This window comes from Theobroma cacao, chromosome 9 (genome assembly GCF_053813885.1).
Source record: "Theobroma cacao isolate CCN51 chromosome 9, ASM5381388v1, whole genome shotgun sequence".
In the NCBI taxonomy this organism is placed as follows: domain Eukaryota; kingdom Viridiplantae; phylum Streptophyta; class Magnoliopsida; order Malvales; family Malvaceae; genus Theobroma; species Theobroma cacao.
The window spans coordinates 31,332,440-31,404,528 of NC_142647.1; positions in this window are offsets into that span (position 1 = coordinate 31,332,440).

Here is a 72,089-nt window from a genome sequence, read left to right on the forward strand (position 1 = left end):
ATTTTTTTCTTAATGGGTTAATTTTTTTTTGTTCGAGAAAAGAAATTTTGCTTTCTGTTTTACTCAGAATCGATCCTTCCTTTTCAGATGCTTAATTGTATGAGCTGGAACTTAAAGTTTGAATGTTTTGAAGCTATTTTCTTTGCACAACCAACTTCAAAACTCTTAAAGGATTATTCTTTAAGTTTAAAAACATTTTCATTTAGATTCAAAGTATTTTTACATAATTTAATTTTGTCATTTCAAAACTAGAGTCAATTTTAAAGCTAACACTCTTATAGATTGAGCTTATAAACCGTTTCATATCATATCTTATCTCATATTCACCTTCCTCAACTCATACCCATTTTCTTTGTAATTTAGGGTCTCTCTTTGAAAACCATTTCCATTTACATACTTGCAAAATAAAGAAAATATGTCTGCCATCTAAACATTCTCTTCCTTTCCCATCCTTAAATCTAGGTTTTCCCTTGATATTTTCATTCATCTCTCTATACCCATACATATAGTCAAACTTTGGAGACAACCCTTACCCCAATGTGCTAAACAAGCTTGATCTAACAAGTAGATTTCTAAACATTTCTAAGTTAAACTCAATCTAAAAATAACTAAAGTATCTTGGAATCTAAAAATAATAGTAAAATAACAATATCACAAAAATTTCTACGATATCCTAATGTTGGAATGGCATGAAACTTAGAGATAACAATTATCATATGCAGTGGAAAATAAAAATTTAAACATACCATGCCATGGCACCACCCATGGATCACCTTGGTGGTTTTAATACAAACAAAACTAGAAGAGAAGTAATCAGAAAAATAACATTACCTTTACCAAGTGATGTAGCTATCACGATGGTACCTCTTATTTGTCCAACCCATGAACACCACAAAGAGAGCAAAGAACTTGAGCCCTTTAAATGCTTGGCCTCCAACGATTGCACTTGAACCTTCATAAGGAGGGAGCTTTCTCAACTATGCCTTTGTGCTAGCAAGGTGGACAACAACTTATCCTTTCACACAATCACACTCCTCTTAGTCGAATCACAAAATTGGAAAACTATTTTTCAAATCACTCAAGAAAGTGTGTAGTGAGGCTTTCTTTTTAGTTTTCTGATGACTCAAAAACCTAACTTGTGTGTCTCACTTGTATTATGAGGAGTAGCTCAAAAGTGATATTTATATCTAGGTTAATTAACTTCTTAAATTGCAAATAAGGCCTCAATATTATGACCCCTTATAATATTGGCCTAACACTTAATTAAACCTTTTAATGAAGTCATTGTAAATTAAAATTTAATTTAATTTACTTTATTTGTTCGAAATTAAGGCTTTAATATTTAACTAATTATAATATTGGCCTTACACTTAATTAAACTATTTTAATTAAGTCTTTAGTAGTTAAAAACCTAGTGTCTGATTTAAGTCCAACTTAAATCATCACACTCCCAATGTAAACTTATTGTGTGTGACCCATTAGGTTCCTAACATGTTGGCAATGAAATTGAATTATAATTTTTATGAAATTAATTAATTCAATTCCATAAACTAAGATTGGCATCTAGCAATGTATCATGGTCACCCAATTGTTAAGAGAGTCAAAGGTTCTTTGACAACCTTTTAGTGTACATTCTATTAGTGTAATTCATTCCCTCATTATATATCCCGGAGATAATAAAAGCATGGTGCAGTGTCTACTCTTATTGACCTCCTTGTTCATTCCTGCAATTAGATCATTAGCTTTATGGAGACTTATGAAACTCTTTTCATATTCTCCAAGTCGCTTTGGCCAAGGACTTCAACAAGCTAATATCAACCAAAACTGTTAGGATATGTCCCTTAAATCACTTGGGGTGATGATTCCTTTCTTGACCACTCATTTGCCTTCACATGCTTCATGCTATTCCTAAAAGCATCTGATTTTGGCATCCTTGGTTAGGCACCCAAAAGGTTGAAATCAAAGCATAGCACTCCCCACATAAGACAACTTAGTGTCTCAAGTCTAGGGAGTATTTCCACAACTAACACATAAGAAGTATTGCATAGGCACTTAAGTGAAATACAAAATGTGCTTCTCATGGCGGGTCATGTTCAATGAACTTGCTTTCCTAGAAAGGCACCTACATTCTAATTCCAAGTCTATATATACTTCAACCGATGAGATTGGTTGTTTACTTCCCAAGTAAGAAACATAAAATGTTGTGAGACCCTGTCAAGCTTGATTAAAAGACGGTATTGTACTGAGTGGTACAACTAAGTTAAATCGAGCCTTGAACTAGTTCAAACAGAAATTTTAAGAGGAATTTGAAAATTCTAAAACCCACAAAATGGCTTAGAATAGTGATTCGAAATTCAAGGTCCAGTTTGGAGTCCATTAGAAAAATTGACCGATTAGGAACAAAACGGTCATTTTTACCATTTGATGATAAAATGGAGATTTTTAGCCAAGATTTGATCACATTTGACCAAGAATAATTCTATGAAATATAATTATGATTATTGGAGTATAAAATGATGTTTAGCAGTGAAAAATTATGATTCTTGGTATTTTTGGAGCACGAGGGCAAAATGGTAATTTTGCCACTAGAGGACTAAATGAAAATTTTTATAAAATGATTTTTTTGCCCCATTTGGTTAATATTGATCAATATTAGTGTTATTTGAGGTTGAAAAGTAGAAATAATGTGATTCTGGTACATTTCGGAGTATAGGGGCAAAATAGTAATTTTTTTGCTCTGGGGGTAAATTTGTAAATTTTTCGCCCCAGCACTTGTCAAGACAAAGGGATTTTAATTGTGGTAGGATTGGATAAATACCATAATATTTGTGGTGGAAAATTAAGAAGAAAAAGTCAAAAAGTTAAAAAAATTAGGCCAATAAGCATGTGACACGTGGCATGCTTGATTATTTTATTATTTCTATAGAAATCAGCCCATTAAATCCCCAATTCTCTCACCATATTTGGCCTAGGTGTAACCAGCAACAAGAAAAAAGGAAGAACAAAGGAAAAAACAAGAAAACCTAGGTGGAAATTCAAAGAAAAAGTGAAGAAATCAAGGAAACAAGCTAGATAAGTTAGAATTTCTTTAATTCTCCTTGATACCTAGCTTACCCATGCTTTTGTTCTTGATTTTCGTGGTTGAATATTGAGTTATCATGATGAATTCAATTCAAAAAAAATGGTATGGAAGAGGAATTGTTGTTGGAATAATTTCATTTTAGACTATGTTAGTGTTTAGGGATAGTTAAGCATGGTTATGAACAAAAACACAAAAGAAATATTCAATTTCTCTAGGGTTCCTTGTTGGTTAAGCCATGAGGGCTGAATATCAATGGGGGATTGTTTTTATTTCAAGGAAAATGGCTTGAAAAATGATGAATTAAGGTGAAATGGTTATGTAGAAAAAAAAATTCGGTGCTAGTGCTTCAAATGACCGAATTTTTCTATAAGGAACTGTGAGGGTTCTAATGCTGAATTTGGCTTTATTTAAATGGTATGTGGTAAATTAAGGTATTAGAGGAGAAATGAATTAATTTGGAGGTGATTTGGACACAATCGCCAATTAATCGGGTGATCGGTTGAATTTAATCGATACTGCGATTAAGCGGTAATCGGACGTATTATTGCATTTACATATCAAGCATTAGTAATTTAAATTAGTTTACATCAATTTAAGGACAATATGGTAAATTCCTCGACTTTGTTATTTGTCAAGGTAGTGAGACGTCCGGAAAAGGCAAAGGAATTACGCTTGAGGACTATTAGTCAGAGTGCACCAGAAATCCGGATTTTCGACACCTGTGAGTGGACTGCCTTCAAAACTTGTTTTGGGAAATATAATGAAAATTCCACCCATTTGAATGAATTACCAGGCTTTTCATGAAAATAAGTGCCTTGGGAACAAGCTTTTGAAAAATGGTTTTATGTTATAATATGTGATTGCTATGGATTCATGCACTATTGTATTATGATGATATATATATATGTGTGTTGTGCATGATGAATGATATTGTGTATAATGACTGTAACCGTGTGCGTATGTCACGCCCCTTTTGTGGAGGAGGGCGGGACAGCCCGATGGCAGGGGCTTGAGGCTCGGGAGTGGACGAGCCAGCTCGAAGATGGGCGAGCAACGAGGGCTGGAACCCTTACTTGGCACCGAGAGGCTCGGAGGCTCGGAGGCATCTCACCCATGGGTAGACTGGGCGCGCTAGCTAGCGGACAGGCAGGGTGCGAGGGCCAGCACGCAGACGGGGCGCTCAGGTGCGCAGGAAATTGGCACGCAGCAGAGCTGGCAGACTGGGGTGCAGCAGGAATGCGCGAACTGCCTAGGCAGACTACTAAAAGCGCGGGAAGCATTAGCCAGCCCGAGGCCTGTGGGGCAGCCGTTGCCTACCGTTGGCAACAGTGCCAAGGGTGCATCAGAGGGGCCCAACAGAGGCTAAAACAGCCCCTAGCCGTTGGGGACTGCCTTGTAACGGCTCCAAGGGGTCCTAAGCTATATAAACCCCTTGAGCCACCTCATTTGGGACTAATGAGTCTTGTATTGGAAATTCTCTCAATAAAAGCTCTCTCTTTGTTCTCTCATATCTCTTGTGCTTGCCATAATCGATCTTAACTAGCTAACTTGAGAAAGCTGCTAGCCTTTCTAACCCCCTTTTAGCAAGGCAAAGGCTAGGCCTCACAGGTCAAGAGAAAATCCCCGTGACACTTGGTATCGGAGCTACAATGGCAAACACGAGGTTTGGAGTGGGAACTGAGGGTGTTGCTTCCACCCCCGATACAAGGGAGACACGTTCAGGTAGGGTGAACAGGAAGTCCATCTCGAGAGACCTCCTAGCCATGGTGGAGTCCAGGTTGTCCCACCAAGAGGAAAGTGTGGCGAAGCTGGCTGACCGTTGCGAGGCGGAGGAGGCTTGGAGGGATGGGTGCGAGGAGCATATGGCCGATCTACAAGAGGAGCTGCAGGCCGCTCTCAATGAGACCCTCGAGGCACTAACCCAGTGTGATGCTAGGCAAGAGGCTGAGGCCGAGCTGCTACGACGCGAGATGAGCGAGCTAAGGCGCGAGCTCGAAGCGTGCAAAGCACTCATTGGTGGAGGATTGCTGCTCGTGCAGCCGTCTAGCAAGGTGGACATCCCCAAACCAACAGAGTGCAAGGGCCAGCGGAATGCCCAAGACTTCGACAATTTTGTGTAGGGGATGGAGTATTACTTTCGGGCCACCAACATTGCCGATGATGGTAAAAAAATCAACACTGCTTCGATGTATCTTACTGACTTGGCGTGTTTGTGGTGGCACAGGAGGTGTGATGAGAGGCACGGTGGAGCTGCCATCTCGACGTGGGCTGACTTTGTGCGTGAGTTGAAGGCACAATTGTACCTTGAATACGCCCAAGATAAGGCACGAGGTAAATTGAGATGCCTAACACAATAAGGGGGAGTTCGGGAGTACGTGAGGGAGTTCACCGAACTCATGCTGCAGATTAGTGACCTAGGCGAGCAGGAGGCCTTGTTTTGCTTCTTTGATGGGCTGAGGCCGTGGGCAAGACAGGATCTCCAACGTCGAGGGGTCCAAGACATCACTGCTGCGATGGCTGCAGCAGAGTCCCTGGTTGAGTTCCGCAAGGGGGACGAGGAGAAGGATGTGGGGAAAGGCAAGGCCAAGGTGAATGCCACTGCCAAGGGGCACTACCAGAGGGCAAGGCAGCAAGCAGGGTACTAACCCAGGCAGCCATGCGGAGGATAAGGGTAGGAGGCCCCTGACATGTTTTCTGTGTGACGGACCACACGTGGTCCGAGACAGCCCCAAGAGGGCCAAGCTGTCTGCCATCATCCAAGAGGGGGAAAGTGAGGGGTAGCAGCAGTGGGATTCTTTGAGATTGGGCACCATGATGCTGGCAGCACTGAAACAACACAAGCTGAGCCATAGTAAGGGCCTGATATTTGCGAACATAACGGTAGCGGGTAAGAAATTGAATGCGCTGGTTGACACGGGAGCAAGAGATCTGTTTGCCTCTACCAAGACAACCAAGATGTTGGGGCTGGACACCAAGGCTGGGGCAGCGGTCATTAAGACTATCAACAGCAAGGAGATCCCCACCGTTGGCAGCACAAGCAGCGTGGATGTGCGGCTGGGTGAGTGGGTCGGTAAGGAAACCATCAAAGTTATCCCTTTAGATGATTATGATTTTGTGATTGGTTTGGATTTCCTGGACCGAATAAATGGCATGGTTGTCCCATTCTTGAGCTGCATTGTGATTCTTGACCTGCAGGGTCAATGTGTGGTGTTAGTGAGGCGCGAGCAGCAATCCACGACCACGACGCTGAGCTCTATACAGCTAACGGATGGTGTGCGCAGGGGCGAGGAGACCTTTGTAGCCACGCTGTCCCTGAATGAGGACGAGTCGAGCGAGGCAACACCCGTGTCGAGTGAAGTAGCAGACGTGCTGGACCAGTATACGGACGTCATGCTGGCCAAGCTCCTTGCCACCTGAGCGTGAGGTGGACCACAAGATTGAGCTTGTGCCGGGGGCATAGCCACCCGCGAGGGCACCTTACCGAATGGCACTACCAGAGCTAGCTGAGTTACGATGGCAGCTTTCAGAGTTGATCGAGGCAGGCTTCATTCGGCCAAGCAAGGCACCCTATGGTGCACTTGTCCTCTTTCAACGGAAGAACGATAGGAAGCTACGGTTGTGCATCGACTACAAAGCACTCAACAAGCTAACCATCCAAAACTACTATTTGATCCCTAACATCTCTGAGCTGTTTCACCAGCTAGGTGAGGCCCAGGTTTTCTCAAAACCTGACCTACTGTTCGGGTACTACTAGCTGAGGATTGCCGAGGGGGACCAAGAGAAGACTGCCTGCGTGACGCGCTATGGCAGCTTCGAATTTCAAGTCATGCCCTTCGGCTTAACCAATGCCCTCGCGACATTCTGCACGCTCATGAACAAGGTATTATCATTGTTCCTTGACAAATTTGTGGTCGAATACTTTGATGATATTGTCGCCTATAGTAGGACCATGGCGGAGCATGTGGGACACTTGCGGGCTGTGTTTGAGGGCCTAAAGCAGCACCAACTGTATGTCAAGCAAGAAAAGTGATGCTTTGCTCAACTGAAGATCCCCTTCCTTGGCCACATTATTGGGGGAGGCCGGATTAGGATGGATGCAGCTAAGGTCCGAGCAATGAACTAGTGGGAGCAGCCCACTAGAGTAACCAAGCTGCGAAGTTTCTTGAGGCTAGCCAACTACTATCGCAAGTTCGTACGGGGCTACTCAAACATCGTAGCACCCTTGACCGACTTGCTGCTCAAGGATCGCGTATGGTGATGGAGTCCCGAGTGTGAGCGGGTGCTCCAACGACTGAAGCAAGTAATGACCAAGGAGCTTGTACTGCGCTTGCCAGACCCGAGTGTGCCGTATGAGGTGCACACTGATGCGTCAGACTATGCCATAGGCGGGGTACTCATGCAGCAAGGCCACCTAGTGGCGTACCAGAGCCAGAAGCTCAATGACACCGAGCGACGCTACACGGCTCAAGAGAAGGAGATGACAGCGGTAGTGCACTGGTTGAGGGTGTGGCGGCACTACTTGGTAGGGGCACGGTTCATGGTGAAGACGGACAACATAGCCAACAGCTTCTTCCAAACACAAAAGAAGCTGACCCCCAAGCAAGCTAGGTGGCAGGTGTACTTGGCAGAATTTGACTTCACCATGGAATACAAGCCGGGTGCAACCAATCGGGTTACTGATGCACTAAGCTGCAAAGCAGAGCTGGCGGCCATTAGCCAGGCACAAGATGAGTTGCTGGCCAGGATTCGTGCAAGGCTTGCGGGGGATGCCATAGCATAGGCCATCATCAAGTGCCTCAAGGAGGGAAAGACACGACGATTTTAGATGGATGGGGACCTGTTCATGACCAAGGGAACTCGAGTCTATGTGCCAAAGATCGAGGGGCTACATAAGGAGATCATGCGGGAGCACCATGATTCCTTGTGGGTGGGACATCTAGGCACCGAGCGGATGGAGGCACTGATCGCGGAGCGCTACTAATGGCCCAAGCTGTCCGAGGACGTCGAGGCTTATGTACGGACATGCTTGGTCTGCCAGCAAGACAAGGGCGAGCAGCAGCAGCCAACAGGCCTGCTCGAGGCCCTAGAGCCGCTCGACCGACCGTGGTAGTCCGTATCCTTAGATTTTATTACTAACCTGCCTACAACTCACGGGTTTAGTGCTATAATTGTTGTGGTTGACAGGTTTAGCAAGTATGGGATTTTCGTGCCGGTCACACAAGAATGCCCAACTGAGGAGGCAGCCCGGGAATTCATGACGCATGTGGTCAAGTTGTGGGGCTTACTGGAGAGCCTAGTGAGCGACAAGGATGGGTGCTTCACAAGTATGTTTTGGACCGAGCTGTTCAAGCTATTGGGGTCCAAGCTCCACTTCTCTACTAGTTTCGACCCGCAGATGGATGGGCAGACGAAGCGGGTAAACCACTTGCTGGAGATCTACTTGTGGCACTTCATCCGCACCAGTCAGTTGGATAAAGCGAAGCTGTTGGACGTTGCACAGTTCAGCTACAACCTGCAACAGCGAAAGCTGATTGGGAATAGCCCGTTTGTGCTGGTGATGGGGCAACAACCGATGACCCCCGAGGCCTTAGTCAATAGCTACATGGGGCTGACACTAGCAGCCTTCCGATATGCCCAAGAATGGCATGAACAACGAGACTTGGCTAGGGCGAGCCTTGAGCGGGCCACCCAAAGATACAAGAAGTGGGCGGATAGGCATCGACGGGACGTGAGCTTCAACGTGGAGGACTAGGTGTTGGTGAAGCTTCACTTGGTTCTCCGCCACAAGAAGCTGCACAAAGAGCTAGTCTTGAGGTACGTGGGGCCCTTTCGCATTGAGAAGAAAGTGGGCAGCACGACATACAAGTTGAAAATGCCACCCAAGCTAAGGGTGCATCTAGTCTTCCACGTGAGCATGCTAAAGCCATACCATGCAGACCCGGATGACCCAAGCAAAAACCACAGCCAGTGGCATCCCATGGGGTAAAAGACGTCGTTCGAGCGAGAAGTCGAGTAGATTCTGACCGAGAGGGTTCTAAGGAGGAAATACCACCGGTCGCAGCATCAATACCTAGTCCAGTGGAGGGGACTGCCAGTAAGAGAGACCAGCTGGGAGTCGGCCCAAGCGTTGTGGCAATTCGAGGACCTGGTGGAGCAGTTCCACAACCAACAAGCAACTAGGGCGTTGTCGAAACAGTTTGGGGAGAGTGTCACACCCTTTTTGTGGAGGAGGGCAGGACAACCCGATGGTAGAGGCTTGAAACTCGGGAGTGGACGAGCCAGCTCGAAGATGGGCGACCAACGAGGGCTGAAACCCCTACTTGGCGTCAAAAGGCTAGGAGGCATCGACACCCATGGGCAGACTGGGCACGCAAGCTAGTGGATAGGCAGGGTGGGCGAGCTAGCACACAGACGGGGCATGCAAGTGCGCAGGAAATTGGCGCGTAGTAGAGTTGGTAGACTAGGGCACAGCAGGAGCGCACGAACTGCCCAAGCAGACTGCCAAAAGTGCGGGAAGCACTGGCCAGCCCGAGGCCTACAGGGCAGCTGTTGCTTACCATTGGCAACAGTGCCATGGGTGCATCAGAAGGGCCCAATAGAGGCCAAAACAGCCCCTAACCGTTGGGGACTACCTTGTAACGGATTCAAGGGGTCCTAAGCTATATAAACCCTTTTAGCCCCTTCATTTGGGACTAATGACTCGTGTATTGGAAATTTTCTCAATAAAAGCTCTCTCTTTGTTCTCTCATCTCTCTTGTGCTTGCCATAATCGATCCTAACTAGCTAACTTGAGAAGGGTGCTAGCCTTTCTAACCCCCTTTTAGCAAGGCAAAGGCTAGGCCTCACAGGTCAAGAGAAAACCCCCTTGACATGTACATGATGTGGGGAATGCACATGCTGGTGATGATGGTGGCGTGAGAGATAGATGATGATAGTGCCCGTGTGCACGATGTGGGGGGATGTACACGATGGCACAGGTTGTGCACGATGTGGGGGATGCACATGATGGTGCCTGCTATATGCACGATGTGGGGGGATGTACGTGAGCCGGGAGTGATTATGATGATATTGATGTTTGTCTATGTAATTATGCATATCTAGATTTATGAAATGAAAGCTCATGAATGTGATATATGGTTGACATATATGTGAAATTTGACACATTGTACTTTGAGAATTTTCATGAGTTTTATGTTGATTTTGTTAGTTTAGCAGGATGGCTTTTTGTTGAGTGAGGAAAAATGTTTGTCTTGTTGCTCTGTTTTCGCTGCAGCGAAAAAAAAAACTTTATATTTTGTCTCCTATCTTGTCCAATTGTTGCCCTATTTTTCACTTTTTGCTACCATATCTGAGCATGGACTTCCAACATTTAGGACTAAATGAGTTAAGTTTAAAATGAAGGGTTTTTAATATGAATGGAACTAAATTGCATTGTTTTGAAACAAGTGCATCATGATTTTAAATTCTCCCTTGTTGTTGTTGCTTGTTCCCTTCCTTGTTCACTTATTGGGTTTATACTCACCATTTTCAAATTCATGTTTTCAGATCACGAGGCAGTCGGTAACTAGGATGAGGTGTCCTTGTAGATCTATGTCCATCTTTTGGTAGGTGTCTCGGCATTCGGTAGCTGTATATTCATCCGAGTCACTCTGTTGAAAGTCGAGTGTCATTTTGTTTTGTATAGACGAACTTAATGTAAATTATTAGAATACATGTTGTAAACATTGTATGTAAATTTTTAAGGAGTAATGCCAGTACGAGTTGGCAATGTATATCACTATTTTGATTCAAAGTTATGAAATATGACTTAGTGATATTATATGGAATTATAAGTAAGATAAATAATAGGCTTGCTTGGGTTTAGTGGATTACATCCATTGGACCCTTGCGCTGGTCATGGCCCGAAATTTGGGTCGTGACAAATGTATCGATCTCTAGGCAACATTGATGTCCAGTATCAATGATACATCAACCAAGAACATTTAGAGATTACGCTTTGATGCATAAGGATCTCATAACCACAACTTATTATAGTTCCCTTGTACGACATATTAATCTCATGGGCTTCATCTAATTAGACTTATAACCCATTATAATTAACGTGTTATTGATAAAGGAAAACCTCTACTCATTCAACCGGAATGATATTGTTGCATGATTGGAATCCAGTCTTAACCAATCCCAATTGGTTGCAACGCTCATCCCAACATCTCCCACTAGTACAAAGCCAATTGCTACCTCAGCATATGTGGATCCAATCCACCTAGCAATTGTGTCTCAATGTAGACTTGCTTGTGCCTTTCAATATGGTTAATTGCTTTTATCTATCTTCATGATTTCCATGCATCACATCATGTCATATGACTATATATAGATTTAATGAGACCCAGGTTTTCTTAGTATGGCTTCATTGTTACATCCACAATGTATAAAACCCTATATTAGTTCCATGAACTAATGGCCTAAATATTCTCCTATTTGAGCCCTCAATAGGTTATATATGACTTTGATCATATACATGTACATAATCCTCTTTCTTTCTTTGGAACCATTCCAACTAAACCATGTTTTATGCATCATACGCATTTGTCACTTTTCGTTGTGCCATCTGCCCCTTTTAAATTTTTGCACTTTCTTTGTATACATATTGCATCCCATGTAATTGTATCACCAAAGAATTATATTCACTCTTACTAACCTCATCATGTGTATGAGAAAAGTACACTTGTACATTCTATTAAATCCAGCCCTTTAGATCCCATTTAATATAACAAAGTGTATAACTCCAACAAAAAACAAATTTAGTAAATTCATCGCATATGAATAATACATCTCTTATGTATCCTATTAAATCCATGGAGTTCTCATACATATGATTATGCATCTCTATGCAAAATCTTAGGAGTTAAATTCTAATGTAACCATTTAATACTAAAGAAACTCCTTTCTTAGTGTCATCATGCTCCCATTAAATCCAAGATCCTATGTGAGAGTAATATTCAAACTCTTCTAAATATTCAATGATGTTACATACATACATCTCAATTTATGCTTGGAATCGTATTGGTTTAGAATAATATAATTGAGTACATATATATTAGAGAGATATGACCAAAACATATCACTATATGAATTTGCTTTCTTCTTTGAACAAACATCTCCATGTTCTATTCATAAGAAAGTTCCATTTCACATGAATTTACATTCATCTTTTGAATAATTAATTAATAAGTAAGAGTAATCTTCACTAAGATTATATCCTAGTAAGATTACTTCATATTATATAGTTCATATGGTCTTATATTTGAATTCTCTAAGCACTTTAAGAACTCAAATTTTATTTCTTTAAGTATACAAGATAAAATCTCAATTTGGTCTTGTGTAAACTTAATAAGTTAGGAACATTTGCCATAGCATTTTATGTTCAATGGTTTGTATACATCTATATGCATAAGACCTTTTGAACATACCAAGTCATTCGTTTTTGCATGAAAAGTGATTTGGTCATATAAGAATTACTAGCTCTTTTATGACTCACAATCAAAAGGATCTAAGTATCTTCATACTCTAATTCTTAGTTCAATGACCAAAACTTATATGCCATAATCGAGATCATATGCAATAAGTTTTCTTGACATTTATATTGAGCATTAACTTACTACTATTGTTTTGCATTTTATGTCATTACTTAAAGGCATTCAACATCTAGTATTGAATACCTATGATGTTAATACAATAGTAGTAACTTTTAGCTCAATCATAAACTTTGGCAAAGTAAAAGCTTCTATAAGCTTCTTCTTCTTTAAGTCTGTCAAGGAAACATTTTTTTCAATCCCTCATTTGTCCATCTTTACCATAAAGATGTTTGAGAACATTTCCAAGTTAGTGCCTTTATCATGATTATTTTCCCAATTCATAATTATGGCAATGTAAATTCTATCTCATAGAAGCTCACTCTTAATTATGAATTGTATTGGGTAGAGATTATGGAACAAAGTCACTACTTAGTTCATGGTAAGCATAATGCTCTGGCTTTACCATAAAGCCTAGCAACCTTAAATCTTGCTTCTAATAGAACTATCTTCTGTTTTTCACATAGAAACAATTTCTATGTTATCTCATACCTTTATGTATGCCTTGATTATAGAACAATTCTTTTGATTGCAAAGTCATATCATGTTGCATAGATGTTTTCATGTTGCTTTTAAAGCTTTGTAGTCATAATAGCCAGCATCACAAATGTGGCTTAATGAGTCTAGTAAGCATCCCATGCTTTATCACCATTTACCTCAACATGGGCTTATGGCAAAGCTTCCTATAGATAGACAACCTTTCGCTAGAGAACATTTCTCAAATCTTGGTACCTTTCAAAAAGGTTTGGTCTACTGAGTTTGATTTGTATATAAGATGGACCAAAGTGACAGATTTTTAGCCATTTGCAATGCGTACAAACATGTTTGAGTAAATAAAGCAATTGATAAATAACATGCATAAACAATTTAAAACAAGGTTTTAAAATTTTAAATAGTTCTCCCACTGTTTTCTACAAGATGATAACCCTTCATATCACCTTAAGAGATCTCTACTAAGATTCTCTTAGTTGGCTAGGATCCCATTCTTCTAGTCATGGCCTTGAGTGTGCTCAACAAACCATGATAAGTGGATTTGGTAGGTAACTGAGCTTACCAATTGTATCTCTATACGACTCCTAAATCAGCTAGGTGACAACACACTGCCTAAACATATCATATATGTTTCACCTAGCCTTTGCCTCTAGTTTCCATGATAATCAAGTTTCCAAGCATCTGAATTTTATGAAACTAATTGAGTAAAATCCACCAATAGCTCAAACATACTCATGTAAAAGTGTGACCTTGAGTGTGCTCAACAAATCTCCAATTAAAATAGCAGCCAAGTCATCTTGCTATATGGTAGAAAGCAACTTGCTCATGCATGGCATGTGACTCAATATATAATGAGAGATTTTGTTTTCAATTTTATTAAGGTCTCATCTTTGCATGCATAGCATTTATTAAATCACATAAAATAAATCTATCACATGTATACTAATTTGCATTGCAAAGCATCTATTAAATTGTATAAAATATATTTATCACATGCAAACTACTTTGGATGATTATGGACTTTAACTATACTAATTTCCTTGAGCCATCAATGGAAACTAGCTCTGTCAAACCTAGGGAATTACATATAAGAATCTTCAAAATCTGCTTTTAATCTCCTTGTCTTCATTGGCTCCTTGGATCTTCATCGTCAATTTTTCCCAAATTCAATTCCTAATCTATCCTAATTCTAATTACATTTGAATGTAGAAACCTTGTGTTATGTTCGAGGAGAGTAAGATAAGGAAAGAATTTTACAAACCGAGATAAAGAGATAAGGCAGGGCATACAAGCCTTATTTCAAAAATACTAAGAATATACATTCAACCATAGCATAATCATATTGGGCCTAAGTCCATAATCACCCACATATATTCATCAATATGAATAAAATTTAAAAACATGTCTCATTCAAATTGTTAATCATATGAGGTATTTAAGATTAGCAATTTTCTACATTTGAATTTTGCCAATTTCAAATTTTTGGGTAACCATTTAATTCTATATATGGAAGCTTCTTTCATATATGGTAAGTATTGCTAATCAAAATTAGTAATTTATCCATTCATAATCTTATTAGGATTAGAATTAAATTTTATTATGAATTAAAACATTTCTAATTTGTTGTCCTAAACATTTTAGGTAACTCTTTTACTAATCCAATTTAATTAAAGATTGCATGTCTTCTATTACCTAATCTTCGTTAGGTATTTTAGATCAAATCTAAGACAAGAAAATATTTAATGTAGTCTTAGTATCTTATTCAAACTTCCTTCCTTAATTAAAAGAAATTTATTCATGATGAAAGACTTGCCTTCATTTATTTTTGACTTCCATAATTCTAGGAATCAAATTCCTTAAATTTTGGTATCAACAAAAAAATTTTAGATATCCTTATTTAAGGAATCAAATTCCTTAATTTAAAATATCTAAATTTGTTATCTTTATGGAACTATTTTCATAATTATCCAATTAGCTTTTGAATATTATTAACTCTTATAACTTTAGGAATCAAATTCCATTATTTATGGGTGTCATAAATTAAATCCTGACATCTTTTGGCTAATAAATCAAATTCCTTAATTATAATTATGTCAAAATTATCTTTTATGTAACTTTTCCATAAATATTCAAATAGCCAATTTGTAGTTTAAATTGCACCAATTAAGGATACAATTTAGGCAAGTAATCAACGCCAAAATAATGGCATTAGTCAATTGTAGGCAACATTGATATAGTCATAATTTTAGGTTTTTATAGGGCCTTAAATTTAGGAATTTTAATTCCAATTTTTTTTTGGTTAGTCAACATATGGAACTATTCTATATCAAATTTGTACGATTTTTTGATTCAAATTGATTAGTCAAATCACCCAAAAATTGTGACTTTTTGCTGCTGCTAGCAGCAATGGTGTAGTTATAGTTCTATGCTTTAAAACGACTCCAAATCAAGGAATTTAATCCCTAATTTTTTTTCATGGTCAGCTAACATATGGTCCCTTTCCATATTAATTTTTCATAATTTTTGGATGCAGATAAGTTGTGTAAGACCCCTAGTTTTTTATATGGCTTATATGTGAAACTGGCCAAGTGATTTGAGGAGTTATTTAAGTTTTGATGAATATGATTATGTCTAGGGGGTAAATGACTATGAATGTGGATGTAAATTAAGATCCTTAATGAAATTGTGCAGATGTTTGGCACTTTGACATCTAAGTATGCCATTAAAGTGAATATTGATGAAAATGATGAATTAATCCTATAGATTGAGAATTTGACTTAATTTGATGCATATTTGAGGATATATGTATGAGGAATTGAATTATATGAGCTATTTGAGGTATGAGATCAATAGGAAATGATCTTAGGGTGTTAATGTGAGACTTTGACCTTTATAGACTAGTAGATAGAAGTACACGCGATATCCTTGATCAAGGGTAATTTCGTCATTTCCTTAGTGAGCCCATAAAAGTAAGATTTTAAACAAATTTATGGCCTAAGTAGGCCTAAGGCATAAATGAATGATGAAAATATGGGTAAAATGACAAGGAAACAAAACTTTTGATGATTTTCATAATAGGGGCAAAATGGTCACTTTTCACCTCGGGTTAGAATTTTAAGATTTCATGAACCTGAACATATCTAGACCATTATGGACATTGTCCCAGTGTCAAAAGAGTAAAAAGATTGCATAAAAGATTAGAGGAGAATAAACTAATTTGTGGAGTGGCATTTTGGTAATTTAAGTGGAGGGGATAAGCTTGGGCTGTAAATATTTTCTCCTTCTAGCAGCTTCTTGAATTTCTAGCAACTTTTTCTTCTTCTCCTCTTCCCATCTCACGTTGCTTCCATCCTCCATGGAAGCTTGATATGGAGCTTGTATAATTTTCTCTCTCTAGCTTTAGTTTTCATATCTTTGTGCCCTTTTGACTAGAACCCTTGTATTCTTTTACTTTCTCACTTTAAAACCCTTGAAAAATCCTACTTCTATACTTTCTCTCACTAGCTAAGTGTTTAGAGAGAGAAAGAAAAAGAAAGCTGTCACGACTCGAAACTCTCATTGAGCCCGTGACAACCATCGTGATGTCCCGATAGACATTCATTACTCGAAATGTCAATCGAAACCTCGCAAAGCTTAACATCAGTTTTTCTCGCTTCCCCTGTGAGTATTAGTCACTAAAATTATGTTTGAGAGATTATAAACTATTTTCAAATAAAAAAAATAGAAAAACAATTTTTTTCTCACAGGGGCATTTTGGTCATTTTTCCTCAAAAATCTCGAAATCCGTTAAAAATGTAGTATGTGAGTACAAAACACATAATTCATAATCCAAAATAAGTTTAAACATCTAAAACCTTCATTTAAAATGAAATTATTATTATTTAGATATAATAAAAAAAATAAAAGAAATATTCAATAAAATATTCTATTTTCTTATAAAATAATATTTTTAGAGTTATACATAAATAATTTTTGCAGTGTAAAAGCAAAATAAATTCATACATACTGTAATACAATAAGCCAGAGTATTTAATTTAATTTACAATAACAGTTGGCCCCCAAATAACCAAAAGTAATGAAGACTGTGAACCTACAGTTTGGAGGATGCAAATCCAATGGTAGCCTCGATGAAATCAGCTATCTACAGCCTATTCTGAGCCTGAAATGGGTGGAAAGGAGGGTGGTGAGATTATATAATCCTAGTGAGTAAACAAATACCATATAAATATCTAAAGTCGAGTAAATGGAGACAAATAAAATAGTTTAACATACTGTAATTCATCACCTTTCAACTTGTTTCAACCAAATAAAATCAATTCATATAAATCGAGTAATCAACATTGCTTATGAATTTCTTAAAACTTTAGCTCGTGCCAAAATCATTCTCATGCTCAGTTATCAGGGATACCTTGGTCGAGGGCTATCCCAACTGAGTCCGCTAAGGCTGTTAAAAAGTTATGTACGCATAAATCATGTTTTTATTTTGAAAACATAGTCGTTCTTTGGCGTTGGCTGAGTTCACCCTCATATGGTGGTTTGGTGTGAAGTGAACTCTAAAGTTTTAACCTTAGGAGTTATCCAACCGCGCCTCTCATACTGAGGTATGAATATAATAAGGTTACTGTGCCCTTCTAATAGGCTGGTCCACATAACCCGTCCATTGCAGCGACTAATTTATAACCCACTATACAATAAAATTCGTAATAGCATGACATGGCAATTATTTTATTTTACAGCCTCTCAAGGCAAATTAACAGTTCATACATTTTCAACACAAATACCAATTCAGCCATTCATGCAAATATTATCATAAGCTATTCAATTCAAACCATGATTTATAACACAACAATTAGTCTCCAATTACTCTATTTTCAAAACCATCTTTCAATTTCAAGACAATTTTATAAAATCATTTCATTTAATCTCATTTTGCTTATAAAACATAAAGATTTACAATTTAAACTCATTTTCCATAAAATCACAAAATCGGATAAAAACCACTTTAGATAATTAAGACGATAGTAAGGTTACTCACTATTTCGTGAGTCGAATTTCGAGTACTCTGATTCTTGATCCTCGGGTACTATTTCTTTACTTTGGCCAGAAAGCTCACCACCTAGACATAATGCACAATAAGCCATTTACTACATTTGTGCTAAATTGTTATAAAACCAATTCAGGCTTTATACTAATGCATGAAATGGGATGTGAAATACTCGGGTAACTATCTAAATACAGTGTTCAATATAAATTTAATTATGTACCTAAATAAAATGGTATTGGCCTAATTCGATCTCTCACCCGATTAATTGGCCAATACGTCCAATTTAACTCCAGTTAACTCCATTTTTCTTCCAATTCTCCAAACCATCAAACACAAGTCAAATAGCATAAAATTTAGCAAAATCATCCTCACATTTCTTCTTGAGAATTTTGGCCATGGTGAGTGCATCAACATTATGATTTTTTCTACTTGATTTTCTCACCATAATTCATCATTCCCTAACCAATTCACTTGAAATAAAATCAAATCCACCATCAACACTCTACAAGGAAGATTCGGCCAATGATAAGCTCATGAGGAATATGTGAATTTCAAGCTTAATTCTTACTTTTAACACCATAAACAACTAAAAACATCCATATATCTTAAAAATCTATCTAAATCATCATCAAACTCTCTCTCCTAGGGTTTGATCAGCACACTATCCTTCATGATATCTTGTGATTCAACCATGGAAAATGTAAAATAATGCATAGGAAAGGTAGATCACAAGTCAAAATCAAGAAATTTTACCTTTGATTGCTTGATTACTTGAAATCCACCAATTTTCTGTTGAATTCTCACCCTAGGGTTCTTGTTCTTTCTTTTCTTCCTTTGTTCTTCCTTTGGCCGGCCATATGAAAAGAAATAGGCTGATTTTGTGCTAATTTATAAGGAAACTAATAAATGGATAAGAATTTGACACATGTCACCATTCCATTGGTCCATGCGTCATACTTACCTATTAAGCAATCTCTCTCCAGCACTTAAATTTTCTCAATTATCCATGATAATATTGGGTAAAATCCATGTGCTGAAAAAGTGTTGGGTGGTGTAAAATTACAATTTTGCCCTTGGGTGGCAAAATGACTATTTTCCCTCTATGCTCGAAAAAATGTCAGAATTAAAATTTTTCACTTCTCAAACTCAAATTATGTTCTAAATAGTCAATCTTGATCAAAAACTTCTTCCAACATTCCAATTTTTAACCTCGGGTGGCAAAATGACCATTTTAACCCTAGGTCATGAAAATTCCAATTTGAGTCCAAATCGGTCCTCGAACTCTGAATCACCATTTTAAGTCATTCTGGGGGTTTAAAATTCTTAATTTCATCTTAAAATCTCTATTTGGACTAGTTCGAGGCTTAATTTAACTTAATTGTACCATTTGGTATAATGCCGTCGTTTAATGATTTTTGAGGTACCCAAGTAAGCAAACATGCATTCTTATGTAAGAATGGCATAATAAACATATTGTAGAGCTGGGCTTGACAAAAGCCCTATAATAAGCTTGGGAATTGTTGGAAAGAATTTCAAAGTTACAAAGCTATCAAGGTGAGTAGTAAATTGGAATTGAGTTTTAAGTGTTGATAATGTTTAGTGATTGATTTATGAGTTTATTGTTGAGATTGTGTATTGACTCTAATGTGATTAGGTAGTGAACATAGATAGCCATTTAAAATGGCAATTGAAAGCTAGTTAAGAGATAACTTTTAGGGTTTATAGTGTCTGAATTAACATAATGCTGATGCTAATGTGATTCTAGGTTTTAACGAAGCCCCATTATCCCAATTGGATCATTAGGGGAATTAGAATCAGCTAAAGGCTCAAAAATATACTGATGAGTGAACTGCATTTCAAATTTATTTGGGGAATGTGATTGTTTGTACAAAGCGTTTGAATGATTTTATACAACTTTTCTTAAAAATGAGTACTTTGGGAACAAGCTTTTGAGAAATGGGTTATGTTGTGATATATGGCTATTATGGATTCCTATACTACTACATTATGTTGATATATGTATATACGTACAAATATATTGTTGTGTAATTATATGGACTCAGCTATGTGCAAGTAGGGAGTGTGCATAAGCCGATGATGATCCTATTATGTGCGAGTAGGGAGTGCGCATAAACCGGTGATGACCCAACCATGTGCGAGTAGGGAGTGCGCATGAGCTGGTGATGATGGCATGGTGTGCATGATGATGATGGGTATATGTATATCTATATACATACGTAAACATGTGTGTTATAAGAAATTTATGAGTAATGGTATATGGTTGTAATGTATGTGAAATTCGGTATGTTAAACTTTGGGAAGTTGTTATGTAATTCTTATTGGTCTTGGACATTTCAACAGGGTGGTTTTCTTTGGGAGAAAGGGAAAATTTTCATTTGGTGCCCTGTTTCTCATTGCAGTGAGAATCATTCTCACTGCAATGAGAAACTCTCGGGTTTTTGGAAAGTGGCTAGCCCGAAACTCGTTGCAGTGAGAAAATACTGTAGCATTCACGCTACAGCGAAAAACTTTCTATTTTGTCTCACATCTTGATCAACTGTTGCCCAATTTTCCACTTCTTTGCTACCATAGTTAAGCATGGATTTCCAACATTAAGGAATAAATGAGTTAAGTTTAATTGGTGAGAAACCCTCGGTTAGTTGATAATTTAAATCAAGTGTCCCTGCAGCAAAAATTCATTCTCGCTGCAGCGAGGACCCGTCGTTTATTTGACCTGATTCGCATGAATGCTATTAAAGTTTTCACTCTTTGAATCCTTTGCTGAACATGGACCCTTTCATTAAGTGATTTACTCATGTGGGGTTTACATGAAGGGTTTTAATAAGAACAAAAACAAATTGCATTGTTTTGAAAAATGAATGCATCATGATTTCGTTAAACATTCCTTATGGTAGGCTTGTTCCCTTTCTTGTTCACTCACTGGGTTTATACTCACCGTTTTCAACTTCATGTTTTCAGATCATGAGGCAGTCGATAACTAGGACGAGGAGTCTTTGTAAACTTGTATCCATCTTTTGGTAGGTGTCTCAGCATTCAGTAGCTGTACATTCGTCCGAGTCTCTCCGCTGGAAGTCGAGTATTCTTTTATTGTGTATAAACAAACCTAATGTAAATTATTAAGATACATATTGTAGACGATGTATATACACTTGTTTGGTATGCTAGTATACAGCGGCAATGTTTAATATTATTTTGATCCTAAGTTACGAAATGCGACTTAGCAGTTTATGATGGAATGATGACCATGTTAGATTAATAGGCTTGCTTGGGCTTAGTGGACTACGTCCATTGGGCCCATGAGCCAGTCACGGCCCAGAATTTGGGTTGTGACAATTAAGTTCAGATTTTTTGAAGTTTGGGTGTGGGAAAGGTGCAATTTGAGCAAAATGTATCGATACATTCTTAGAAAGATGAACACATATCGATGCATTACCCCAATGTATCGATACATTTGAAGTAGAGAGCACTCGAGACCATTCTACCCAAAATGATTCAATACATTGTGTTAAGCCCTACTCTATTATATACTTGTCATGTCATTCATGTATTTGATAGCTTATCTACATACTAGGATGCCTCGGAGAATCATTAAAAGTCAGTATCGTACCTAGTGGTACAATTAAGTCGATTAAAACCTCGAACTAGTTTGAATAGAGATTTTATGATGTATTTGAGAGTTATTGAACCTTAGAATGTCTTAATATGGTGATTCGGAGTTCGAGGATTAATTTGGAGTCAAATTAGGAATTTTCATAACGTAGGGGCCAAATGGTCATTTTGCCACCCAAGGGCAAAATGGGAATGTTGGATGAGATTTTTTACCAAGTTTGACTAATTGGAGAAAGATTTGAATTTGAGAAATGAAAAATTTTAATTCCAACATTTTTTCGAACATAAGGGCAAAACAGTCATTTTACGTGTCCACGAGGACGTAATTAGAATTTTTGGAATTTTACACCACCATAACACTTGTCAAGCCCATGAATTTTACCTATTATTATTTTATACTTTGGATAATTAAGAGATTACATGTGGTGGTGAGAAAATGCTTAATTGTTAAAGTTTTAACCATGGACCAATCACATGGTGACACATGTCAAGTTTTAATATTTTTATAATTTCCTTTATAAACTCAACATAAACTCTCCCATTTCACTCTTCATGGCCAGCCAAAGCAAAGAACAAAGAGAAAAGAATAGAAACAAACCCTAGAGAGGAAAATTCAAGAGAAATTTGTTGAATTTCAAAGAACAAAACAATCAAAGGTAAGATTTTTCAGTTTTAGCTGAAGATCTACCTTTCCCATGCTTTCTTTTCATTTTCTATGGATGAAACACAAGTTTTCATGAGGGAATACTTGCTGGCCGAACAAAAGGAGAGAGGTTTTGATGATGGATTTTGCTAGATTTCATGATATCTTAGTGTTTTTAGTTATTTGATGATGTTTGGCATGAAAAACAAGCAAGAAAATCACATGCCTTTCAACAACCCTCTTTGGCCGAATTTTATAGATGACATGTTGATGATGGATTTTACTGTATTTCATGTTATTTAGCTCGTAATTGATGATTTATGGTATCGGATATCGAAAATGGTTATCGAAAAGTATAGTTCCTTTAGTAAGCTACTTGAACAATAATGAGAAAATCATAGTAAATGGACTTGGATTTGATTCCTAATGATGTAGATGGATTTATTGGACTGTGTTAACACTGATTAGCACGTTAGTTCGGAATCGAAATGAACTTCGATTATGATGAATTAAGTCACAATCAAGCTCATTGAGGTACTTTGGTGTATTTGGAATATTGGAAGTGTAATGAATATATTTGAAGTTGAATCAGATGTTTTGGTTAATTCAACAGTGTATAGTTCGAGTAAGGACGAATAAAAATTTAGTCCGATCATAATTGAACCCACGTAGAACACCGTCTTTAGGTGATTATTCGAACAATTCTCATTCAATTTCATGCATTCATATAGAGCCTGAAATAGTTTTATAACAGTTTAGCATAAATATATTGAATTACGTGTCGTGTATTATGTATAATGGTGAGCCCTCTGATAAGGGTAAAGATATCATACCCGAGGACCAAGAATAAGAGTACTCCAAACTCCCGCTATTGTGAGTAATCAAATGTTCACCTTAACTATCTAAAGTAGTTTATATTCGTTTTTATGATTTTAAAGAATAATGAACTTAAACCGTAGATTTTTATGTTTTATAAGTTAAGTGTTGGTTAAATGAATGAGATTTATAAATTGTTTTACAATTCAATGATGATTTTGGAAATTGAGTAAGTGGAGACTATATACTTGTGTTATCTATATATATATATATATATATATATATGGTTTGAATTGATGGCTTATGACAATGTGATGGCATGAATGGTTGGATTGTGGTTTGTGCATTATATGAACTATTTTATTTTACCTTGACAGGCTGGGTAATATCCTATTAGCCATGTCATGCTGTCGAAATTTTTATTGATTTGGTGGGTTATTTGATTAGCTTACTGTAGTGGGTGAGTTTCCGTGGACCAGCCTATTAGAGGGGCACGGTAAACCCCGTTATATTTTACCTTAGTATGAGAGGTGTGGAGGGTATCTCCTAAGGTAGTTTAGAGTTCACTTCACACCGAACCACCACGTGAGCGTGAAACTCAACCAACGCCAAGGAACGACTGTGCTTTTATATGGAAAAACATGTTTTATGAGTATATGTTATTTTAACAGCCTTGGAGGCCTCGGTTGGATGCTCGGGCCAAGGTGTCACCGAGTACGAGTTTTGGCACAAGCCAAGTTTTTAAGAGAATCATAAGCTTTGTTGATTATTTTGATGAAATGTAATTGTTTTATATGAATTTAAATGAGTTTTAAATGTTATGAATCCTATTATGATGGGATGATTTAACTGTCTCCATTTACTCGGTTTTAGATATTGTAGATGAACTTTGCTTACTCATTGTGTTTATAAAAGTCACCCCTTCTTTTAGCCCATTTCAGGGTCAGGACAGTTTGTAGACAATCGATTTTGTCTAGGGTTGCTTTTGGATTTGCATCTTTAGAAATTGAAGGTCTGCAGTTTCGTATATTTTTGGTTATATTGGGGCCCACATGTCATTGTAGAATATTTTTATATACCTGGTTTAGTGTGCTATTATATATATGAATTTATTTTGCTCTTATGTTACAAAAATTGTTTATGCAAGATTCGATAAATATTGTTTTATAAGAAAATGGAATATTTTATTTAATATTTTTATTTAGTTTGATTAGTCATAATTTCATTTAAAATGGATGATTTAGATTACTAAAATTATTTTTAGATAAAAGATGTATATTTTTCGATCGTATCCTGTATTTTCACCAAGTTTCAAAATTTTTGAAAAAAGATGACCAAAATACCCCTGTGTGGCAGAAATTACTTTTTGTTTGTTTTTTATTTAAAAATAGTTTATATTCCCTAAAACATGATATTTAGTAATTGCTGCTCATAGGGGTGACGTAAAATTGATGCAAGAGCCTTGCAAGGTTTTGATTGATATTCTGGGTAATAAATGTCTATAGAGACATCGCGGCGGTTGTCACGGGCTCGAAGGGAGTACCGGGTCATGACACATTGTCTCAATGTATCAATACATTTATTCAAAATAAAGGCAGATGTATCGATACATCAGAAAGAAAAGGCAAAAAATCAAAAAGGGTCAACGAGCATTCCGCCTCATCTTTCTCTTAGCTCTTTTTCTCATTCTTTCTCTAGAAAACTCAAACCCTAAGCTTGCAAATGCCATTTAGAGCCCATTTGAGCTAGATCCAAGCTTGGGAAATGATTCGAAGATAAGATTATGCATTTTAACATATTGATTTTTAATCATTTAATAACCTTGGATCTAAATATTTTTAGATTTGTTGAAACTCTCTCCCCTTGAGTTTTTGGAGATTTGGAGCCTAGATTTGGGCAACCCAGCTTCTAAGGTAATGGTTTAGCTTATTTGTTGGAAGATTGAGCTTATATATTGGATTTGGGTATTTTTGAAAAGCTGGGATACTTTTAAAAGCTAAGAAATAAATAATTTTGTATTGTTTTTATGTGTCTAAGGGGAAAATGGAGGCTATTGATGCGTTTATGAGCTAGAGGATCGCTAGAGGCTAAAGGTTGAGCTTGAGTGTAGTGTGCCTTCAATTGTCAAAGTGAGTGGGATTTAATTAAATGCATGTGATGCATTTTGCATAATGTGTACGCTGCCATGGTACTTAAATGTTATGTATATTCCTAGATGAGAATGCCTAAGCTAGAGAATTGATATGTATATAATATATATATATATATATATATATATTTGTGTGTATGTGTATATGTATGTTTGCCTAAAGGTATGTGCCTAGGCTATAGAACAAGTATGATTGTGTACCTAGATGAGAATGCCTAGGATAACTAGTTATGTGAAAGAGGAAATCTGTGTTTGTGTGATTTGTAGTGAGCCACATGGTGGCTTTGTGTTAGAACCCATGGTATGTAGGACCTAGAGCAAGAGGCCTACACATGTTGCAATATGAATTATGGATTAAGGGTTGTGCCAAATTGTGATGAATAGATTACCCAATTAGGAATATAGGCATAACATGTATTTGGGCTAATGGCACAATGATTGAAGTGATGTTAAGTATGTGAGGCCGAAGAGCCATGACTGCTTGTGGACATGATTTATGTATGAATGCCCATATAATTATGGTTGATTTGAGGATAAGTATAAGGCTATTAGTCAATGGTTGATTTGATTAAATATGATTAACACCCATGTGGAGTTATAACCATGAGGGCTTGGAGATTGATTATGTTTTGTTTGGTGATGCCTTAAAGATTTGAAGGCACTTAGAATTATACCGAGCTTAGAGATGATTGAAGCTCGATGGATTTAGATTTGAATTGATGTGGATATATGGAATGTCACAAGCATGATGGCCTGTAGTGGATATGTGTTTTGTCCGAGGGATAAATTTCGAATATTGATTTGACTTGAGATGGAGTGGAGTCCCACGCCCTGTGATTATGTGTATGCTTGTAGGGATGGTGGTAGGCAGGGATGATGGCACTAATTTCACTTGTGATTCCCACCGACAGTGCTTTGATGCCATCTGTTGAAAATACTCTAGGTGATGTCGACGTTGGGAGTTTACTCTGATTGATGATTTGATTCTCTGCCAGTTGTTCTAGCGCTATGCGTGATCTGTTCTCCACCCATTGCTTTGTCACATGAGTGATCTGTTTCTCCGCCAGTGGCTTTGCCCTCGCATGATCTGTTTCTTCGCCTATTGGCCACTGTGCGTGATCTGACTATGTCCAGAGCAGGACCACTCATTTGATTACGTTTGATTATGATAACATGCATTAGAGATGGCATGATCTGATTTGAATATGAAATTATGGTGACTGATTGTGAATGATATTTGATAGAATGCTTTGGAAAAAGTAACTATTTATGAATGAGATTTGAGGTTGGGCTTAGCAACTAATATGTGACTATGAAGCTTAGTTTGATGATAATAGCTTTAAAGATGAGCATTGAATTGGTATGATTTGTTGTGAGGATATAGAACTTGGAAATTTGTGGATATGACACACCATTAATAGGTAATCTGGCAAGTTTGACTATGATGAATTATGCATGTAGGATATTAGGATGATTCTCACACTTTTAAATTGGAGATGTTTGAATATGAATGTATTATGGCTAGATAAGCCTAAAGATACTTTATATGTAAATATTATGCAATGATAGCATCCCCTCACTGAGTATTAAATGACTCACCCCTTTGTTGCACCATGTGCAAATAAGAGAAGCTATGGGGTTTCGTGGCAAGTGTCTCCAATTTGACGGGCACCAAATTGGCAACCGATATGTCTCCCTCCCAACATGTCACTTCGCTGAGTCTGTATGGGCCTTCTGCCTTCTACTTTGATTAATTGGTGAAATATGTTAGGAACAGCGTGCCATATGAATTTATGTATACAGATTGTTATGTACTGTCACAAAACAAATCCCGAGCCATGACCTGCGCATGGGCTCAATAAGCATAGCCCACCAGACCCAAGCAAGCCTCTCTATGTAAACCTATTCAGTAGTCCATCTATCACTTCTATTTTTTTAAGATCTAAACCTCATAATTTCCAATAATAACTCTTTCAAAATTAAATCGTGAAAACCAAGTATATCTCATTCTCAAAATAGAGTTATCATTGTCGACCCTAAATAACATTGTTAATCAAACCAATCATACAGAGTTCACGACAAATCTCACAATTTACATTAAACCATCACATATAAACATGCAACAGACCCTTGCCTACCAGCGGAGTGACTCTGGACATGGGTACTATCATCGAGTGACATGGTAAACCTACCGAAGGATGAATATGAGGAAGCCCTTTGACCTAAGAATCCAACTACCTTTGGACTTGAAAACTAAAATATGAAGTTAAAAAGAATGAGTACAAACCTGGTAAGTGAATATAGAAAGGGAACAAGCAAATGATACAGAAGATTTTTTCTAGGAAACACGATGCACTTATATTAAAACAATGCAATTTGTATATCATAAACAAACTCGATGCAATGTTGACTTTTAACTCATTTTAAAAAAAATATTTAAGACTATCAACTTTCAATATTTAATTCAATCACATTTCATTTTCCATACATCTTTACTCTACAAGACAACTGAACATTTGTATGAGAATTCATGTATATATACATTATGTATATATATGTATATAGACATTTCAAATATTCATCAAATACATCAAGGTCAATCCCAAACTAGTCAACAGAGCTTAATTCACACAACCACCATCCGCAACTCAACTCATGTGCACTCCCACACCACACATGGCAAATATCATCGTGTGCATTCCCACACCGCACATGGCAAATATCATCATCATCATATGCACTCCCACACCGCACACCATGTTCCCATAATGTGCACTCCCACACTACACATGGCAATATCATCATCGTGTGCACTCCCACACTGCACACCACCCTCATCATCATGTGCACTCCCACACAACACACGCACGATTATAATTATCATTCAATATTATCTTTTAAAGCATAGCACACATAACAACATATAACAAGAATCTTTACATAATAATACATTCCACAAAGTTCATTATTGTATTGGTCATACACATAATTGTGTTGGCTCCATTAGTTTTTGATGATAATAAAACATTCCCATTTATTTGTGTCAATACCTTTACTTGAGTGTGCAGGAAATTAATATATGAAATTAATTTATTAATTCTTCAAAGAGTATTTTTAATAGAAAAAGAGGGATAAAATTAACAAGATGTAACTGAATAACAATGAGGAACCGTATTGGTGAGACAAGGAAGAACATTGGTTGATGAAATTTCAAATTGGAGAAATGGTGGGCTGAAGAGTTTGAGATACAGAATCAATTTAGTCAACCAAGTCAGTAAACTAAATGCTCTTTGTCAGAATCTACAAACCAGAAATAGAACCAACTTAGTCAACCAAGTTGGTCGACTAAGAGCTCTCTGTCTGCAATTTAAACCAAAGCACTACAAGACAGATTAACGGCTAGAACTCATTCTCAACTGTTTCCAATAGATATAAACTGCTAAATTGTCATCAGAGTTGAATCTCCAAGTATATAAGGGTCATCCAACAATTAGAAACAAGTTTTTTGAAGTCTTGCATGAGATTTGAGCTATAGAAAGTAGAAAAAACTAGAAAAGCTTCACTGCACCTTACTGCACTTAAACGTCAATCTTTGTAATAGAGTTCAGCACTTCATCTTGTACCATATAGAAAAAGTAAGTGATCATAGGTACTTCTTTATTACTTCTCTTGTATTCTTAGAGTGAATAAGTCACTTTAAGGGGTGGTTCAAGCTTGGGATAGCTTTATTGTTAAAGGTTGTGGTTGAGCCTTGGAAAACCACTTTGTGTTTTAGTTGAGCCCATGAAAAACTAGTGTAAAAGGTTGTGGCTGAGCCTAGTAAAAGTCATTTTAAAAGCTTGGTGGAAGCTTGTGAATTTCACTGGTTGTTAGTGAATTTGTGGAAAAATCCTTGGTTGGATAATCAAGGTAGTGGATGTAGGTCTTGGACTGAACCACTCTAAATTGTTATGCATTTTATACTTTGTTTTTGTTTTCTTAAGATCTGAAAATTAGTTTCCAATCTTGTCAAAAGCTAAATTGTGCTATTCACCCCCCTTCTAGCACATATTATAAGGACCAACAATTGGTATCAGAGCAAGTTCCCTGCTATTAAGGCTTAAAATCCTTTGAGAGGATCCAAATGGCTCAACAAAAATCGGTAGTGGCTGAGGGACAATCAACAAACAAACTACCTCTATTTGATGGCTCTAATTACCCTTATTGGAGCACTAGAATGTCAATTTACATTAGAGCTATAGACTATGAAATGTGGGACGTCATAACTGATGGACCCTTTATGCCCTCTGTGAGACCTTGACCTTTATAGACTCATAGTAATGGACGCAATAACACGGGCTAAGGGTAGTTTCGTCATTTCTTTAGTAAGCCCCTAAAAGTAAGTTTTAAACAATATTAAGGCCTAAGTAGGCCTAAGGCATAAATGAATGATGAAAATATGGGTAAAATGACTAAAGAAATGAAAATGATGATGATTTCCACGGTAGAGGCAAAATGGTCTTTTTTCACCTTGGGTCAAAATTTTTAAGTTTTCATGAACCCGAGCATTTCTAGACCATTATGAACCTTGTCCTAGTGTCAAAAAAGTAAAAAGATTGCATAAAGGTTTGGAAGAGAACAAGCTAATTTGTGGAGAGGCATTTTCGTAATTTAAGTGAAGTGGATAAACATAGGCTATAAATATCTTGTTCTTCCAGCAGCTTCTTCATTCTTCAGTAGCTTTTCTTCTTCTTCTTCTTCTTCTCTTTCATGTTACTTTTAACCTCCATGAAAGCTTTATATGAACCTCCATAACCTCCCTTAAAATAGCTCCACTTTTCATGCTTTTGGTGCACCTTTTCGTAAACCCTTGTGCTCTTCCATTCTCTCACTTTGAAACCCTTGAAAAATCTTGTTTCCATACTCTCTCACTAGTTAGGTGTTTTAGAGAGAGAAATAGGAAGCTTTAATAATAGCTTGAAAGTTATTGGGAAGAATTTCAAATACAAGCTACCAAGGTGAGTAGTACACTAAAATTGAGTTTTTATGTTGAAAATGATTAGTGTTTAGACTTGGGGGTGATTTGGTAGTTGGGGTTGTTCATTCACTTTAGAGTGATTAGAATAGTGAGCTTAGATAGCCACTTAAATGGCAATTTGAAAGCTAACTAAGAGAAAGCTTTTAGATTTATAAGTATGTGAATTGACTTAATGGTGATGCTAATGTGATAATAGGTTCCAACGAAGCCCCATCGACCCATTTGGACCAATAGAGGAAGTTGGAGTTAAGTAAGGATTTAACAAAATACCAGTGAGTGAACTTGCATTTCAAAATTTGTTTTGAGAATGTAAACTTATTTGCACAATATACTTGAATGATTTTATCCAACTTTCCTTAAAAACAAGTGCCTTGGGAACAAGCCTTTGATAAATTGATTTTATGTTGTGACATGCGGTTGTTATGGATTTATGCACTACTACATTTTGTTGGTATATATATAGATATATATATATATATATATATATATATGTTGTGCATGATGGTGGATATTGTGTGATGATTACAACCATGTGTGTGCACGATGTGGGGGAATGCACATGCCGGTAATGGTGGTGGTGAGGGAGAAGAATGATGATAGTGCTCGTGTGCACGATGTGGGGGGATGTACACGATGGCACTGATTGTGCACGATGTGGGGGGATGCACACGATGACTCCGACTATGTGCACAATGTGGGGTAAAGATTTTAAGATGCAATTGAAAGTTATTGAATCTTATAATAACTTAATATGGTGATTCGAAGTTCGAGGATTGATTTGGAGTTAAATTAGAATTTTCATAACGTAGGGGTAAAATGGTCATTTTTCCACCTGAGGGCAAATTTGGGATGGTGGATGAAATTTTGATCAAGTTTGACTATTTGGAACATAATTTGAGCTTGAGAAGTGAAAAATTTTAATTTCGACAATTTTTCGAACATAAGGGCAAAAAGGTCATTTCAGGTGTCCATAAGGACGTAATTAGAATTTTTGGAATTTTACACCACCTTGACACTTGTCAAACCCATGAAATTCATTTTATACTTTGGATAATTGAGGAATTTTATGTGGTGGAGAAGAAATGCTTAATTATTAAGTTTTATGTATGGACCAATCACATGGTGACAAGTGTCAAGCTTTAATATTATTATATTTTCCTTTATAAACACAACTAAAACTCTCCCATCTCATTTCTCTTGGCCGGCCAAGGCAAGAACAAAAGGGAAAAAGCATAGAACAAACCCTAGAGATGAAAATCAAGAGAAAATTCATTGGATTTCAAGGAATTAAGCAAGTAAAGGTAAAATTTCTTAATTCTAGCTTGTGATCTACCTTTCTTATGCATTCTTTTTCAATTACCATGGTTAAAATTCAAGATCTCATGAAGGATTCATGGCTGACCGAATTTAGGGAGAGAAGATTTGATGATTTATTTGGTTAGATTTCAAGGTATCTTAGTGTTTTTAGTTGTTTGGTGATGTTTAGCATGAAAAACAAGCAAGAAATTCCATGCCCTTCACCCAGACTCCTTGGCTGAAATTTTCAAGAGAGAAATTGGATAATGGACTTTGATGAATTTCATGTTATTTAGGTGTTTTTAGTTGTTTTATGATGTAAGGTGTAAAAATCAAGCATGAAAATTACGTGTTCTACACTAAACCTTCAATGGCCGAATTTTACAAGGAAGATATTGATGATGGATTTTTGTGATATTACATATTATTTAACTTGTAATTGATGACTTGGAGTGTTGGAAGTGGAATCAAGTTAATTGGAGTTGAATTGGATGTATTGGCCAATTAACCGATGTATAGATCGAATTAGCCAATACCATTTTATTTCGATATATAATTGAAGCTATGTAGAACACCATATTTAAATAATAATCCGAACATTTCGCATCCCATTTCATGCATTCATATAGAGCCTAAATTAGTTTTATAACAGTTTAGTACAAATATAGTAAATTGCTTGTTGTGCATTATGTTTAGGTGGTGAAACTTCTGTTAAGGGTAAGGAGATTGTACTCGTAGACCAGGACCATGAGTACTTCGACTCCCAATATTGTGAGTAACCTTATTATCGTCTTAATTATCTAAAGTAGTTTTTATTTGTTTTTGTGATTTTATAGAAAAATGAGTTTAAATGGTAAATCCTTATGTTTTATAAGTAAAATGTGATTAAATGAAATGAGCTTTATAAATCATTTTGAAATTGAATGATGATTTTTGAAATTGAATGATGATTTTAGAAATTGAGTAATTGGAGACTAGTTGTTTGTGTTGTAAATTTATGGTTTGAATTGAATGGCTTATGGTGATATTGGCATGAATGGCTGAATTGGAAATTGTGTTGAAATTGTATGAACTATTTGTTTTGCCTTAATAGGTTGGGTAGTAATATAATTGCCATGTCATGCTGTCGAAACTTTTATTGATTTGGTGGGATATTGATTAGTCACTGCAGTGGCGGGTTTCCGTAGACCAGCCTATTAGAGAGGGGCACGGTAAACCCGGCTATATTTTACCTCGATACAAGAGGCGCGGAGGCCATCTCCTGAGGTAAAACTTTAGAGTTCACTACACGCTAAACCACCACATGAGGGTGAACTCAACCAACGCCAAGGAACGATTATGCTTTTAAAAGTAAAAATGTGGTTTATGTGTATATGAACTTTTCTTTAACAGCCTTGGTGGACTCGGTTGGATGCCCCGGCCAAGGTATCCTTGAGAATGAGTTTTGGCACGAGCCAAATTTTTAAGAAATTCATAAGCCATGTTGATTATTTGAGTGAAATGAAATTATTTTATTTAGTTGAAATAAGTTTGAAACGTTATGAATCATAGCACGATGAATTATTTTAAGTTGTCTCCATTTACTCGACTTTAGATATTTTAGATGATGTTTATTTACTCACTGAATTTATATAAACTCACCACCCTCTTTTCCACTCATTCCAGGATCAGGATAGTCCGTAAATAGTTGATTACGTCGAGGGTTATTATTGGACTCACCTCCTCAGAAATTGTAGGTCCACAGTCTTTGTTACCTTTGGTTATTTAGGGGCCCACACATCATTGTAAATTAAATTACATACTCTAGTTATCTGTGTTACTATATGTATGGATTTATTTTGCTTTTACGCTACAAAAATTATTTACGCAGAGTTCTATAAATATTGTTTTATAAGAAAATATAATATTTCATTTAATATTTTTATTTTATTCTATTAGCTACAATTTCACCCTAAATGAATGTTTTACACATAAAAACTTGTTTTTAGTTATGAAATGTGTATTTTCCCCTATATATTATATTGTCAACAGGTTTTAAAATTTTTAGAAAAAATGACCAAAATGCCGTTATGAGATAGAAAATATTTTTTTATTATTGTTTTGATTTGGAAATATCTTATAATCTTTTAAAATATGATATTTAGTAATTACTACTCACAGGGAAGGTGCGAAAACTGATATGAAGCCTTACGAGATTTCGATTGGCATTCAGGGTAATGAATGTCTATCGGGACATTGCAACAGTTGTCACAGGCTCGAGAAGAGTACCGGGTCGTGACACATGAGCTGGATGAGATGATAATGGTATTGGTATTTATCCATGTATGTATATGTATATATGTTTAGAGAATGAAAACTCATGAATATAGTTTATGGTTGAAATGCATATGAATTTCGCATGTTGAACTTTGGGAAATTGTTTGTGTTTCATATTGCTTTTGTCATTTTAGCAGGATGGCTTTTCTTGAAAGAAAGGAAACCTTTTTCTTGGTGCTCTGTTTCTCGCTGCCGCAAGAAACTCTCGAGTTTGAGGACCTTCACTTGACCTAGTTCTCACTACAGCGAGAAAGTTACTGTAGCTTCTCGCTGCAACGAGAATGAATCTTGCTGCAGCGAAAAACTTTCTGTTTTGACCAAGTGAAACTCACTGCAGCGAGAAACCTTCTATCCATTTTGCTATCTTGTGGGTTTTTGCCATTTTTTTTCCATTTCATTTATACCCTAGTTAAGCATGGACTTCCAACATGTTTGGGGATTATCTAACTAAGTTTGGAATGAGGAAATTTTGAGAGAAACCCTCGTCTAGCGAGAATGCCTTTCAGCTACAGCGAGGACCCGTCGTTTCATTGGACTTACTTATATATCACTAAAACCTTCATTCTTCAACTTCTTTGCTATGTGTGGATTCATCATTATCAAGTGATTAACCATTTAAGGGTCTAAGGAGGGGTTTTAATAAGAGTAAAACTAAATTGCATTGTTTTGAAACTAGTGCAGCATGATTTTCAAATTTTTGGTATTGATTGCTTGTTCCCTTTTTGTTCACTCACTAGGTTTATACTCACCATTTTCAACTTCATGTTTTCAAATCAAGAGGCAGTCGGTAGCTAGGTTGAGGTGTCCTTGTAGATTCGTATCTTTGGTAGGTATCAATGGCATTCAGTAGCTACACCTTAACTGTGGTCACTCCGTTGGAAACCCAGAGTCATTTTGTTGTAAATATGTACAAGTGATGTAAATTATTAAATTGCACGTTTAGACAATATATGTACATTTTTATTAGTACACCACTATGAGTTGGCAATGCTTAGTATTATTTTGATTCAAAGATATGGAATGTACTTAGTAACGTTTGATGGAATGGTGAACAGGTCATATAAATAGGCTTGCTTGAGCTTAGTGGACTACGTCCATTAGGCCCATGCACCGATCATGGCCCCAAATTTGGGTTGTGACACCCTCAACCGTAAATGTAGTGACAAATGAGTTGATGCCCAAGCCAACGTCTGAATGGACTGAGGCTGAAACTATGAAAGTTCAAATAAACTTTAAGGCCATCAACACATTACATTGTGCCTTGATCCCCACTGAATTTAACAAAGTCTCAAGCTGTACAACAGCTAAACAAGTGTGGAAAAAACTTAGAATAATCCATGAAGGGACTTCTCAAGTAAAGGAGTCCAAAATTGCTCTCTTAACACATAGTTATGAAATGCTCAAAATGGAGCCTGGTGATGACATCACCAACATGTTTAATAGGTTTACAAACATCACAAATAAATTAAGTCAGCTAAGCAAGCCTATCCTTGAACATGAATTAGTTAAGAGGCTGCTTAAATGCCTAACAAAATCTTGGAAGCCAAAAATGACTGCCATTAGAGAGGCTAAAGATCTGAACATCATCACGTTCGATGAGATTTATGGTTCTCTTCTTACTCATGAGCTAGAGCTTAAGGAATAAGAAAAAGCAGACTGAAAGGAAGTAAAGGAAAAAAAAAAGAGCATTGCACTTAAAGCCAGCATCCTTGAAGAAGAGCTGGAAGAGCTTTCCTATGATGATGATGAAGAATTATGTGAGACCTTTACTCTTATAGACTCGTAGATAGAAGTACACGTGATATCCCTAATCAGGGGTAATTTCATCATTTCCTTAGTAAGCCCATAAAAGTAAGATTTTAAACAATATTATGGCCTAAGTAAGCCTAAGGCATAAATGAATGATGAAATTATGGGTAAAATGACAAGGAAACAAAAATTTTGATGATTTTCACGATAGGGGCAAAATGGTCATTTTTCACCTCGGGTTAGAATTTTAGGTTTTCATGAACCTGAACATTTCTAAACCATTATGGACCTTGTCCCAGTGTCAAAAGTGTAAAAAGATTGCATAAAAGATTGGAGGAGAATAAGCTAATTTATGGAAGGGCATTTTGGTAATTTAAGTGGAGTGGATAAGCTTGGGCTATAAATATCCCTTTCTTCCAGCAGCTTCTACATTCTCTAGCAGCTTTTCTTCTTCTTCTTCTTCTTCTCTTTCACGTTGCTTTCCAACCTTCATGAAGCTTGATAAGAAAGCTCCAAAACCTTCCTTAAATAGCTCCAAATTTCATGCTTTTGGTGCACCCTTTCCATAAATCCTTGTGCTCTTCTATTCTCACTTTAAAAGCCTTGAAAAATCTTGTTTCCATACTCTCTCTCACTAGTTAGGTGTTTTAGAGAGAGAAAGAGGAAGCTTTACCATATTTTGGGGAATTGTTGGAAAGAATTTCGAAGTTTTAAAGCTATTAAGGTGAGTAATAAATTTGAGTTGAAATCTTAGTGTTGAGAATGACTAGAGATTTGATTTGTGAATATTTTGTAGTTGAGATTGTTAATTCACTTTGGAGTGCTAGGATGGTGAAAATGGATAGCCATTTAATTGTCATTTGAAGTAAGCTAAGAGAAAGTTTTTGGACTCTATAAGTATGTGAATTAACATAATTGTGATGTTAATGTGATGATAGGTTCCAACGAAGCCACACCGTCCCAATTGGACCATTAGGGAAGTTAGAGTCGGTTAAAGGCTCAATAAACACTGGTGAGTGGACTTGCATTTCAAAAATTATTTTGGGAATGTAAACTTATTTGCACTATATACTTGAATGATTTTATTCAACTTTATTTAAAAACGAGTGCTTTGGGAACAAGCCTTTGATAAATTGATTTTATGTTGTGACATGTGGCTGTTATGGATGGTTGAACTACTACACTATGTTGATATATATATACGATTAATGTTATGTAATGATATTGACCTAGCTATGTGCGAGTGGGAGTGCACATAATTCGTTGCTGACCCGGCTATGTGCGAGTGGGAGTGCGTATAAGCCGTTGCATATGAGATGATGATGATGGGAGGGTGTACATGATGATTGATATATATATATATATACATATATGGTATATGATTGTAATGCAAAAATGTGAGCATTTGAATTGTTGAAATTTGGGAGTTTGTATGTGTTACATGTTGTTTTTGTTATTTTAGCAGGATGGTTTTGATTTAAGGGAAAAATGAAACTTTTTTCTTGATGTTCTGATTCTCGCTGTAGTGAGAAACTCTCGGGTTTGGAGGGGTGGTGCTGGTCGAGAATCTCACTGCAGCGAGAATGTTACTGTAGCTTCTCGTTGCAGCAAGATTCATTCTCGTTGCAGTGAGAAATTTTCTGTTTTGAAAGCCAAAATTTCGCTACAGCGAGATTGAATCTCGCTGCAGTGAAAAACTTTCTATTTTTCTCCTCATTTGGTTCGGTTGCTACCCTATTTTCCATTTCTTTGGTACCACAGTCGAGCATGGACTTCCAACATTAAGGAATAAATGAATTAAGTTTAAAATGAGAAGGTTTGGTGAGAAACCCTTAGCCAATTAAGAAACCCTCGGTTAGATGATAATTTAAGTCAAGTGTCGCTGCAGCGAGAATGCCTTTCCATTGCAATGAGCACCCGTCGTTTATTTGACTTGATTCACATGAATGCTATTAAAGTTTTCACTCTCCAAATCCTTTGTTGAGCATGGACTCTTTTCAATAAGTGATTTTTCTCATGTGGGGTTTACATGAGGGGTTTAATAAGAACTCAAATAAACTGCATTGTTTTGAAAAATGAATGGATTATGATTTCGTTAAACATTCCTTATGGTATGCTTGTTCCCTTCTTGTTCACTCACTGGGTTTATACTCACCGTTTTCAACTTCATGTTTTCAGATCACGAGGTAGCTGTTAACTAGGTCGAAGTGTCTTCGTATATTCGACTTTTGGTAGGTGTCTCGGCATTCAATAGCTGTACATTCGTCCGAGTCTCTCCACTGGAAGTCGAGTATTCTTTTGTTGTGTATAGACAAACCTAATGTAAATTATTAAGATACTTGTTGTAGACAATGTATATACACTTGTTTAGTATACCAATATGAGGTGGCAATGTTTAATATTATTTTGATCTTAAGTTATGAAATGTGACTTAGCAGTTTATAATGGAATGATGAACATGTCAGATTAATAGGCTTGCTTGGGCTTAGTGGACTACATCCATTGGGCCCATGCGTCGGTCATGGTCTTAAATTTGGGTCGTGACAAATTAGCTCTAGTTGCTAGAAAATTCAGAAAGCTAATGAGCAGAAGAAATCGAAGGCTAACTAGAAGAGGTTTCAGGAAAAGCCAAGGTGCTTCATGGAAAATAAGGAACAAAAATGACTCCAACAAAAAGGAAGAGATGATCTATTACGAATGCAAGAAACCTGGTCACTTTAAGTCCGAGTGTCCATTGCTGAAAGATGAAACCCCGAAGAAAAATAAGAAATCCAAGAAAGCAATGGTGGCTGCTGCATGGTAGGACAGTGACACATCAAGCTCTGAAATTGATGATGAAAAATCTGAGGAAAGATCAAACATCTGTTTAATGGCACAAGAGGATGAAATAGAGGTACCCTCATCCCCCTGCATTAATTCTTATGATGATTTACAAGATGAGTATGAGTGCCTGTATGATGAATTTGAAAAACTTTTTGCAAAATACAAATCATTAAAGAAAAAGGCTGCATTACTTGAAAATGATTTAGAACAAATCAAACAGGAATTCACTTCTGTTTTTGAGCAAAGAAATATTTTGCAAATTAAGTTAGAATACTCAAAAACAGACTATGAGGTTTTAAAACAAGAACTGGAAAACAAGTCTGAAGCTTTGCAAATAACTCTTGATGAAAATACAGCTCTTAAATGTTTGAAAAATAAATTTTCAAAAAGAGATGTATACCACAATAAAAATTCAGCTAAAGCATTACCTAGATGTTATAATTGTGGTAAACATGGTCATTTATCATATGAGTGTTTTAAGAAAAGAATAGTTCAAAAAGTTAAGAAAATCTGGGTTCCTAAGGGATTCTTTGTTGCAACTAACATGCAAGGACCCATCAAAGTATGGGTACCTATAAAGAAAAACTGAAATTCTATTTTGTAGGTTAAGCTGGACTTAAAGGAGATATGTTCAGAAGCTAAACTCAAGAAGAAACAGCCTTGGTACTTGGATAGTGGTTGTTCACGGCACATGACAAGACATGAAATGCTGTTTGCTCAGCTAGATAAGAGAAAGGGAGGAACCATATCCTTTGGAGATGATTCAAAAGGAAGAATACATGGTATAGGTACGGTTGGTAAGAATACTAGAACTCAAATTAGTCATGTGTTACTGGTTAAAGGATTAAAGCATAATTTACTAAGTATTAGTCAATTATGTGATAAAGGATTTAGAGTGTGCTTTGATTCAACTAAGTGTGAAGTGATAGATATGAGTACAAATAAAATCTCATTTATAGGAAATAGATTGAAGTATATGTATGTAATTTTTCTCAAAAATCTTGAAGTAAATAGTGAAGTATGTCTTGTTGCGAATGCTGAAAATGATAGTTGGCATGCGAGAGAAGATTAGGACATGCGAGCATGCATACTATGTCAAAATTAATTAAGAAGAATCTTGTTGCTAGACTGCTTGAGTTAAAATTTGAAAATGATAGGATATGTTATGCTTGCCAACTAGGAAAACAATTTAGGACATCCTTCAAGTCTAAGAAAATTATGTCAACATCTAGACCTCTTGAATTGCTTCATATTGATCTATTTGGTCCAATAAGCACAATTAGCTTAGGAGGAAAATCTTATGGCTTTGTAATAGTTAATGACTATTCTAGATATACTTGGGTATATTTTCTTTCTCATAAAAATGATGCTCTACAAGCATTCTTAAGTCATTGTAAGAAAGTAGAAAATGAAAAAGGGCTAGCCATAATTAGCATAAGGAGTGATCATGGAGGAGAATTTGAAAATGATGAGTTTGAAAAGTTTTGCAATGAAAAGGGGTTGGATCACAATTTTTCTGCACCTAGAACACCCCATCAAAATGGAATTGTAGAGAGGAAAAATCGAACCTTAAAAGAAATGGCTAGGATCATGCTATGTGAGAACAACCTACCTAAATATCTTTGGGCTGAGGCAGTAAATACAACAACTTATATTCTTAATAGAGTCTCAATAAGGCCCTTGATTTCAAAGACTCCATATGAACTTTATAAAGGTAGGAAACCAAATATTTCTCACCTTAGGAGTTTTGGTTGTAAATGCTTTGTATTGAACAATGGAAAACAGCCTCTAGGGAAGTTTGACGCAAAAAGTGATGAAGCAATATTTTTAGGATATGCTTTAAATTCAAAGGCCTATAGAGTTTTTAACAAAAGGACCTTGACCATTGAAGAATCAATTCATGTAGTTTTTGATGAGTCAAATGCATTACAAAAAGAAGTTCATAATGATGATGATGATGTAGAAGTCCTAGAAAAACAAATGGAGGAAATGAGCTTAGAAAACAACAAAAATAATGAAGAAAGCTCACCTAGAAGAGAAAATGAAACTCCACCTCTAGAAAATCTAGAAAGAGCAGAAAATCAACATGATGATCTACCAAGGAGTTGGAGATTTGTAAGAGATCATCCACAAGACCAAATAATAGGTGACATTTCACAAGGAGTTAAAACTAGGAAAGCAAGTAGAGAAACTTGTGAGTTTTCAGCTTTTATATCTCAAATTGAACCTAAAAACCTTGAAGAAGCTGAAAAAGAGGAAAGTTGGATAATGGCCGTGCAAAAAAAACTTGATCAATTCACAAGGAGCCATGTATGGTCATTGGTTTCTAGACCTTCAAATCACCCTATTGTTGGTACAAAATGGGCATTTAGAAATAAGGTAAATGAGCAAGGAAATGTAGCTAGAAATAAAGCTAGGTTGGTAGCAAAAGGATACAACCAAGAAGAAGGAATAGATTATGATGAAACTTTTGCTCCGGTTGCTAGGATTGAAGCTATAAGGTTATTGCTAGCTTTTGCATGTTTCATGAATTTTAAATTGTTCTAAATGGATGTCAAAAGTGCATTCTTAAATGGATTAATTCAAGAGGAAGTATATGTAGAACAACCACCTGGTTTTGAAGACTTTGACAAATCTGATCATGTTTTCAAACTTCATAAAGCCTTGTATGGATTGAAACAAGCTCCTAGAGCTTAGTATGAAAGGCTTTCAAAATTTCTAGTTGAAAAAGGGTATGATAGAGGCAGCATCGATACTACATTATTCATTTAGAGATATCTAAATGATTTAATTATTGGGCAAATATATGTGGATGATATTGTATTTGGTGCAACTAATGAAGCTTTATGCAAGAACTTTGCAAAGGAAATGTAGGGTGAATTTGAGATAAGCATGATGGGATAGTTGAAGTACTTCCTTGGTCTTCAAATCAAACAAAGTGAGGAAGGAATCTTCATCAACCAAGTAAGATATACTGATGATATGCTCAATAAATTCGATATGCTAAAGCTGAAATCAATTTCTACACCAATGAGTCCATCCATCATACTCGACTTAGATGAAATAAGTAAGGATGTAGATCAAAAGCTCTATAGAGGTATGATCGGCTCTTTTCTCTAGTTAACAGCAAGGAGGCCAGATATTTAGTTTAATGTGTGCTTGTGTGCTAGATTTCAGTCACAGCCCAAAGAATCACACCTAACAGCTGTTAAGAGAATTTTTAGATTCCTCATAGACACTCAAGAACTAAGAATATGGTACTCTAGAAACTCAACTCTTAGCTTAGATAGATATTCAGATGCTGACTTTGTTGGCAGCAGAACTTATAGGAAAAGCACTAGTGCAACATGCCAATTTTTAGGAAGGATGCTTATGTCTTGGTCTAGCAAAAATCAAAACTCAGTGGCACTATCTACAATAGAGGCTGAATATGTATCATTAGGTAGTTACTGTGCACAAATCCTTTGGATCAAGCAACAATTAAAAGACTATGGAATAACAATGCATAATGTACCAATACACTGTGATAACACGAGTGCAATCAATATATCAAAAAATCTTGTGCAGCACTCTAGGAGAAAGCACATTGCGATTAGACACCATTTTATTAGAGACCATGTGATGAAAAATGATATTAAGATAGAATTTGTGAATATTTTACATCAATTAGCAAACATTTTTACCAAACCTCTGAATGAAGATAGATTTTGTGAGATTAGAAGAAATTTAGGGATGATTAGTGTAAAGGAATTATAAGAAAACCATTGGCTTTCTCATAGAAAGTAGAATGCTTTCAGTTGACTAAAGATTTCTCAATCAACTAAGAGTGGTCTGACAACCTTAAATAATAAGACTTAGTGAGTATAGAGAAAGAATAGTAAAATGTGGTAAAAATATGTGTTTACCGGGTGCAAAAAAAATGAAGAAAAATTGTCAAAGGTAAATAACCAAATTTTAGAAGGAAGTTTGAAATTATAAAGAAATAAAATAGGGCAATACTTAAAGGAAGGTGAGCAGTTTTTTGCAATAACTGTTCACTGCCTATCTTCCTCTTTCCCCTGAAACCCGTTGCTCTAGAAACAAAAACCTAAATCTCCCTGTTTGTCTCTGAAACTGACTCAAACCTTCAAAAATTTCTACAACTAACATGGCTAGAACATCTCGGAGCAAAGAGATATCAGAAAAGAAGAAAGGGAAAAGGCCAATGGAAGAAGAAACAGGAACTGAAAATGTGAAGAAGAAACTAAAAATCATGCCTGGTTCAGTGAAAGATATATCCAAGAAACTTAGAGAAAAGAAGCAGAAAACTAGTAAGAAGAGAAAAACAGAGCCCTTACTCCACAAAGGTACCAATTCTTCTTTTTCAAAATTTAGGAATAAGTTGCATGAGTATAGATTTAAAAATATCGAGAATGCACCAATCTCTTGTGGAAAATTCATTGACTAAAATAGTTTTAAGGAAAATGTAGAAATCCATACCAGTATATTTGAGTACTTTGATAAACTAAAACTAAAAGGCTACAACACCTTTAAGAATAAGTCTTATAGTCCAAGTCTGGTCAAAGAGTTTTCTTCTAGAATTGCTTTGAAAGGAAATGAATTAATAGATTCTGATGATTATGTAGAAGATGGTTTGAATGCTTATTTGAATGGAGAAAAGTTTGTTATGACTGCTGAGGATTTAGGGAACCTGTTGAAAATAGAGTATGAAGAAAGTGAATTTGAACTGCTTGAAAAATATGATCCATCCTCATTGTGGGAGATCATCACTGGAAAGAAAGAAAATTATTCTTCAAAAAGTAATTCTAGTTTGATAACCAGCCCTCATATAAGAATTCTACACTATTTCATAGCAGCAAATATACAAGGCAGAAGTGGAAGCCTTAGCTACATTAGCCTCCAAGACCTTTGGCTGATGGAGCATGCTTTCAATGGAGTGTCTCTAAATTTAGGAAGATTTAGAATTGAGAAAATGAGAAGTGCTTGCAGACTTGATAAGGTAAATCTACCGTATGGGAATGTGATTACATCCCTTGTGCAGAAGAAGGGAATATGGGCAAAGAGGTATGATATGGACCTGAAAAAAACCAGAGATCAAGCTATTCAGTATGGCAACTTGGTTAAAATAGGGTATGTGCTCTATAGAGAAAAGTTCATTAAAACCTCTAAAATTGGCCCAAGAAAAGAACACAATCTGCTTACTCAACCTGAAGAAGCTCCCTCTAAATTTTCAAATGAAGTGATTTTTAATCTGCTCATAAGGATTGATGGTAAGCTAACTGATCAAGGAGTGAAGCTACAGAAAATGGAAGATAAAATCACTGAGTTGGAAAACAAACTGAAGGAGAAGGAAAACATGCCATTTGAACTTGTGGCTGCAGACAGTTCTGCCACATCTAGCACTGCACTTGTACAACAAGGTGCTGAAAGTTTAGCTAAGTTAGCAGAAAAATCAGCTCCTCATGATGGAAGTTCTGACATTCAGGCTGAAGGTTTCACCTACAAATCTGCCAGTCCTGCTCTGCAGACTGAAGACTCTCCCCAATGGGTTAATCAACCAGCCAAGACAACCTCCCCTAAACCTTAAAGCAAAAATGATTCAGAGACAGAGAAACACTAGGCCTCTCCTCCAAATTTAGAGGAAGTTTCCATCATGGATATCTTCCACCAAATGGTTAAGGAGGGACAAGCTAAAAAAGAAACTGCCAAGATAAAAACTCAAAAGGATGGTGAAGGTGTAAGAAAAGGAAAGAAATCTACATCAACTACTAGAGTAAAGATAAAAGTAGGGAAAGCCAAAGCCACTGCAGCTCCACCAACTGAGGCAAAACTACCAACCAAATGCAAGAAGATAATGGCAACCAAGACAGCTTTTCTCAAGATAAGAAAGTCTTACAGGTTGGCCAAAAAATCTAAACCAATTTCAGCCTCCTCCCCAATTCCTGTCTTAGACAAGTCCTCCCTAGAACCTTCCCCAAGACAGTCATCACCTCTCCGAGAGCCCTCTCTTTTTCCTCTCAACCCTTTCTTCAACATTGAATCCTCACCCTTTGACACATCAAATGAATAGAAGCCCCTCCCTTTGATGCTGACAAAAAGGGAGAGCAGAATAGAATGGGTGCAAGAACCAGGAACTAGAAGAATAAATTTAAATTAGGAACTGGAAGAATAAATTTAAAAAAAAATGTTAGGGTAGAGGAACCAGGAAGGAACCTAGGAAAGGAAAGAAGACAGAATCAAAGGTGAATGAACTTAGAAAAATAAGGGATAGGAAGCAAAAATAGTCTAGGGGCAGTTTCAAAATACTTGTTGATTAACTGTTATTTGTGCGATGGTGGCACTTAAAGACTCAGTTTTAATCCTGTTATTTATGTGGTTGTATGTGAAAAATGAATGCTGATATGACTTTGTTGCTTAATTGCTAAAAATTGAAGTCAGCTGATATTTTGCTATTTTGGTACTTTGACTGTCATGAACAAAATCTGCTAGTGCTATGTTGATATTGATTTACATGCTGATAAAGGATTTTTGTTATGGCATTGTGGATAATTTCTGTTTGAAAATAGATATAGATGGTATGAATAGTATATAAATTGAAACAAGAATGATGTAAACAAAATCTGAAATCAATAAACTGTTGACAGTTGCTAGAACAGTGATGAAAATCTGTCAATACTTAAAGTTGAAAGTTTAATGATGATCTGCTAATACTTACTCGCTGCAAATCACTCTATGTTACTGAACGTATGTATACTATAAATGTACAATATCATTTTCTATATGACGAGAATAAAATTGGATAAAATAAAATAAGCAAAATATGCACACACTAAGGGGGAGCTTATACTTAGGGGGAGCAATCCTCAATTTTCGTAAAAAACTAAAAAGAATTAAAATGACACTATGCTGTTAATCAATGAGTGTTTTGTCATCAGACTTTCTCTCACTAGTTCGGCATTTTAGAGAGAGAAAGAGAGAATTACCCTATTGATTTGGAAGCAATTAGAAGGGAATTTGATTATAAAGGAGCCATAGGGTAAGTGATGAATTAAGCTTGGTTTTTAGCTGTAGAAAATGGCTAGTAATTGGGATTTATGAGCTGTTTTATTGTTGAGTATGTTCATTACTTTTAGTGATTAAGATAGTGAACATAGATGGCCATTTAATGTGGCAATTGAAAACTAGCTAAGAGATAGCTTTTAGAGTTCATAGTGTGTAAATTGATCTATTGTTTATGTTAATGTGATCCTAGGTTTTAAGGAAGCCCCATCATCCCATTTGGACAATTAGGGGAATTAGAGTCATCTAAAGGCTCTACAATCATTTGGCGAGTGGACTGCCTTCAAAACTTATTTTGGGAATATAATGTATTTGACAAGCGTTTGAATGATTTTATACGATTCTTCATGAAAATGAATGTCTTGGGAACAAGCTCTTAAGAAATGATTTATGTTATGATATGTGGTTATTATGGATTTCTATGTGGCTGCATTATGTTGATATACATATATGCTTGAATATAATGTTGTGCAATTATATTGACTCGGCTATGTGCGAGTAGGGAGTGAGCATAAGTCGAGGATGACCTGGTTATGTGCGAGTAGGGAGTGCGCATAACTCGGTGATGACCCAGCCATGTGCGAGTAGGGAGTGCGCATGAGCTGGTGAGGATGATGATGGGATGGTGTGATGATGATGATGGGTATATGCATATATATATATATAAATATATATATGTAAATATGTGTGTTATAGGAAATTGATGGATAATGGTTTATGATTGTAATGCATGTGAAACTTGACATGTTAAACCTTAAGAAATTGTTATGTGTTTCATATTGGTTTTGAACATTTCAAGCAGGGTGGTTTTCTTTGGGGGAAAGGGAAATTTCCATTTGATGCTCTGTATTTCACTACAGCGAGAAACTCTCATATTTTAAAAAGGTAGGCTGGCCGAAAACTCCCTGCAGCGAGAATGACACTATAGCTTTTCGTTGCAGCAAAATACATTTTCGCTACAGTGAGAAACATTCTATTTTCTGGGTTACAATTTCGCTGCAGGGAGAAACTTTCTGTTTCTGGGTTTATACTCACCATTTTCAAATTCATGTTTTCAGATCATGAGGCAGCCGGTAACTAGGACGAGGTGTCCTTGTAGACTTGTGTCCATCTTTTGATAGGTGTCTCGATATTTAGTAGTTGTACATTCATCCGAGTCCCTCCGCTGGAAGTCGAGTGTTATTTTGTTTTGTATAGACAAACTTAATGAAAATTGTTAGAATACATGTTGTAGACATTGTATGTAAATTTTTAAGGAGTAATGCTAGTACGAGTTGGCAATGTATATCACTATTTTAATTCAAAAGTATGAAATATGACTTAGCGATATTTGATGGAATGATGAGTAGGACAAATCGATAGGCTTGCTTGGGATTAATAGACTACTTTTGTTGGGCCTTTGCATAGGTCATGGCCCGAAAATTTGGGTCGTGACAAAGTTGGTATTAGAGACCTAGGTTTGTCTAGGTCCTAAGACTTCTTTTTGTTGGTCCAACTGAGAGTCGGATCTTTATGTGGGAACTTTAGTTGTAAAGTGTGAACTGCGGCATATTTTATAACTAAATGACCGCATAGATTCCCTATCTTAGAAACTACCTTTTGCCTTAAGTATGATTATAATATGTGTTTAATTACAGGTGTTTGCTCTTGTCTAGGTAAGAATGTCGCCTAAGACACGAGCCACCTCAAGACAGATGGGGGAACAATATACCCCTCATGAGATGACAAATAAGCCACGGGCATCCACCCGGAGGGGCCGAGGTCGACGTGGCAGGGCCACTAGGCCGGTGAGGGCAGATACACTTGTGAGTAAGCAAGAAGAGGGACAGACCTCAGGTGATGTAGATAGACACCCAACTGGGGGTATTACCATTGAGGATTTAGCGACAGGCCTACACGAACTCAATCGGGTTGTAGAGATGATGGCGACCCGTATGGAGGATATACAGAGGGTAGTAGAGGGGAGACCTAGAGTACAAGAATCCCCTAGCTTCCAAGGATAGGCCGATCTCCAACATCATGAGGTCGAGAGGGGACATCTAGATATTTCCCTTCCTGATTTTCTTAAGCTCATGCCTCCATCATTTTCAGGGTCTGATGCATCAAAGAAACCCCAAGTTTTCTTGGATAAGATGGAGAAAATATGTAAAGCTTTGGGATGCTCTAGTGTCCAATCAGTCGAGTTAGCCGCTTTCAGATTAGAGGATGTGGCGCAGGAGTGGTATAGCTCTTTATGTAGAGGCAAACCGACAGATGCAGTGCCATTGGCTTGGAGTGAGTTCAATGTAGCCTTTGTGGATTGGTTCCTACCACTCAGTGTATGTAATGCTAGAGCCAGAGAGTTTGAGACTTTGGTACAGACTTCGAGTATGACGGTGTCGGAGTATGACATCAAGTTCACACAGTTGTCTCGGTATGCTCCCTACCTCGTTTCTACTAAGGATGTGAAGATTCAGAGGTTTGTGGATGGGTTAGTAGAGCCACTATTTAGGGCTGTGGCATCTCGAGATTTCACTACCTATTTTGCAACAGTGGATTGTGCTCAGCGCATTGAGATGAAGAGCTCAGTTTACTAGTAGGTTTTGGGGAAAGTTGCAGGAAGCATTGGGCACTAAGTTGGATTTCAGCACAGCTTTCCACCCACAGACTGATGGACAGTCTGAACGGACCATACAAACATTGGAGGATATGTTGAGAGCTTGTGTGATGACCTTAGGGTCCGGTGGGATCAATATCTACCCTTAGTGGAATTTGCCTACAATAACAGTTTTCAAACTAGCATCCAAATGGCACCATTTGAGGAATCGTATGGACGGAGGTGTAGGTCACCCAATGGATGGCTAGAGGTGGGAGAAAGGAAACTTTTAGGGCCTGAGTTGGTGTAGGACGTAACTAAGAAAATATGCATGATTCGGCAGCGAATGCTAATAGCACAAAGTCGACAAAAATCATATGCTGATAACCGACAGAGAGACTTGGAGTTCCAAGTAGGAGATCACGTATTTTTGAAAGCTTCGCCAACTAAAGGGGTAATGAGGTTTGGCAAGAAAGGGAAGTTAAGTCCTCGGTATATAGGATCCTTCAAGATTTTAAAGGGGGTTGGAGTAGTGGCATATAGTTTGGCATTACCGCCAGACCTTTCGAATATTCATCCCGTGTTTCATGTGTCCATGCTTAGGAAGTACAACCCAAATCCATCACATGTAATACGGTATGAAATCATTCAGTTGCAAGATGATCTAACCTATGAGGAGCAACCGGTAGCTATCCTTGATAGGCAAGTTAAAAAGCTTAATTCAAAGGAAGTAGCATCAGTGAAAGTGTTGTGGCAGAATCACACTAGCGATGAGGTAACATGGCAAGCCGAGGAGGAGATGCGAATAAAGTATCCCCATCTTTTTGATACTTAGAGGTACGTTATCTTATAGTGAATTTAAATTTGGGGACCGAATTTCTTTAAGTGGGGGAGAATGTGAGACCCCAACCTCTATAGGCTTGTAGCTAAGCATAGATGTAATAATACGAGCTAGGGGTAGTTTCATCATTTTCTCTAATAAGCTCCCAGAAGAAAGTTTTATGATATTTTAAGGCTTAAATGGGTATAAGACTACATAAATGATGTGTGCTGATGAAAACACGAAGAAAACTAGAAGTTTCAATAATTTTCATAACAGGGGTAAAATGGTCATTTTTCACCTCGGGTTAAAATTTTATGTTTTTATGAACCCGAGTATGTTTAGACCATTAGGGATCTTGTCCTAGTGTTAAAAGAGCAAAAAGATTGCATAAGATTGGAGGGGAGTAAGTTAATTGGTGGAAAGGCAATTTGATAATTTTATGGGAATGGATAAGTTGGCCTATAAATATCTTGAAATTTCCAACACCTTCTTGAATTTCTAGCAACTGGTCTTCTTCTTCCCTCTCCTCTCTCATGTTTCTTCAAAACTCCATGGAAGCTTGATTTGAAGCTTGAGTGATTTTTTCTCTCTAGCTCCAATTTTCACACCTTTGAACCCTTTTGACTAGAACCTTTGAATTCTTTCATCCTCTCACTTCAAAACCCTTGATAAAGCTTATTTACAGACTTTCTCTCACTAGTTAGGCATTTTAGAGAGAGAAAGAGAGAATTACCCTATTGATTTGGAAGCAATTAGAAGGGAATTTGATTATAAAGGAGCCATAGGGTAAGTGATGAATTAAGCTTGGTTTTTAGCTACAGAAAATGGCTAGTAATTGGGATTTATGAGCTGTTTTATTGTTGAGTATGTTCATTACTTTTAGTGATTAAGATAGTGAACACAGATGGCCATTTAATGTGGCAATTGAAAACTAGCTAAGAGATAGCTTTTAGAGTTCATAGTGATTATAAAGAAATGGCTAGGATCATGCTATGTGAGAACAACCTACCTAAATATCTTTGGGCTGAGGCAGTAAATACAACAACTTATATTCTTAATAGAGTCTCAATAAGGCCCTTGATTTCAAAGACTCCATATGAACTTTATAAAGGTAGGAAACCAAATATTTCTCACCTTAGGAGTTTTGGTTGTAAATGCTTTGTATTGAACAATGGAAAACAGCCTCTAGGGAAGTTTGACGCAAAAAGTGATGAAGCAATATTTTTAGGATATGCTTTAAATTCAAAGGCCTATAGAGTTTTTAACAAAAGGACCTTGACCATTGAAGAATCAATTCATGTAGTTTTTGATGAGTCAAATGCATTACAAAAAGAAGTTCATAATGATGATGATGATGTAGAAGTCCTAGAAAAACAAATGGAGGAAATGAGCTTAGAAAACAACAAAAATAATGAAGAAAGCTCACCTAGAAGAGAAAATGAAACTCCACCTCTAGAAAATCTAGAAAGAGCAAAAAATCAACATGATGATCTACCAAGGAGTTGGAGATTTGTAAGAGATCATCCACAAGACCAAATAATAGGTGACATTTCACAAGGAGTTAAAACTAGGAAAGCAAGTAGAGAAACTTGTGAGTTTTCAGCTTTTATATCTCAAATTGAACCTAAAAACCTTGAAGAAGCTGAAAAAGAGGAAAGTTGGATAATGGCCGTGCAAAAAAAACTTGATCAATTCACAAGGAGCCATGTATGGTCATTGGTTTCTAGACCTTCAAATCACCCTATTGTTGGTACAAAATGGGCATTTAGAAATAAGGTAAATGAGCAAGGAAATGTAGCTAGAAATAAAGCTAGGTTGGTAGCAAAAGGATACAACCAAGAAGAAGGAATAGATTATGATGAAACTTTTGCTCCGGTTGCTAGGATTGAAGCTATAAGGTTATTGCTAGCTTTTGCATGTTTCATGAATTTTAAATTGTTCTAAATGGATGTCAAAAGTGCATTCTTAAATGGATTAATTCAAGAGGAAGTATATGTAGAACAACCACCTGGTTTTGAAGACTTTGACAAATCTGATCATGTTTTCAAACTTCATAAAGCCTTGTATGGATTGAAACAAGCTCCTAGAGCTTAGTATGAAAGGCTTTCAAAATTTCTAGTTGAAAAAGGGTATGATAGAGGCAGCATCGATACTACATTGTTCATTTAGAGATATCTAAATGATTTAATTATTGGGCAAATATATGTGGATGATATTGTATTTGGTGCAACTAATGAAGCTTTATGCAAGAACTTTGCAAAGGAAATGTAGGGTGAATTTGAGATAAGCATGATGGGATAGTTGAAGTACTTCCTTGGTCTTCAAATCAAACAAAGTGAGGAAGGAATCTTCATCAACCAAGTAAGATATACTGATGATATGCTCAATAAATTCGATATGCTAAAGCTGAAATCAATTTCTACACCAATGAGTCCATCCATCATACTCGACTTAGATGAAATAAGTAAGGATGTAGATCAAAAGCTCTATAGAGGTATGATCGGCTCTTTTCTCTAGTTAACAGCAAGGAGGCCAGATATTTAGTTTAATGTGTGCTTGTGTGCTAGATTTCAGTCACAGCCCAAAGAATCACACCTAACAGCTGTTAAGAGAATTTTTAGATTCCTCATAGACACTCAAGAACTAAGAATATGGTACTCTAGAAACTCAACTCTTAGCTTAGATAGATATTCAGATGCTGACTTTGTTGGCAGCAGAACTTATAGGAAAAGCACTAGTGCAACATGCCAATTTTTAGGAAGGATGCTTATGTCTTGGTCTAGCAAAAATCAAAACTCAGTGGCACTATCTACAATAGAGGCTGAATATGTATCATTAGGTAGTTACTGTGCACAAATCCTTTGGATCAAGCAACAATTAAAAGACTATGGAATAACAATGCATAATGTACCAATACACTGTGATAACACGAGTGCAATCAATATATCAAAAAATCTTGTGCAGCACTCTAGGAGAAAGCACATTGCGATTAGACACCATTTTATTAGAGACCATGTGATGAAAAATGATATTAAGATAGAATTTGTGAATATTTTACATCAATTAGCAAACATTTTTACCAAACCTCTGAATGAAGATAGATTTTGTGAGATTAGAAGAAATTTAGGGATGATTAGTGTAAAGGAATTATAAGAAAACCATTGGCTTTCTCATAGAAAGTAGAATGCTTTCAGTTGACTAAAGATTTCTCAATCAACTAAGAGTGGTCTGACAACCTTAAATAATAAGACTTAGTGAGTATAGAGAAAGAATAGTAAAATGTGGTAAAAATATGTGTTTACCGGGTGCAAAAAAAATGAAGAAAAATTGTCAAAGGTAAATAACCAAATTTTAGAAGGAAGTTTGAAATTATAAAGAAATAAAATAGGGCAATACTTAAAGGAAGGTGAGCAGTTTTTTGCAATAACTGTTCACTGCCTATCTTCCTCTTTCCCCTGAAACCCGTTGCTCTAGAAACAAAAACCTAAATCTCCCTGTTTGTCTCTGAAACTGACTCAAACCTTCAAAAATTTCTACAACTAACATGGCTAGAACATCTCGGAGCAAAGAGATATCAGAAAAGAAGAAAGGGAAAAGGCCAATGGAAGAAGAAACAGGAACTGAAAATGTGAAGAAGAAACTAAAAATCATGCCTGGTTCAGTGAAAGATATATCCAAGAAACTTAGAGAAAAGAAGCAGAAAACTAGTAAGAAGAGAAAAACAGAGCCCTTACTCCACAAAGGTACCAATTCTTCTTTTTCAAAATTTAGGAATAAGTTGCATGAGTATAGATTTAAAAATATCGAGAATGCACCAATCTCTTGTGGAAAATTCATTGACTAAAATAGTTTTAAGGAAAATGTAGAAATCCATACCAGTATATTTGAGTACTTTGATAAACTAAAACTAAAAGGCTACAACACCTTTAAGAATAAGTCTTATAGTCCAAGTCTGGTCAAAGAGTTTTCTTCTAGAATTGCTTTGAAAGGAAATGAATTAATAGATTCTGATGATTATGTAGAAGATGGTTTGAATGCTTATTTGAATGGAGAAAAGTTTGTTATGACTGCTGAGGATTTAGGGAACCTGTTGAAAATAGAGTATGAAGAAAGTGAATTTGAACTGCTTGAAAAATATGATCCATCCTCATTGTGGGAGATCATCACTGGAAAGAAAGAAAATTATTCTTCAAAAAGTAATTCTAGTTTGATAACCAGCCCTCATATAAGAATTCTACACTATTTCATAGCAGCAAATATACAAGGCAGAAGTGGAAGCCTTAGCTACATTAGCCTCCAAGACCTTTGGCTGATGGAGCATGCTTTCAATGGAGTGTCTCTAAATTTAGGAAGATTTAGAATTGAGAAAATGAGAAGTGCTTGCAGACTTGATAAGGTAAATCTACCGTATGGGAATGTGATTACATCCCTTGTGCAGAAGAAGGGAATATGGGCAAAGAGGTATGATATGGACCTGAAAAAAACCAGAGATCAAGCTATTCAGTATGGCAACTTGGTTAAAATAGGGTATGTGCTCTATAGAGAAAAGTTCATTAAAACCTCTAAAATTGGCCCAAGAAAAGAACACAATCTGCTTACTCAACCTGAAGAAGCTCCCTCTAAATTTTCAAATGAAGTGATTTTTAATCTGCTCATAAGGATTGATGGTAAGCTAACTGATCAAGGAGTGAAGCTACAGAAAATGGAAGATAAAATCACTGAGTTGGAAAACAAACTGAAGGAGAAGGAAAACATGCCATTTGAACTTGTGGCTGCAGACAGTTCTGCCACATCTAGCACTGCACTTGTACAACAAGGTGCTGAAAGTTTAGCTAAGTTAGCAGAAAAATCAGCTCCTCATGATGGAAGTTCTGACATTCAGGCTGAAGGTTTCACCTACAAATCTGCCAGTCCTGCTCTGCAGACTGAAGACTCTCCCCAATGGGTTAATCAACCAGCCAAGACAACCTCCCCTAAACCTTAAAGCAAAAATGATTCAGAGACAGAGAAACACTAGGCCTCTCCTCCAAATTTAGAGGAAGTTTCCATCATGGATATCTTCCACCAAATGGTTAAGGAGGGACAAGCTAAAAAAGAAACTGCCAAGATAAAAACTCAAAAGGATGGTGAAGGTGTAAGAAAAGGAAAGAAATCTACATCAACTACTAGAGTAAAGATAAAAGTAGGGAAAGCCAAAGCCACTGCAGCTCCACCAACTGAGGCAAAACTACCAACCAAATGCAAGAAGATAATGGCAACCAAGACAGCTTTTCTCAAGATAAGAAAGTCTTACAGGTTGGCCAAAAAATCTAAACCAATTTCAGCCTCCTCCCCAATTCCTGTCTTAGACAAGTCCTCCCTAGAACCTTCCCCAAGACAGTCATCACCTCTCCGAGAGCCCTCTCTTTTTCCTCTCAACCCTTTCTTCAACATTGAATCCTCACCCTTTGACACATCAAATGAATAGAAGCCCCTCCCTTTGATGCTGACAAAAAGGGAGAGCAGAATAGAATGGGTGCAAGAACCAGGAACTAGAAGAATAAATTTAAATTAGGAACTGGAAGAATAAATTTAAAAAAAAATGTTAGGGTAGAGGAACCAGGAAGGAACCTAGGAAAGGAAAGAAGACAGAATCAAAGGTGAATGAACTTAGAAAAATAAGGGATAGGAAGCAAAAATAGTCTAGGGGCAGTTTCAAAATACTTGTTGATTAACTGTTATTTGTGCGATGGTGGCACTTAAAGACTCAGTTTTAATCCTGTTATTTATGTGGTTGTATGTGAAAAATGAATGCTGATATGACTTTGTTGCTTAATTGCTAAAAATTGAAGTCAGCTGATATTTTGCTATTTTGGTACTTTGACTGTCATGAACAAAATCTGCTAGTGCTATGTTGATATTGATTTACATGCTGATAAAGGATTTTTGTTATGGCATTGTGGATAATTTCTGTTTGAAAATAGATATAGATGGTATGAATAGTATATAAATTGAAACAAGAATGATGTAAACAAAATCTGAAATCAATAAACTGTTGACAGTTGCTAGAACAGTGATGAAAATCTGTCAATACTTAAAGTTGAAAGTTTAATGATGATCTGCTAATACTTACTCGCTGCAAATCACTCTATGTTACTGAACGTATGTATACTATAAATGTACAATATCATTTTCTATATGACGAGAATAAAATTGGATAAAATAAAATAAGCAAAATATGCACACACTAAGGGGGAGCTTATACTTAGGGGGAGCAATCCTCAATTTTCGTAAAAAACTAAAAAGAATTAAAATGACACTATGCTGTTAATCAATGAGTGTTTTGTCATCAGACTTTCTCTCACTAGTTCGGCATTTTAGAGAGAGAAAGAGAGAATTACCCTATTGATTTGGAAGCAATTAGAAGGGAATTTGATTATAAAGGAGCCATAGGGTAAGTGATGAATTAAGCTTGGTTTTTAGCTGTAGAAAATGGCTAGTAATTGGGATTTATGAGCTGTTTTATTGTTGAGTATGTTCATTACTTTTAGTGATTAAGATAGTGAACATAGATGGCCATTTAATGTGGCAATTGAAAACTAGCTAAGAGATAGCTTTTAGAGTTCATAGTGTGTAAATTGATCTATTGTTTATGTTAATGTGATCCTAGGTTTTAAGGAAGCCCCATCATCCCATTTGGACAATTAGGGGAATTAGAGTCATCTAAAGGCTCTACAATCATTTGGCGAGTGGACTGCCTTCAAAACTTATTTTGGGAATATAATGTATTTGACAAGCGTTTGAATGATTTTATACGATTCTTCATGAAAATGAATGTCTTGGGAACAAGCTCTTAAGAAATGATTTATGTTATGATATGTGGTTATTATGGATTTCTATGTGGCTGCATTATGTTGATATACATATATGCTTGAATATAATGTTGTGCAATTATATTGACTCGGCTATGTGCGAGTAGGGAGTGAGCATAAGTCGAGGATGACCTGGTTATGTGCGAGTAGGGAGTGCGCATAACTCGGTGATGACCCAGCCATGTGCGAGTAGGGAGTGCGCATGAGCTGGTGAGGATGATGATGGGATGGTGTGATGATGATGATGGGTATATGCATATATATATATATAAATATATATATGTAAATATGTGTGTTATAGGAAATTGATGGATAATGGTTTATGATTGTAATGCATGTGAAACTTGACATGTTAAACCTTAAGAAATTGTTATGTGTTTCATATTGGTTTTGAACATTTCAAGCAGGGTGGTTTTCTTTGGGGGAAAGGGAAATTTCCATTTGATGCTCTGTATTTCACTACAGCGAGAAACTCTCATATTTTAAAAAGGTAGGCTGGCCGAAAACTCCCTGCAGCGAGAATGACACTATAGCTTTTCGTTGCAGCAAAATACATTTTCGCTACAGTGAGAAACATTCTATTTTCTGGGTTACAATTTCGCTGCAGGGAGAAACTTTCTGTTTCTGGGTTTATACTCACCATTTTCAAATTCATGTTTTCAGATCATGAGGCAGCCGGTAACTAGGACGAGGTGTCCTTGTAGACTTGTGTCCATCTTTTGATAGGTGTCTCGATATTTAGTAGTTGTACATTCATCCGAGTCCCTCCGCTGGAAGTCGAGTGTTATTTTGTTTTGTATAGACAAACTTAATGAAAATTGTTAGAATACATGTTGTAGACATTGTATGTAAATTTTTAAGGAGTAATGCTAGTACGAGTTGGCAATGTATATCACTATTTTAATTCAAAAGTATGAAATATGACTTAGCGATATTTGATGGAATGATGAGTAGGACAAATCGATAGGCTTGCTTGGGATTAATAGACTACTTTTGTTGGGCCTTTGCATAGGTCATGGCCCGAAAATTTGGGTCGTGACAAAGTTGGTATTAGAGACCTAGGTTTGTCTAGGTCCTAAGACTTCTTTTTGTTGGTCCAACTGAGAGTCGGATCTTTATGTGGGAACTTTAGTTGTAAAGTGTGAACTGCGGCATATTTTATAACTAAATGACCGCATAGATTCCCTATCTTAGAAACTACCTTTTGCCTTAAGTATGATTATAATATGTGTTTAATTACAGGTGTTTGCTCTTGTCTAGGTAAGAATGTCGCCTAAGACACGAGCCACCTCAAGACAGATGGGGGAACAATATACCCCTCATGAGATGACAAATAGGCCACGGGCATCCACCCGGAGGGGCCGAGGTCGACGTGGCAGGGCCACTAGGCCGGTGAGGGCAGATACACTTGTGAGTAAGCAAGAAGAGGGACAGACCTCAGGTGATGTAGATAGACACCCAACTGGGGGTATTACCATTGAGGATTTAGCGACAGGCCTACACGAACTCAATCGGGTTGTAGAGATGATGGCGACCCGTATGGAGGATATACAGAGGGTAGTAGAGGGGAGACCTAGAGTACAAGAATCCCCTAGCTTCCAAGGATAGGCCGATCTCCAACATCATGAGGTCGAGAGGGGACATCTAGATATTTCCCTTCCTGATTTTCTTAAGCTCATGCCTCCATCATTTTCAGGGTCTGATGCATCAAAGAAACCCCAAGTTTTCTTGGATAAGATGGAGAAAATATGTAAAGCTTTGGGATGCTCTAGTGTCCAATCAGTCGAGTTAGCCGCTTTCAGATTAGAGGATGTGGCGCAGGAGTGGTATAGCTCTTTATGTAGAGGCAAACCGACAGATGCAGTGCCATTGGCTTGGAGTGAGTTCAATGTAGCCTTTGTGGATTGGTTCCTACCACTCAGTGTATGTAATGCTAGAGCCAGAGAGTTTGAGACTTTGGTACAGACTTCGAGTATGACGGTGTCGGAGTATGACATCAAGTTCACACAGTTGTCTCGGTATGCTCCCTACCTCGTTTCTACTAAGGATGTGAAGATTCAGAGGTTTGTGGATGGGTTAGTAGAGCCACTATTTAGGGCTGTGGCATCTCGAGATTTCACTACCTATTTTGCAACAGTGGATTGTGCTCAGCGCATTGAGATGAAGAGCTCAGTTTACTAGTAGGTTTTGGGGAAAGTTGCAGGAAGCATTGGGCACTAAGTTGGATTTCAGCACAGCTTTCCACCCACAGACTGATGGACAGTCTGAACGGACCATACAAACATTGGAGGATATGTTGAGAGCTTGTGTGATGACCTTAGGGTCCGGTGGGATCAATATCTACCCTTAGTGGAATTTGCCTACAATAACAGTTTTCAAACTAGCATCCAAATGGCACCATTTGAGGAATCGTATGGACGGAGGTGTAGGTCACCCAATGGATGGCTAGAGGTGGGAGAAAGGAAACTTTTAGGGCCTGAGTTGGTGTAGGACGCAACTAAGAAAATATGCATGATTCGGCAGCGAATGCTAATAGCACAAAGTCGACAAAAATCATATGCTGATAACCGACAGAGAGACTTGGAGTTCCAAGTAGGAGATCACGTATTTTTGAAAGCTTCGCCAACTAAAGGGGTAATGAGGTTTGGCAAGAAAGGGAAGTTAAGTCCTCGGTATATAGGATCCTTCAAGATTTTAAAGGGGGTTGGAGTAGTGGCATATAGTTTGGCATTACCGCCAGACCTTTCGAATATTCATCCCGTGTTTCATGTGTCCATGCTTAGGAAGTACAACCCAAATCCATCACATGTAATACGGTATGAAATCATTCAGTTGCAAGATGATCTAACCTATGAGGAGCAACCGGTAGCTATCCTTGATAGGCAAGTTAAAAAGCTTAATTCAAAGGAAGTAGCATCAGTGAAAGTGTTGTGGCAGAATCACACTAGAGATGAGGTAACATGGGAAGCCGAGGAGGAGATACGAATAAAGTATCCCCATCTTTTTGATACTTAGAGGTACGTTATCTTATAGTGAATTTAAATTTGGGGACCGAATTTCTTTAAGTGGGGGAGAATGTGAGACCCCAACCTCTATAGGCTTGTAGCTAAGCATAGATGTAATAATACGAGCTAGGGGTAGTTTCATCATTTTCTCTAATAAGCTCCCAGAAGAAAGTTTTATGATATTTTAAGGCTTAAATGGGTATAAGACTACATAAATGATGTGTGCTGATGAAAACACGAAGAAAACTAGAAGTTTCAATAATTTTCATAACAGGGGTAAAATGGTCATTTTTCACCTCGGGTTAAAATTTTATGTTTTTATGAACCCGAGTATGTTTAGACCATTAGGGATCTTGTCCTAGTGTTAAAAGAGCAAAAAGATTGCATAAGATTGGAGGGGAGTAAGTTAATTGGTGGAAAGGCAATTTGATAATTTTATGGGAATGGATAAGTTGGCCTATAAATATCTTGAAATTTCCAACACCTTCTTGAATTTCTAGCAACTGGTCTTCTTCTTCCCTCTCCTCTCTCATGTTTCTTCAAAACTCCATGGAAGCTTGATTTGAAGCTTGAGTGATTTTTTCTCTCTAGCTCCAATTTTCACACCTTTGAACCCTTTTGACTAGAACCTTTGAATTCTTTCATCCTCTCACTTCAAAACCCTTGATAAAGCTTATTTACAGACTTTCTCTCACTAGTTAGGCATTTTAGAGAGAGAAAGAGAGAATTACCCTATTGATTTGGAAGCAATTAGAAGGGAATTTGATTATAAAGGAGCCATAGGGTAAGTGATGAATTAAGCTTGGTTTTTAGCTACAGAAAATGGCTAGTAATTGGGATTTATGAGCTGTTTTATTGTTGAGTATGTTCATTACTTTTAGTGATTAAGATAGTGAACACAGATGGCCATTTAATGTGGCAATTGAAAACTAGCTAAGAGATAGCTTTTAGAGTTCATAGTGTGTAAATTGATCTATTGTTTATGTTAATGTGATCCTAGGTTTTAAGGAAGCCCCATCATCCCATTTGGACAATTAGGGGAATTATAGTCATCTAAAGGCTCTACAATCATTTGGTGAGTGGACTGCCTTCAAAACTTATTTTGGGAATATAATGTTTTTGAAAAACGTTTGAATGATTTTATACGATTTTTCATGAAAATGAATGTCTTGGGAACAAGCTCTTAAGAAATGATTTATGTTATGATATGTGGTTATTATGGATTTCTATGTGGCTGCATTATGTTGATATACATATATGCTTGAATATAATGTTGTGTAATTATATTGACTCGGCTATCTGCGAGTAGGGAGTGCGCATAAGTCGAAGATGACCCGGTTATGTGCGAGTAGGGAGTGCGCATAACCTGGTGATGACCCAGCCATGTGCGAGTAGGGAGTGCGCATGAGCTAGTGAGGATGATGATGGGATGGTGTGATGATGATGGTGGGTATATGCATATATATATATATATATATATATATATATATATATATATATACATATGTAAATATGTGTGTTATAGGAAATTGATGGATAATGGTTTATGGATGTAATGCATGTGAAACTTGACATGTTAAACCTTGAGAAATTGTTATGTGTTTCATATTGGTTTTGAACATTTCAAGCAGAGTGGTTTTCTTTGGGAGAAAGGGAAATTTTCATTTGATGCTTTGTATTTCGCTACAGCGAGAAACTCTCTGGTTTTGAAAGGGTAGGCTGGTCGAAAACTCTCTGCAGCGAGGATGCATTTTCACTGTAGCGAGAATGACACTGTAGCTTCTCGCTGCAGCGAAATACATTCTCGCTGCAGCGAGAAACATTCTGTTTTCTGGGTTGCAATTTCGCTGCAGCGAGAAACTTTCTGTTTCTGGGTTTATACTCACCATTTTCAAATTCATGTTTTCAGATCACGAGGCAACCGGTAGCTAGGACGAGGTGTCCTTGTAGACTTGTGTCCATCTTTTGGTAGGAGTCTCAGCATTCAGTAACTGTACATTCATCCGAGTCCCTCCGCTGGAAGTCGAGTGTTATTTTGTTTTGTATAGACAGACTTAATGAAAATTATTAGAATACATGTTGTAGACATTGTATGTAAATTTTTAAGGAGTAATGCCTGTACGAGTTGGCAATGTATATCACTATTTTGATTCAAAAGTATGAAATATGACTTAGCGATATTTGATGGAATGATGAGTAGGATAAATCGATAGGCTTGCTTGGGCTCAATAGACTACATTTATTAGGCTCTTTCACCGGTCATGGCCTAAAAATTTGGGTCGTGACAATTTTTGATAGAAAAAGAGGGATAAAATTAACAAGATGTAACTGAATAACAAGGAGGAAGCTTATTGGTGAAACAAGGAAGAACATTGGTTGACCAAATTTCAAATTGGAGAAATGGCGGGCTGAAGAGTTTGAAAAACAAAATCAATTTAGTCAACCAAGTCAGTCGACTAAGTACTCTTTGCTAGAATCTGCAAACCAGAAACAGAACCAACTTAGTCGACTAAAAGCTCTCTGTCTGCAATTTGAACCTGAGCATTACAAGACAGATTAACGGGTAGAACTCATTCTTAACTGTTTCCAATGGATATAAACTGCCAAACTGCCAGTAGAGTTGAATCTCCAAGTATAAAAAGGTCGTCCAATAATTAGAAATAAGTTTTTTGAAGCCTTGAATGAGATTTGAGCTATAAAAAGTAGAAAAAACTAGAAAAGCTTCACTGCATCTTGCTGCACTTAAACGTCAATCTTTGTAATAGAGTTCAGTACTTCATCTTGTACCATCTAGATCAAGTAAGTGATCATAGGTACTTTTTTATTACTTCTCTTGTATTCTTAGAGTGAGGGAGTTACTCTAAGGGGTTGTTCAAGCTTGGGATAGCTTGATTGTTAAAGGTTGTGGTTGAGCCTTGAAAAACCACTTTGGGTTTTAGTTGAGCCCGTGAAAAACTAGTGTAAAAGGTTGTGGCTGAGCCTGGTAAAAGCCATTGTAAAAGCTTGGTGGAAACTTGTGAATTTCACCGGTTGTTAGTGAGTTTGTGAGAAAATCCTTGATTGGATAGTCAAGGTAGTGGATGTAGGTCTTGGACCGAACCACTCTAAATTGCTGTGCATTTTATACTCTGTTTTTGTTTTCTTAAGTTCTGAAAATTAGTTTCCAATCTTGTTAAGAGCCAAATTGTGCTATTCCCCCCCATCTAGCACATATTATAGGGACCAACAAGTTGCACAGTCTGACATTCAAAGAAACTAATATTAATTGCTATACCACTAGTGTAAAACATCACAAAATTTCCAATGTATCATGCACCATAATTCAACGGATAATTCAACATAATATTTCAAACATGTGATTCGTCGCATTATACGTTTAACAACATAGAAATATCACTCGTGAAAAGCTTGTTCCTGTGCATAATAATTTTTTTTTAAAGAGTCAACCAAGGATATTCAAGTACGTTATTTAAACACATACGCATTTGTTCAAAACATTTTTAATGCAAGTTCACTCACCGATTTTTTTTTTTTTTGATAGACTCCAAACCTCGACTAGTGCTTTAAGTGGAAATGTGGCGTCTCGTTAGAACCTATCACACACAATTAGTATCACAACCAACCTAATTCGCTTGAATATAAATCCAAATTCTATTTCCTTAATTAAACTTTACTAGTTCTTCCTAACTAGTTTTCAATTACCCTTTGGCTAGTCAACCTAATACTAACTCCAACAATGTCATAACACTTCATTTATTACTTCCATTGTCCAACACTTATATCATCCTTAAAATTCATAACTCCAAAATTAAATAATTCCCTTAGTGTCCTCTTACACCAAGACAATGCCCTTTATTAAATTAGTCATCCACACCACTAGTTAAACTATGAATTACCATTATTAATCATTTTCCCTCCAAACAATTTCAACCCATCAAAACTACCCTTAATTCCCATTCCGAGTATTAATTTACTTGTAAATTTACAAAGCTAACATTCAAGTCATTAGCTAGCCATTTAATTGCATTATTCTAATCACATTAGTAATAAATAATCACATTTTCACCACAATATAACCATCAACAACAAAACAGCCCATAGATCTAATTATTAGCTATCATTAACAAACTTAAAAATAAGCCTTAACCCATTACTCACCTTGGTGGACTCGTAGTTAATTTTCCTTGGTGAGGATTAAAATGGGAAAAATTCCTTCAAGAGTTTTCAAGCTATTTTGAAGAGTTTCTCTCTCCTAGGGTTTGATTGTGCTGAAAAATGGGGTTAAAGTTATGGGTTTGGTGCACAAGGAGATAGGAGAAGGAAGAAGTAAAAAAAGAAAGGAAAGAAAAGAAAATGAAAAAATTTGATTTTCATGGTGAAGAGAGGAAAATGGCATTAGAGGAAGAAGATGAAGAAGCAAAATGCCTTTTGGGGAGATAAGGATCAGCCATGGAAAAAGAAGAAAAGTGTCAAAGCTTCCTTTGAAAGCTTTGACCAAGTTAATGAAAAAATTACCATTTAGCCCTCCATGTTTCTCCCATTTTTAATTCAATCCTCCCAGTAATCTTTTAATTCCAATTTTTTCTATTTTTCTTCCTTTACACTTGTACAAATAAAACATAAAGTTTGCACTTCAACACGGTATCACCATAATATTTAAATACATACTTACCTGCACTAGCTTTATTTAATAAAGACACATAGGTCCCATTAACGTCATTTTTCTTTGAATTTCCCTCGTTCTTTTTCTCCCCCACTGAGATTGACCATATACTCCTCCTTCACGACTAATTTCAACATCAAATAAAATATTAATATTTTAATATTATTTTATTAATAAAATATTATTTTCTTCCAAGATTTTCCACTTGTCTCCTTGGAACCCAAACTGTCTTATTATGCCCTGATTCACTTTTGAATCACTTTTTATCTCGCTAATTCATCCTCAATAAAAATATTATTATTTAATTATTATTTCCTGGCACTTAAAATATTTTACTCTAGAATACTCTTTTCACCCGTCACCGCTCTTTGACACTTAAATCGACATTAATTAGCCCTTTGTCTTATCGATACAATTATGTTGACTACTATACGGGGGTACGAGGTGTTACATGTACAAATCCGATTTGATGGCCAATGTATAGCCTTATGTATAATTGTATGGATTGTGAGCCAAGGATAATGTAATATATTTAAGATTGTTATGAATATTTTATTATAAATCCCTTGGCACTTGTGTTATATGATTTTAGACTCAAAGGATTGAATGGGTCTAATGGGCTTACTTGCTAAGCTCGTGCCCCAATCACAGGCCCTTGGATTTGGGTTGTGACAAGTTATCCAAAAAACTCAAAAACTGTGATCTATGCCTGCTGGACACAGTCACGTTTTAAATTGCTGAGGTCACATTGACAATGCCAAAATCCTAGGGATCAAATCCCTTGATTTTTAAACTTCAAATTTTGGCAATATTTGAAGTCTTTCAAAACTTAAAATTCAAGAAAATAACTGCAACTAATTGCACAAATTTAGGCTCCTTTTAAGTTGCCAAAATTTGCCAAAATAGTAGTTTGAAATAGATGCTAGTAATAACAGTTTCAGCCATGATTATGTGGCTATTGCACCACCATTCACCTTTGGCCAGCAATCCTTCTTGGAACTATTCCAAAGTACATTACTTCCATGATTTTCTCAAAATTTTTCAAGGCCATCAGATGCCTTTTTAATACTAAAAACCAAATCGTAACAATTGTTGGACAGAATCAAATTTTGCCTCTTAAACTGCACCAAACATCATGAACTTTAATATGATTTTGCGAATTTAATTTGTGCATCTTATGATCTTCTTAATCTAGTCAAATCAAGACACTAAAATTCATATTAGTAAATCCACAATAAAGATTTAAATTCACTAATTAAATTTCTCTAAAAAAGTTGAAACAACTCCAAAATAGAATTTAAAAAAATTTTCAATCCTTACCAGCTTAAACTCAAACACCTAATATCAAATATTAGCAATTAATCAACAACAATGAGACATCATTTGTATTAAAAAAAGCTAAGGAAGGCTCTGATATCACCATTGGAATGGCATGAAACTTAAAGATAACAATTATCATACGTAACGAAAAATAAAAATTTAAACATACCATGCCATGCTACCACACATGGATCACGTTGGTGGTTTTAACATAAACAAAACTAGAAGAGAAGTAATCAGAAAAATAACATTACCTTTACCAAGTGATGTGGCTATCACAATGGTACCTCTTCCTTGTCCAACCCATGAACACCACAAAGGAAGCAAAGAACATGAGCCATTCAAATGCTTGGCCTTTAACGGTTGCACACACGGTTGCACTTGAACCTTTACAATGAGGGAGCTTTCTCAACTATGCCTTTGTGTTAGCAAGGTGGACAACAACTTGTCCTCTCAACACAATCACACTCCTCCTAATTGAATCACAAAATTGGAAAACTATTTTTCAAGTCACTTAAGAAAGTGCGTGGTTAGGCTTTCTTGTTAGTTTTCTGACAACTCAAAAACCTATCTTGTGTGTTTCACTTGAATTATGTGGAGTAGTTGAAAAGTGATATTTATGTCTAGGTTAATCAACTTCTTAAATTGCAAATAAGACATCAATATTATGACCCCTTATAAAATTGGCCCAACACTTAATTAAAACTTTTAAATAAGTCATTGTAAATTAAAATTAAATTAAATTTACTTTATTTGTTTGCAATGAAGGCTTTAATATTATAACTAATTATAATATTGACCTTATATCTAATTAAACTATTTTAATTAAGTCCTTAGAAGTTAACAACGTTGGGTTTGATTTAAGTCCAATTCAAATCATCACACTCTGAATTTAATTCATAATACAACTTATTGTGTGTGACCTATTAGGTTCCTAACATGTCGACAATGAAATTGAATTATAATCTTTTTTAAATTAATTAATTTAATTTCATAGACCAAGATTGGCATCTAGTAATGCATCATGCCACCCAATTATTATGGGAGTTAAAAGGTTCTTTGACAACCTTTCAATGTACAGTCTATCAGTGTAATTCATGTCCTCAGCATATATCCCGGATATGATAGGAGCATGGTATAGTGTCTACTCTTATTGACCTCCATATTCATTTTTCCAGTTGAATCATTAGCTTTATGGAGACTTAAGAAACTCTTTTCATAATCTCCAAGTTGCTTTGGCCAAGGACTTCAACAAGTGAATATCAACCAAGAACTATTCGGATATGTCCCCTAAATCACTTGGGGTGATAATTCCTTTCTTGACCACTCATTTGCCTTCACATGCTTCATGTTATACCCAAAAATATCCTATTTTGGCATCCTTGGTTAGGCATCCGTAGGGGTGAAATCAAAGCATAGCATTCCACTAGGATTCGACCTCGTGCTCAAATATGAAAATAATCAATAAATTAAAATACAACGTAGAAGAATATAAAACTAGTATTTAATCAGAGAAACAATCGAATCGTACAAGATCAATGTTTGTGTTTTTTTTGTAATTTTATGAACATTCATAAGTTTAAAAGTTACATACCTGGCTCTAAATATCGTAATCAAGAGCCAATTAAATCAAAATCCTTGCTTCTTCACCTTTAGAATTTGTCAAATCTTCAACCACCTAAGTGTTTGGCCTTTAACAGTAATCCACACAGTGACTGAATAAGACCTTCTCAAAGGTAGGATTTTACTTGTGCTAGCTAGTTTTGTTTCTAAAATAAAAGATCAAAAATTCTTGCTGAATCTTATTTTTGTCAGTTAAAGAAAGCTATTTTTCTTTTCTTACTTTACGAAATGGATGAGAAGTGGCTGAAGGCTTAGAGTTTTTGTAATGACCCTCTTCCCGATCGTTATCAGCGTCTGAGACTTGTGGGAGAACCCACCAAAATCCCGAACAAGCCTTAGTTGAGATTCTTGTTAACTAAATCAAACATTTTAATACGTATGTTAAAAAGACTAGGATTTCCTTATAACATTTCCCCTGTAGTGACCATTAAAATTCTACCAAATTATACAAAATATGATCATTTACTTAAACTGAATTAGAGCTTTAATTAAAATTCGATGTTTAGGTAACAATATCCAATTCTAGCAAGCTTCAAGGCACATTCAAACGTCACACTTAGGATCCATTACACAACCTCAAAATTTCTTAGCAATACAATTGTGATAAACTAATAATTTTTATAATTCTAACTGTTCTACACAACATGACCTCTATGCAGTGGAGCGACTCAGAGTGGAAGTTTAAGAGATGCCATTACCTATGTTGCAACGAGTCAAAATGTGTTAAGGTAATACACGCGAGCTGATAACTTATTTGCAAAAAAAAAAAGGAGGATAAGGGGGTGAGTCTCATAGACTCAATGATCATCGGCTCCATGAGTAGGGCAAAAATGGGAAACAAGCCAAGGATAGAAATATTGCATATTAAAAACATAAGAATATATATATAAACCATTTTAATACAAATGGAACATTTATGCCTTACATATAAACCTAAGAATTGTGATGCAAAATAACTATGAGACCTCGACCTATATAGACTCATAACTAGTAGTAGACGCGATAATATGGGTCAGGGGTAATTTCATCATTTCTCATGGTGAGCTCTTGAAAGTAGCTTTCAAATGTTATTAACGCCTAAATAGACCTAAGGAATAAATGGATGATGGTAAAATGAATGAAGAAGATAGAAACATCGATAATTTTCATAATAGAGGCAAAACGATCATTTTGCATCTCAAGTCGAAATTTTTAAACTTTCATGAACCCGAGTATTTCTAGACTCTTATGGACTTTATCTCAATGTCAAAAGAGTAAAAAGATTGCATAAAGGATTGAAGGAAGACAAAGCCAACTTGTTAAAGGTATTTTCATAATTTAAATGAAGTTTGGATAAGCGTAGGCTATAAATATCTTATTTTTTCAGCAGCTTCTTCATTTTTTTGGTAGCTTTTTGTTCTTCTCCTTCTTCATCTCACGTTTCTTCATCTTCCATGGAAGCCTCCCTTAAAGCTTCCTTAACTTTCTCTCTCTAGCTTCAATTTTCATGCTTTTGAACACTTTTTCATAGAACCTTTTGTCCTCTTTCACTTTCCCACCTTAAAACCCTCAAAAGTCTTTATTTAGTACTTTCTCTCACTAGTTGGAAGCTTAAGAGACAGAAAGAGAGACTTGCCATAGTAGCTTGAAAACTCTTGAAAAGGAGTTCAATTATAAGTCCACCAAGGTGAAAGATGAGTTAAGGTTGATTTTAGGTGGTTAGAGATGGCTAATAATTAGAATTATGGGCTGTTATATTTTTTATGGTTATATTGTGTGTGATAGGTTTCAATGAGGCCTCATATGTCCGTTTGAAGCAATAATCGAAGTTAGAGTCAATTAAAGATTCAACAAATATTGGTGAGTGAACTTGTATCAAAGTGTTTTTGGGAAATACATATGTGTTGGGATAAAGCATTTAAATGATTTTGCTTGGTTTTCATTAAATTATGCATGGGAACAAGCCCTTGATAAAATGTTTTGATGTTGTGAGAATGTGAAATGTGTAAAAAGATGAATCCATGTGCTCCTATATTATGTTGGTATGTATATATATGAATATGTGTTGTGCATTGATGAATAATGTTGTGTGATGATGATTACCCAGATATGTGCGATGCGGGAGTGCACATAAGCTGATGATGACCTGACTATGTGCGATGTGGTAGTGCACATGAGCTGATGATGACCCAGCTATGTGCAAGTAGGGAGTGCACATAAGCCAATGATGACTCGGCTATGTGCGAGTAGGGAGTGCGCATAAGCTGATGATGATGACCCGGCTATGATGATGAATGAAGTGGGGTGGTGTACGTGTTTATATATGTTTATATATGTATATGTGATAGAAAGTTTATGACTATAATATGTGATTGAAATGAATAATGAGAAACTTGATTATTGTCAATGTGTTCACTTTGATGTGTAATATGGTAGGAAAGGATTTTGTGGCATGTGAAAATCCCTTAATTGTCATCTGCCTTGAATCTCGCTGCAATGAGAATGTATTTTCACTACAGCGAGAAACTCTCGGGTCGTGGGGGCACAAACCAGCCTTGTTTCTCGCTGCAGCAAAAAATAATTCTTGCTGCAGCTATAAACTCTCTGGTGGTCCCAAAATTCTGGTGTAGTGCTTCCACTTTGACAATAATTTTGACCATCTTGAATTCAGAACTGGGCAAAGTGGTAAACATAAAAGTTATATCCCAGCCTCTTAGCTTTCTAATGGTCAAAAATCATGTCAATTGGACTTCTGTAGTGGGAGATATGCTTGAAAAACCAAAACATATGCAAATCAGGAATGTTTCTCACTGCAGCGAGAAACTTCCTATCATGCTTGCTACCTTGCTTGATTTTGACATATTTTTCACCCATGTAACTTCATAAATTGATCATGGGTTTTTGCAACACTATGAGGTCATTAATCAAAGTTTGAAATGAGGGGTTTTAAGTAAGAAATTAAATCAATTGCATTGTTTTTGAAACAAATGCAACATGATTTCCAAGTCCTCCTTATCGATTGCTTGTTCCCTTCTTATGTTCACTCACTGAGTTTTATACTCACATTTTTAAACTTCATGTTTTCAAATTTAGAGGCAGTTGGGACCTAGATTGAGTTGTCCATGTATGCGTTTCCTCTTGGTAGGTACTAAGGCATCTTAGTAGTTGTACCTTCACCCACGATCACTCCACTGACGGTCAAGAGTCTGTTACTTGTGAACACGTATATGTACTGTAATCTACTAGGATCCATGTTATAAGTCAAATATGTATATTTGATTACTAATGCCACTATGAGTTGGCAAATGGGTGACATTATTTTGACATAATAAAATGGTGAGTATTGGGTCACTATAAAATGTTACTGAAATATTTTTAGTAGAAAATTACAATATGTGGTTTAGAAATGATGATTGGGAATGATGATCGGGATTACAAAAAAAAAAAAAGCTTGCTTAGGCTTAGTGGGCTATGCCCATTGGGCCCATGCACCGATCATGGCCAGAGATTTGGGCTGTGAAAAAGGTGGTATCAGAGCTCTAGGTTTAGTCGAGTCCTAGTGATTCTCGTCTCAATCAGCAGAGTTATCGGAGTTAATATAGAGTCTTGTTTATGGTTTGTGACTATAGCACAATTCATAAACAAGAAGCTATATGAACTCCTATTCCTAGTAACTTACCCTCTTGCTAACATTATGCAAAGGTCATAAGTGGTGCCGTTGTCCGGGTTTGGGATGCCATCCGAAACACGAGCTGTTGTTGGAAAGATTTTAAGCAAATGCTCCTAATGAAAGGTTAATGTAATAATAAATCCCTCCGATTAATGATGAAGGAAATTAAAGCTGGACTAATAGGTTTGTAATGACTTATTCATTTAGTGGAGTTATAATTTGAGCCCATAATTGTCAATGGGAAGAAATTGGATGACATTGGATCATTATTGAGGTCAATATAAAGGAACATGTACGATAATGGTAATAAAGGGTGCACTTTGACTGAAATGAATAATGATGGTTGTAATTTTCTTGGAGTTTATAGATCTAAGTATTAAGAAAGGTGTAAACTAATGTTGATGTGCACGAAGGTAAGTGCACTATGTTAAATGAGCTTGTCATGCCCCTATAAAAATGGTGTGGGCTTTTGAAATATTTTGTAACTTATAAGTGTCGACTATGTGCAAAGCAGCTTAGATAAAGCTGGTTTCGATTTCAATTAAGTAATGGCAAGATCCCAAGGTTCGATTTCAACTATTATGGTTTATAGTTATAAGTACATGAATTAGCTTAAGGGTGAAATTCAGTGACTATGATAATTGGTCTGTGGTCTTCAAGTGAGAGGTTGGTAAACAAATTTTCTCTAAGAAAGAGCATGAACTTTGTTATGCTATGCGTGAGGTCAAAGGATTAAAGGACTAGTTGTGGATTTGATAGCTTGAAGTTAAATGATTGAGGGATGTCGGATCTAGTCTAAATGCGATATGGAGTTCTATATTTGAGTTTGATATACGAATTGCTTTAACGATCAATTTAAAAGTCTATTGGGTTCAGTATGCAATCTATGATAAAAATGATCAGTTCCGGATGTGATCTTCACAAAGGTAAAGGATTTAGGAAAATCAATTTTTGGATAAGTTCTAAGAGGGAGTTTCTACATCCTAAGTTTAAGAAATTTTGATTTTTATAACCGCAAGGGTGAAATGCAACAGTTAAGTAAATCGTATACTTTATAAATGTAATTGGTTAAGGATTGGTGAGTAAAGTTAAGATCTTAACACTAAGTGGTGTACAACTTGATGTTTAGGTATTTAAGAGTTATTTGGAAACAATTGTCTAATCAAGTTGCATTAAAATGTTATGGTAAAGGTATACGATCGTTAGCAGTGGAATATGCCTAAAGGATGATCTTGGCATAGCACAAAAGGTGAACTGTGGAGTAGACATGTTGAAATTGGGGAAAGTAAAAAAGGGGTTCTTACACATGGTAATGGATGTTGACATTTAAATGGATGTGTATATGTATATATGGAGTTACTCATGTCATTGGTGGAAACAAAGAATTGTTCGTAATGATTTGAGATTTGAACACAATATGCCTGGTGGGTTGCATAGGTGGTATTATAAGATACTAAATTGACATAATATATGCTATTGGAAATAATTATGAAAATGGGGGAAGAATAAATTCTAGTTTGAAGTAATGATGTGAGCATAAGTAGAATGATCAAAATAGACAAAATTCATGATGATACTAAGTTGAAGTGGTTAAACTATTTGTGTTACAAGATAAGTAAGACAACTAGTTACGAAATACAAAGGAATTGTGGAACACTAGGAGCAGTGAATAATTATGTGTGTGGTGTTATACATATTGGTAAAGTTATTACACAATATGGAAAGATTGTCCTAAGGTGGGATTTATTGATTGTTGACAATTGTTAAAGGATGAGATGAATTTGAAGTACTGGCTTGGCCTATTATATGTGATAAATACAAAAGAATATAAA